We start from the raw sequence: 62,305 nt of genomic DNA on the forward strand, positions 1-62,305 counted from the left end.
AATCGCACTTACAATTTGTGCAATGTTTAAAAGCATGTACAGGCATACCCCGGTTTAAGGACACTCACTTTAAGTACACTCGCGAGAAAGGACATATTTTCAATAGCACTGTGACAGAGTGAAGTCAACTCCTATCAGTTACGCCTGGGAGACATATGTCTGAGTGCTTCATCCAGCACTCATAAGGGTTAACTCAGGTGGAAGTTAGGAAATCAGAACTCTTTAGCTGACACCTGAGAGCCAGCAAGGTAGATAAGGATCATGTGACTGGCAGTAGCTGCCAGAGAGAGAGAGAAGCACACTGCTGCGTGAGCCCTTAGCCAGAGGGATTTCACCAAAGACTACTTCAACTAAAGTAAGGATTATTCATTTGTTTACTGACTGCTTAAAGTACCCTTTTGGTTTGGTTCTGGTTTAGCCAGCCAGCCTGCTAGATAGGTCTGCTGTGTTATTAGTCAGTTTTTCTCCCAAAGTGGAGCAGGATTTATTTTGTTAAAGGGACAGTGTACCCGCATGTTATGTTACTGTGGAGAAATAAAGCCACTGAACGTTTTTATTTATCCTGAAACTATACATGTGGACTGTTCCCTGACCTCGGCTACAGGCCGTCCTGCCACAGGTGGTGTCAGAAGTGGGATGTCGGATGGCCCCTGTATCTGAAGGGCCACACAAAAAAAAAAATGGTGAATTTTTTTTCTCAGTTCCTTGAGCAACAGCTCCAGCTAGCAGAGAAGCAAGCAGAGGGACAAGCCCAGCAAGATGATCGACAAGCCCAGCAAGCTGAGCGACAAGCCCAGCAAGATGAGCAACAGGCCCGGCGAGAGGAAAAGCTACTCCAACTGCTGGTCGAAGGCCCAACCCCAGGCAGACCAGGGATTTCAAATAACCCACCGGGATGCTGCCTAAAATGAAGCCAAACGAAGACCCAGAGGCATTTCTCCTCACTTTTGAAAGGGTAGCCACGGCCCACGGCTGGACAGTTGATCGCTGGGTAACGACTCTGGCTCCACTCCTCATAGGGGAAGCTCAGGCAGCCTACCAGGCTCTTCCAGCGGACGAGGTCATGGACTATCAGAAACTAAAGGCTGCTATTCTGGATCGCCTAGGCCTCATGCCAGAGACCTACCAACAGCGGTTCCGTACAGTCAAATATACAAACCGAGACAAACCCCGGGTCGTAGCCCACCGCTTAGTAGACTTATGTGCCAGGTGGATACAACCGGAAAAACATGACAAGGCAGAGATCCTTGAACAGTTTGTGCTCGAGCAGTTCATACAGATACTGCCCCCCTCCTCCCGCTCCTGGGTAAAAAGACACGCTGCATTTTCCCTGGATTCAGCGGTCCGCTTGGTGGAAAACTTCCTGGGCGACGACACCCAATAGGATAGCTGGGAACAGCCGGTGCAAACACCAGTTGCTTCCGGTGATACTAGAGGCAGGAGAGCAGACAATCGAGGGGTCTACAACCCACCAGCTCGGGAGATCCAGTCAACCCGATCGGAAGACACTTTCCCATCTCGGAGGGTTCCTGGTACAAACTCCCGCAGAGACGCCCATCCTGGGTCCGAGGCCACTGGATCACTCAAGGGAGGCCGCCACCCACAATATTCCCCGAGAACCTGGACTCCTGTCACCCACCCGGTGGAGAGGATAACCCCACCAACCAGAAGGGAGGACCCCATCCAACAGCGGAGAGGTCCAAACACCGAGCCCCGTCGAGAGCTTCCGCGGACGACCGAGTTTGCGGACTCAGGAGATGAGGAAATGGACTGTTCATATGGCAGAACCACTGCCACAGCTTGTCTCCGAGGGGACCACAATCCGTGGTTAGTCCCAGCATCTCTGGAGGGGAAAAAAGTAAACGCCATGCTGGACTTGGGCTCTGGAAAAACCCTGATCCTAGAGGGCCTAATTCCAAGCAATAGACTATCTTATGACTCTCCTTGGAATATCGAGTGTATCCATGGGGATACAAAGAGATACCCGACGGCGAACGTTACACTGCGTATCCAGGATCAAGAGGCTAGCCTACTAGTGGGAGTTGCTCCCTGGCTACCTGCTCCTGTTCTACTTGGCCGAGACTGGCCCTACCTCGAAACATTGTTGGCCCCTACTCCTACGGAGCCTACTTCTCTGGTACCGGAGAAGCCCGGAGACTTGTTCCCTTTTTCCCCAGAGATTTTCCCCCGTAGACACCATGTCCCAAAGACACGTAAACAGAGACGTGCGGAAAAAGAGGACTGGTTAAGAAAGGCTGGGACTTTTGGTAACATTAGTCAGCCCAAAGGACTGCAGGTCATGACCGGGGATGACCAGGGTGGGGAACAGATAGATACGGGAGTGTTGCCAGACCTGGATCTTCCTGACTTCCGTTAGAGGCAGAGGGAGGACCCAACTCTGGCTAGACAATATGAGAAGGTGGTATAGGTCAACAACAAGATAATAGATGAACAAGGTGTAAAAGTGTTTCCACATTTTGAACTGTTGAATGACATACTATATCGTGTGAATAAGGTTACACAAACAGGGGAGGTCATTCGACAGATGCTAGTCCCTAAAGGGTTGATTAAAACAGTGTTTACCCTAGCCCATACTCTCCATGGGGTGGTCATTTGGGCAGAGATAAGACCACGGACCGCATCTCGTCCCGGTTTTACTGCCAGGCATACATGGTGACATCATGAAACTATGTGAGACATGTCCTGAATGCCAGCTAACTAGCCAAAAAGGACAGAAGCCGGCTCCTTTGGTTCCTCTGCCCTTGGTAGCCGTCCCATTCGAGAGAATTGGGGTAGATCTGGTCGGACCTTTAGAACCCTCTGCGAAGGGACATAAATTTATACTCGTTGTTGTTGATTATGTCACCAGGTATCCTGAGGCCTTCCCTCTGAGATCAGCCACTGCTAAACAGGTTGCTCACAGGCTGCTAGAACTGCTTTCTAGGGTAGGACTTCCCCAAGTAATGTTAACTGACCAGGGACCAAATTTCATGGCAAAGTTAATGCAGGATGTCCTGAAGTTATTGGAGGTAAAAACCCTCTGGACCTCGGTCTACCATCCTCAGACTGATGGATTGGTAGAGAGGTTTAACCGTACTTTAAAAACTATGCTCAGGAAGTTTGTGGACACTGAAAAGCGAGCTTGGGATGAACTTCTCCCTTTCCTGTTGTTTGCGGTACGAGAAGTTCCCCAATCATCCACAGGCTTCTCCCCGTTTGAGCTCCTATATGGACGCCAACCTCGGGGTATTCTCGACCTACTGAAGGAATCCTGGGAGGAGGAGCCCTCCCCCTCCAAGAATACCCTTCAGTATGTCATAGACCTTAGAAACCACCTAGACATGATAGGTCGGTTTGCGAAGGAAAACCTCAAATCTGCTCAAGAACGTCAAGAGAGGCAGTACAACCAAAATGCTCGCTTGAGGGTCTTCCAACCTGGGGACCAAGTGATGCTAATACTACTACCGACATCAGAGAGTAAACTCCTTGCGAAGTGGCAGGGTCCTTTCCAAGTTCTCCGCCGCACCGGGGAGGTGAACTATGAGATCTCTCAACCAGGGTCCAGGAAGGGTAAACAAATCTACCACGTGAACCTCCTGAAACCCTGGAAAACGATGAGATTGCTGTTCATTCACCCTCGGGAAGGAGAGACGGATTTGGGTCCAAAGCTTCCAAAGGGTAGTACCTACAGTGACCATCAGGTTCCCATGGGAGAGCAGTTAACAATGGAACAAAGGTCAGACCTACTTGATGTATGTGACCAGTTCCCAGATGTTTTTTCTGAGCTGCCAGGGCAGACTGATTTAGTGTCCCATAGGATTGAGACAGAACCTGGCGTTTAAGTACGGTCCCGTCCCTATAGATTGCCAGAGGGCCGAAAAGACCTGGTAGAGAGGGAGATAATAGACATGTTGGAATTGGGCATGATCGAGGAGTCCCACAGCGAATGGTGTAGCCCTATCGTGTTGGTCCCTAAACCAGATGGGAAGGTGAGGTTTTGCGTGGATCTGCGAAAGGTAAATGCTGTATCCAGATTTGATGCATATCCAATGCCTAGGGTGGATGAATTGCTTGATTCGCTTGGTAAAGCAGAGTATATCTCCACCCTAGATCTCACGAAAGGATATTGGCAGATACCTCTAGCGGAAGAATCAAAATGCAAAACTGCCTTCGCCACCCCTCTCGGTTTATACCAATTCGTCACTATGCCATTTGGGTTACATGGGGCTCCAGCCACGTTGCAAAGGTTAATGGACAAGGTACTACGACCCCATAGGGCATATGCCGCGGCCTACTAGGATGACATTGTCATCTATAGCAGACACTGGCAGTCTCATATAAAAAGGTTAAGGGCAGTCCTAATGTCCTTAAGAGAAGCAGGGCTCACTGCAAATCCAAAAAAATGTGCCCTGGGTAAATCCACTACAAAGTTATTGGGCTATGCCGTTGGGGGAGGGATAGTAAGGCCACTAGCTAGCAAGGTGGCCGCCATAAAGGAAGTCCCCACCCCACAGACAAAGACACAGGTCCGCTCCCTTTTGGGGTTAGCAGGGTATTACCGGCGGTTCATCCCCAATTTTTCGGAAATATCTGCACCCCTAACAGATCTGACAAAAATGAGTGCCCCGACCCAAGTTAAAAAGTCTTGGGAGTGCCAAGACGCCTTTGACATGCTAAAAAAGTGCCTGTCAGATGGCCCCGCTCTTCGGAGCCCAGATTTTAAAGAGTCCTTCATCATCCAGACGGATGCCTCAGAGGTAGGACTGGGAGCAGTGCTGTCTCAGCAATTTGATGGTGTTGAACAGCCCATACTGTTCATCAGCCGGAAGCTGTTCCCAAGGGAAGTGAGGTATTCCGTTATTGAGAAGGAGTGCCTCGCTGTAAAATGGGCAATTGAGGCCTTGAGACATTATGTCGCCGGAGTACACTTCACCCTGGTCACTGACCATGCGACCTTGAAGTGGTTAAACACCATGAAGGACACAAATCCAAGGTTGACTAGGTGGTATATTGCCCTCCAACTATTCTCTTTTGATATTCAGAATAGACCTGGAAAGGACCATGGAAATGCTGATTTTTTGTCAAGGGAAGGAGTGGAGGGTCGGGCTTCAGCCGTGTGGGACACTAGCCACACATAAACAGGGGAGGTATGTGACAGAGTGAAGTCAACTCCTATCAGTCACGCCTGGGAGACATATGTCTGAGTTCTTCATCCAGCACTCATAAGGGTTAACTCAGGTGGAAGTTAGGAAATCAGAACTCTTTAGCTGACACCTGAGAGCCAGCAAGGTAGATAAGGATCATGTGACTGGCAGTAGCTGCCAGAGAGAGAGAGAGAGAGAGAAAGAAGCACACTGCGGCGTGAGCCCTTAGCCAGAGGGATTTCACCAAAGACTACTTCAACTAAAGTAAGGATTATTCATTTGTTTACTGACTGCTTAAAGTACCCTTATGGTTTGGTTCTGGTTTAGCCAGCCAGCCTGCTAGATAGGTCTGCTGTGTTATTAGTCAGTTTTTCTCCCAAAGTGGAGCAGGATTTATTTTGTTAAAGGGACAGTGTACCCGCATGTTATGTTACTGTGGAGAAATAAAGCCACTGAACGTTTTTATTTATCCTGAAACTATACGTGTGGACTGTTCCCTGACCTCGGCTACAGGCCGTACTGCCACAAGCACCATACCCCTTTGTCCGTACGCTCGCTCTGTGAGTATGGACACTAATTCTGCACTACAGACCGCAGTAGTAGTGACACGTTGATTCTCCTCGCCCAATAGGCAAACAGCAGATCGCGCATTCGCCTGTCAGCACTTCCTGAACAGCAATACCGGCTCCCTACCCGTACCGGAGCAGCGATACGTGGGAAAAAGTTAGTGCTTCACTTTAAGTACATTTTCGTTTTACATATATGCTCTGGACCCATTGAGTACGTTAATGCTGGGTATGCCTGTAACAGATATAGTGTATGACGACGTGATTTTTCTCCCCGCCACCGTCCCCTCGGGTGTCGCTGCCCTGCCGGCGTCTCTCTCGGGCTCTGTGATGTTTCACGAGCGCCCATCCTGCTGGTATTAGCTGTTCGGAGCGGCGTCTCAGCCCTGTCGGTGTCCCCCTCAGCGCTGCAACGTCACTTCCGGTACCAACGGCGTCACTTCCAGTTGCGGCCAAAAAGCAGTGTGACTAGGCAACACATAGGAGCCAAGATTTTGAAGAAAACTTGCATCATTTTGGGACCACTGGAGACCTTCCCTACCAGAGGGTCTGAGCAGGGTGTTACAACTCTAATTACATCACTGTTTATGTTCATTTATTTCAGTGTAATATAATAAGTCACAAATAATATTTAGCACTTGTATTATAACACTCATCATGTTGGTTGTAGAGGGAGCGCCTTTTTCATTTCACCTTATTGTTTGCATTAGCTGTGTAGCCAGGTTTCCCAGATCCTACCCTTATCTCTGTATGCTGGGAGAATAGGGAAGGTCGCAGCGAGTGCAGGGAGCGCTCCGGTGCACCGGAGGCTACGTAGTGACCCGAGCGATCAGGGCGCCGCCATGTTGGATGTTCGCGCATGCGCAGTGGGCCCGTGGAGGTAGTGATGGAGGAGAGGTCGCGCATGTGCGGTAGGGGATTGCTAGAGCCCGCGAAACAGGATCCAATCCTATAGGGTGTAGCGGATGGGACTACGAGTCCCAGGAGCCTTTGCAAGACCAGGTGACGCCGGGGAGCCTATAGGGCGAGCGGATTCGCAGGAGGAAGAGTTAGGAGGTTGCGCAGGGGAGCACGCCGGGCAGAGACGATCGGGAGGAGGAAGGAGAAGGAGCTCTGCGTGTAGGGAGGCAAGTATTCCCTACACTAGGCCACATACCCCCGGCCCAGTTAGGCCCTGAGTCACAGTGAGTGAAGCTGATGCAGGGACAAGCCCTAAGATAGGAAACAGCCCCTTTAGTGTCAGCCCCAAAAGGTATTATACTCAGAGACTGCCGCGGTACTATACAGAGGTTTGGGCTCAGACCTCCACAAGCACAGCAGCAGCCGACCGGGTGGGATTGCCCCGGAAGGTACCCCGGGAGTGTCTTCATCATCGGATCCTTTGCGAAGTCCATTTGCAGGCCCGAGTGCTGGAGCACTCGGCAGGTAACCTCCTTAAGTGCACCAACTATAAAACCAGAACATAGTGGCTGCGCAGTCACACACACACATATCTTACTTTGGGGGTGAGGTTGTGGTGTGGGGAGTTGGACACGGTGTGGGTACACAGTGAGGGGTCGCGTCCTGCGAGGCGCGTTAGTTATTATTGTGTCTCCTATACAGAGGGACCACTTATTGTATGACACGCAAGGTTATGGTTACCCGTAGTAAAGTCACTGTTCCTTTTATATGCTGTGTGCGTAGTATTATATTATTGTCCTGTGAGGAACCACTCCCGCTCTGCTGGGAGCCCTCGCAGGTGGAGGCGCTGCACTTGGTAAGAGGTTATCTGTATTCACATGTGTTGCCCCAGGCTTTCCGTGGCGGAGGCTTAGGCTCTGCGAGCCAACAGGTTAAACAGCATTGGTAGCACACTGTATTCATAGGAAACAGGGCTACAGCTGTATTTAGCGAAAAAACATACCTGACCTTCTGATCACTTGTTCCTGCTACATAAGTACCTGACCTAACCTGTTCGTGCTGTGGCGGAGGCGGGGGTGTCTGGGATGAAGTTAGTAGGACATGCAGCACATTCCTCCTTTACAGGGGCCTATGCAGAAAGCTCAGTAAAAAAAAAATCGCCACGTGTTTTGATTCGCCATTTTTGGCCGTGTTGCTCTCACGGTATGCAGAAAGGCCCGAATACCAGTGAAAGTAATATTTGTAGAAATGGCGAGTAGTCAGCGGCGTGATTATCGTCTGCGTGAAAATGTGGAAATGGCGTGGAATGTAAATGAATCTTTTTTTTTTTTTTTGCATTGTGCGAGAATCTCGGGAGAACTTCAATTAGTTGAGCGGCCTACTTAAATGGTGTATTTTTGTTCATCTTTCTCTGTGTTGTTGGGAGTGAGTGAGAGACAGACAGAGCTAGTATTTGTGAGGATTTGTGATTGTTATAGTTGGATTGAATTGTGATAGTGTTGTCTTGTTTATTCTTAATATATTTAACACATTTTTTGACTTGTGAGGTTGAAAGTGTTTGTGTGTCATTTAATTTATTATTTGTTATTTGTGAGTGTAAGAGGTATGGAAGGTATGGAAGAGAAGAGTGGGAGTAGGCGTGGGAGTGATGGTGGTGTGATTTATGTGGTGAGTGGTGGGGCTGGGGTGAGTGGTGGGGCTGGGGTGAGTGGTGGTGGTAGGGTGAGTGGTGGTGGTAGGGTGAGTGGTGGTGGTGGGGTGAGTTGTGGTGGTTGTGGGGTGAGTGGTGGTGGTTGTGGGGAGAGTGGTGGTGGTGGTGGTGGTGCTGGTAGGGTGAGTGGTGGTGGGGTGAGTTGTGGTGGTGGTGGGGTGAGTGGTGGTAGGGTGAGTGGTGGTGGTGGTAGGGTGAGTGCTGGTGGTGGGGTGAGTGGTGGTGGTGGTGGTGGTGGTAGGGTGAGTGGTGGTGGTAGGGTGAGTGGTGGTGGTGGGGTGAGTTGTGGTGGTTGTGGGGTGAGTGGTGGTGGTTGTGGGGTGAGTGGTGGTGGTGGTAGGGTGAGCGGTGGTGGTGGTGGGGTGAGTGGTGGTGGTGGGGTGAGTGATGGTGGTAGGGTGAGTGGTGGTGGTGGTGGTGGTGGTAGGGTGAGTGGTGGGGGTGGGGTGAGTGGTGGTGGTGGTAGGGTGAGTGGTGGTGGTGGGGTGAGTGGTGGTGGTGGTGGTGGTGGTAGGGTGAGTGGTGGTGGTAGGGTGAGTGGTGGTGGTGGTAGGGTGACTGGTGGTGGTGGGGTGAGTTGTGGTGGTTGTGGGGTGAGTGGTGGTGGTTGTGGGGTGAGTGGTGGTGGTGGTAGGGTGAGTGGTGGTGGTGGGGTGAGTGGTGGTGGTGGTGGGGTGAGTGATGGTGGTAGGGTGAGTGGTGGTGGTGGTGGTGGTAGGGTGAGTGGTGGTGGTGGGGTGAGTGGTGGTGGTAGGGTGAATGGTGATGGTAGGGTGAGTGGTGCTGGTGGTTGTACGGTGAGTGGTGGTGGTAGGGTGAGTGGTGGTGGGGTGAGTGGTGGTAGTGGGGTGAGTGATGGTGGTGGTAGTGGGGGGAGTGGTGGTGGGGGGGGGAGTGCCATTCTCTTGCAGTCTTTTTAGTTGGAAGAAGAAGAGAGCAATCAGCAGCAGCAGCAGCAAAACCTCAGTGGTTGGATCTGGGCATTAGAATCCTATTGAAAAAAAAAAGTAATATAAAATTCAACGATGAGGAAAACAGAGTCCTCGTAACGTGTATTTTGGAGAATTATGATCGCCTGTATGGTCATTTAGTAGGTAAGAAATTAATTAGCAATGAGTGTCCCAATTTATCTTGTAATGAATTATATAATTTTTCGTCATTCACATAGAACTGACATTAAAATAAATGCCATTGTATATATGTACAAACATGTTATATATAGTCTTAGCAACCATGTTACAAATAGATGCATTGTACAATAGTATGTAAATATTATAGTTACATCTATATTAATTGTAGACGTATGCCTACAAATAGTTTCTATATACTGTACATGTGCTTAACATACACTCTGGCAAACACCATCTCAAATAAATGTTAGCTGAGTTCACACACTTTATAAAATGTAAACCATAGATATGAAGATATGTCCCGGATCAAGGCTATTTTATTGTATATTTAAAGGAAAGACATCGGTATTGGTGAAGAGGGAATTATGGGAACACATTCGAGTGTCTGTGTCTGGCTGTGGTAATCAAGTTTGAAGTCATGATAATTGCCGCAAGAGGTTTGACGATATCAAATGGAAATTGAAATCCAAATTACAAACCCAACATTTACATGCTTCAGGCACAGGGGGAGGACCTTCTGCACCCAATCTAAACCTGACTCTGTGGGAGGAGCAGTTGGGTGCTAGACTGCCGCCCATCCAGATTAAAGGCTTGGAAGGGGATCGGGATATCGGGGTGCAGATCATCCGTTTCCCGAAGGTAATTCTTTTTGTCGATGAAAACAATTTCATAGTAATTAAGTTTTGTTGTTGTTTTTACAATACTTTCATCAATTATGAATAATTAAAAATGAACAATGTCATCACTTCATAATGAATGGCAACATTATTTCGTGTCATTGTTTCATATTTATTATGTGATTCCAAATGTACACTATTACCCACCCCTTCATACATATATAAATTAAAATTATATGATAACATATGAACATAATATTTGGAATACTTCATTTGTTACGAGGAGTGCTGAGAACAATAGAATGAAGTGGGTGGAGGAAGCCATCATCGCCCATTTAGATGCCACTGCTAGGGACCCCATGTATAGAGACATGATCGGGCCCAGCATTTGATTAAGGTATGGGTTGTGGGCCGGAATATCCACCTACACTGGCGACACACTTTATTCGAGCTCGGCTAGTCCCACGAATTCGGGTATACCCGGGTGTATTGAGGTTTGTGACTGTTTTCTGCCCGAGTGCATTGAGTTATTTTCCGGCAGGGATTGAAGCATTTTATTCCCGCTGGCTGCAATACTGCACAGTATATATATATATATACTGCATTACAATTCATGAATTTATGCCATCTGGTAGACACGCGAAGCATTGCAGCCTATTAAATCCTAATCATTATCATTTAACAGATCAGCCGCCCGTCAGCCAGGCATGAACCCAGGCTGGGAAGGCAAATGCAACGGGGCTTGTCAGAGGTGAGGAGCGGCGCATTCCAGGTATCTGCCAGGTACATACCGGGTATTTGCTCGAATAAAGTGTGTCGGTGCAGTAGATCGTGTGGAATATATCTCTTAGTTTGGGAAGAGGAATTGTTACTCAGTAAGGGTGCCAGATGGAAAGGGTGGAATGGTCAAAAAGCCTGATCCGGCGCACTACTACTGAAGGTAGCCTTTACTATGTTATGTTTTGCAATGTGTATGCAGATGTATCACCGTGTATATGCATATGGTTATTTCGTTCATACCATGTTACGCCAATTTCCAGGGAGTTGCGTAGTGGGTGATGTTAATGTTAGGAATCTGATTTCTCAGCGCCGTCCGCGCAACACACAAACTACCCTCAAGGAGACTCAGGGCGCGCAGTGCAACCTCCGCTTTCCTGCCTCCATGGGCCGTCAGCTCCTCCGTCCACATGTGTGTCCTCCTCCAATGCTGGTCGCGTGCACACGCAGCTTACAGAGCGCACGCCCAGCATCCACTCTTCTACTTCCACTCCTACTGTGAGGCTCCGCACCCGTACACCGCACGGGTGAAATCAGAGTGCTACCAGTACTCACCTGGGTTGTATCAACCACACCTATCCAGAGAGGCTCCCTGCAGTCCTCCTGACCCGCCTCCATCCCTGATTGGTCAGCCCAGCCTTATCTAGCATGTCTGAGCCCGCACTCATCGCTCGACATAGTCTCTGTATGGAAGTTTGGTGTACTCTTGGTTACTACAGGTTTTGACACGGCTCGTACGATTACCCCCTTTGGCTCTCGACTTCGGCTCTCCTTGGACTACGTATACTCTGGCATCCCACGATCACGGCTTGGACTTCAACCTTCCTCATCTCTCCGCTCCCTGACCTCGGCAAGGCAATCACTATTCTACTCCTACAGTATACCCGGTACCGGCAAGTATTGTCTACGTTACTTACATCGGCCTGGCAACGCTTAATACCACACTCTGGACACGCTGCCTTTGCTGCGGGTGCGTGTATTCCTACCTCCCCTTCAGCATAGGGGACGGGTCTGGTCTACGGGCAGCACCGGCATAACATTATGTCGAGCCCACAAGATGCAGACCAGACTGAAGTAAGGCAGTTTTTCTCTGATCTGCTTCAGCAAAAACAGGCCATGGCGGAACAAATTGTGGCACTTACTGTCACGGTAAATTGTGGTAGGATATAATATACACAAAATAACTGGGTTGAACTGAACACGACTTAGATATAATAAAGAGAATTTATTCCTTAAAGAAGGTGAACACACAGGATAGTACAAATAACAGACAAGAAATAACACTTACTTAGGGGTTGGGGTGGTGAAGTAATCAGGAACAGGATTAGCAATTCACACAGCAATCAGGCATCAAGTAGTTGGTAAAATCGAAGACAATGAGCATAGGACTAACACTTGTTTATATGTAATTCCAGTACTATACATTATCATTGAGTGCAGGTCATTGGAGAACAATGACCTGCACCCAATCTCTAACGTGGGAACATTGATAGATCATGCCCCCCAGCTAGTTGGTACATGTGTACTTCTGGCCCTGGGGGTCCCATTTCCATAGCCCCACATAAAAGACAGGGTGCCTACATGTCTACCAGACCTGGATCTGGTCAGGAAACCCTTTGTCTGTAAGTGTGAATTATAACACTTACAGACCACTCATGCCCTGCGTTTCTCCACCATAATGTATACAGCCAGAGTGGCTGAACCTTTGATCAGGGGGTCTGTTGCAGACAATGGGTCGCCCCCCTGAGCATTTACATTACACAGATTCAGAAACCTTCGCGGGCTTTTATCCCCACTTCGAAATACAATACATTTTTCAATATCAAGATATATTAAAATAATCCGTTCGGCTGGGCCAAGCAGGCTGAAACTTGCCAGTCCCTCATGCCGGAGGTGACTCTCCATGGTGGCCAAGTTTCAGCTCTCTGCGACCCGCCGAGCCGGAGATACAAAAATACAGTTTAAAACCCTTATTAACTTTAATGCAGGATTCTCCGCTCTAACTAAAATAAATCTCTGCTTTTCACTCTCCCATTGAAATCAACGGGTTCCGCCGCTATAGGCTTTCAATGGAGCAACTCCGCCATTGAAGTCTATAGGAAAACCACAATTCTTTACATTTGCCCATACTCCGTCTGGTTGATCGGAGAGGGTTGGAAATGGCCATGCAGTCATGCCGAAACAGTGACTACATGCGACCCAAATCCCAGCCCTCTGGTCCTCCCAGAACCGGAGATATGGGCTTACACATTATACCCTTTCGGACTTAGCCGTTTTTTCGCGTTGCTCTTCCCTCCGCCATTGGCGTCAATGGCGCGACCCTCTTGGCGAGCGCGACCCATTACGGGGATCCTTAATCCTCGGCCCCAGTGGTGGTCGAGTGTGGGGGTTCCTTGGATCTAGGGGCAACAAGAATTTTATTTCTTGGTGCCTTAGAACCTAAGTTTCCCACGCCAATTGTGTTTGAACTTGAACTAGTGTGATAAAAGCTCTTTTTCAGATATTGTATCCGCTTCTGCGGTTTGCGGTTTGGATGGCTGCCAACCCGTTCCTGGAGGTCGGAGTCGAGGAATCCCCATTGAAATGAATGGCTCCTCCTCTCGGGCGCCACCTGCTGGTCTTCTATGGAAATGGGCCCAAACCGCCGGATTCACCATAGGATTGAATGGAGCTGCAATGGCGACCTATGGGAAACTGCAAAATGGAGCCTGAAAAGGCGGGAACCTGGAACAAAAGGCTATAATTACTTTCTAACTATTAACCCTTCTCCTCCCGAATGGATCCCAGTGTGTGTGTTGGTGCAGACACTGGAATGGTGACAATACATTGTTACAGGGGAATACACATTTGGAGGTTGCAGCAAGGTAAAACCACATTCCTGGACCGCAGTCCAGTTAACCCCTTACCTCCCTGTTGAGGTCAGGGGGTGGCCATATGGGGTGCAACCCCTTTAATATCGGGCCAATCCCCCTCTCCCTCTACACTTACACGTCAGGTCGCCGTACTCTTGGCCCGAGTACCAGCCGCTTCCTCTCCTGCTGTTAATCCCCAGCCCGCAAGCGCAGCTAGCAGCTCTGACGTAAGAATTCCGCCCCCCAAGCTTTACACAGGCGAACCGCAAGAATGTAGGGGTTTCCTCAATCAGTGTGAGGTGCAGTCTGAAATGGCCCCCTATCTCTTCGATACTGGACGTAAGACGGTAGCCTACATTTATAATCTCCTAACGGGCAGCACCCTGGCTTGGGCTTCCCCGGTCTAGGAGCGACGTTCTGATATTACCCAGGATTACCTGGCCTTTATGGCTTAATTCCAGCAAGTGTTTGATTCTCCCGCATGCCGGGAGATGGCATCTGTTTCTCTCCTACAGATTACCCAAGGGCAACGAACGGTGACGCAGTATGCCGTGGAGTTTCGGACCCTCGCAGCCGAGACTAACTGGGGCCAGGAGGATCTCGTCTCTGTATTCTGGCAAGGCCTGGCAGATCCCATCAAGGATGAACTCGCTCGTCAACTCAGGCCAGATCAATTGGAGGTTCTCATCGAACTATCAGTCGGAGAAGATCAACGTATCCAGGTACGCCGCTCCGAGCGCCAGCGCACTCGCTTTCTTAATTTTCAACCTCCCTTCCTCAGTACTCCTGGCAGTACCCCTGCGGTTACTAGTGCAATCACTCCTCTTCGTCCTCTCCTGGAGCCACCAGAGCCGATGCAATGGGGGGTATAACGCATCCGCACACCTATACAGCAATTCCGCTATGCCGGGGGATTGTGTTTCTACTGCGGATATGCTGAACACCTGGTCCAGGAATGCCCCCTGCGGCCGGGAAAATGGGAACACCCAGTGAGTACGGAGGGGCTCTCTCTGGGTGTCATGTCTCCTCGTCCCCTCCATAAGGGAGAACTCCCTAAGAAACTCACCATACCCGTCTCTCTTATAGGCGATAAGTTTCAGACCTCGACCGCAGCGTTCATTGACTCTGGAGCAGGAGGAAACTTTGTGGATCTAGAATTCACCAGGCTGAACCACATACCGATCGTGAGAAAGAAAACTCCCATCGCACTGGTCAGTATAGATGGACTTCCTCTTAACCCTGCATACATCTCCTTAGAGACGGTCCCTCTCCTGCTGACCTCACACCCTCACAAGGAGACCTTAGTCCTCGATGCCATCCATGCTCCTGGAACACCCATTACCCTTGGTCTTCCCTGGTTACAGCTTAACAATCCGCAGATTGACTGGACTTCCTCTTCCCCCATCACATGGAATCCAAGGTCAGGCGTGGCTCTCCAACTCTTGGCCAATATCTCCGTACCTGAGATTACCCTGCCCCTGTCTACCACCAGTTCCGGGATGTTTTCAATAAGGACCAGTCAGATCTTTTGCCGCCTCACAGGACCTACGATTGCCCGATCGATCTTGTTCCAGGTTACTGCTTGCCCAAGTCCAAGACTTACCCCTTATCACTACCAGAGTCACAGGCCATGGATGAATATATCCAGGAGAACCTCAAGAAAGGTTTCATTCGCCCTTCCAACTCCCCAGCAGGGGCTGGCTTTTTCTTCGTGAAAAAGAAAGATGGCTCGTTAAGACCTTGCATCGATAACAGGGGTTTGAACCGCATCACCATTAAGAATCGTTACCCCCTTCCCCTTATTACCGAACTGTTCGATAAATTACAGGGGGCTAAGATATTTTCCAAGTTGGATCTACGTGGGGCCTATAATCTGGTGCGCATCAGACAGGGGGACGAATGGAAGACGGCTTTCAACACATGTAGCGGCCACTACGAGTACCTTGTAATCCCTTCGGCCTATGTAATGCTCCAGCAGTTTTCCAGGACTTCATTAACGATGTTTTTCGTAAGGTACTCAACATTTTTGTAATAGTTTACTTGGATGACATACTGATTTTTTCCAAGGATCTCCAGGATCATATTCGTCCCACTTCCTACGTTATCTCTCGTCTCCGTGAACACCATTTGTACGCCAAGCTGGTGAAGTGCACCTTTCATCAGACCTCTACTCAATTCCTGGGCTACATCATTTCTGACGAGGGTTTTATGATGGATTCCGGTAAACTTCAGGCAATGACTGAATGGCCAAGACCCAATACCCTCAAGGCCATACAACGCTTTTTGGGATTCGCGAATTACTATCGTAAGTTTATGCGTAATTTTTCTACCATTGTGGCACCCCTCACAGCTCTTATGAACAAAGGGGCCGATCCAGCTGCTTGGTCACCCGAGCCTTCCAGGTACTCAAGGAAGCTTTTGTATCTGCCCCTATCCTCCGTCATCCTAACATCGATCTCCCCTTCGTGTTTGAAGTCGACGCCTCCGATTGCGGCGCAGGAGCAGTTCTGTCTAAGAGACCTACGCCCCAAGACAAGTTACATCCCTGTGCATACTTCTCCAAGACGTTCTCATCTGATGAGAGGAATTACGACATGGGTAATAGGGAGATCCTGGTTGTGAAGATGGCTCTCCAAGAGTGGAGACATCTCCTGGAGGGGTCGAAAGAACCCTTTACTATCCTCACGGATCACAAAAACCTTCTCTACATCGAGAACGCCCGACGCCTTGGTCCACGACAGGCTCGTTGGTCTCTTTGGTCTCTTTTCTTTAACAGATTCGATTTTCACCTTTCTTATATTCCTGGGACAAAAAAACGTAACGGCGGACGCACTTTCCAGACAACATTCCTCTGAGGAGAGACCAGAGGAGTCCTTGGAGACCATCCTTCCACGGGAGAGGATTCTCGCCACATCTACCTTCAAGAACCTTGATAAGATTATGCATTTTCAGAGATGCATTCCTAAGCACTTGGTGGTTCCTGACAACAAACTCTCCGTACCCCCCAAATTTGTTCCTGAAGTCCTGAGTTTGGGGCCACTCTTCTAAATCCGCAGGTTATCCAGGTCTTAAAAAGACTATTGACCTTATTCGTCGCAACTTTTGGTGGCCTAAAATGTCCCATGATATTTTTTCGAATTTACCCGCGCTTGCCCTACCTGCGCACAGAACAAGACATCCCGTCAAAAACCCTAAGGTTTTCTGTTACCTCTACCAGTCCCCGGCCGTCCCTGGTCCCATATTTTGATGGATTTCATCGTGGAGTTGCCCAAATCCAGAGGAATTAACACAATCTTGGTGGTCGTGGATAAATTTTCTATGATGGCCCATTTTATTCCACTGAAAGGATTACCCACCTCTCCCGCCCTTGCTGATATCTTTACGGATCAAATTTTTCGGATTCATTGGATTCCTTCCTCCATTGTTTCTGACAGAGGGTCCCAGTTTGTGTCCAAGTTTTGGAGAACTTTCACCAAGAGATTGGGCATCTCTTCCTCCTTCTCCTCTGCTTATCATCCACAGTCCAATGGACAGACGGATAGAATCAAGCAGTCCCTGGAAAAGTACCTAAGATGCTTTATTTCTGATTCCCAGGATGATTGGACTCAACTCCTTCCTTGGGCGTAGTATGCTGTTAATTCTGCCAAGAATGAAGCCACCTGTGAGTCGCCTTTTTTTTTTTTTTATAAATTATGGGTTTCACCCTCCCTACTTGCCCATCTTCAACATTCCTTCTGGGGTACCAGCCTGTAGACGGACGTTCACAGAGGTACACAATTTGGAGACGTTTATAATGTGAAATTATAATAAGGCTTTATTGTGCCTTTTCCTTTTCATCAGGAAATCCATCCAAACACAGGGGGGGAACAAAGCTTCTATTCACTTGGGAGTATTTCTAGTGAAACACTATGCAATAATTCACATCTCCCTTAGTCAAGCATTTCTCGCAGCCCCAAAACATATAGCATGAAATTAGCAGATATAAGCAGTCTCTTAAGAATAAAAGTCTTATCTGTTTCTTGGAGGGAAAATCTTCTCACTTCCTGGTTCAGCTTCAGGTGTAGTAGTTTTCCCTGTGTCTTGAAATCAGCTCTGCAGTGCAGAGCTCAAGACCGGTCAGCTCCAGAGATCTGGGTTTCTTTTGGTCAGTCTCTCCTGGGACTCAAGAACCTCTGCTCTGTCTCTCCAAAGGTCAGCTCTCAGTCAGAGCTATGGAGTCACTTCCTGTTTGAACAGACAGGTTTTTGTAAACAATCTAATCAGGCAGGTGGTGTTTAGTAATTAACTACCACACTGCTAGATTAAAGGCACATTACTGAACAGGGATAAGTCCCCTGTTACACAGCCGTAGACGAATGCATTTCTTCTCTCCAAGCAGCATGGTCCAGGATTCAAACGACCCTTCTCAACTCCTCCCACAGATCTAAACTTCAGGCCGATCGCCGCCGTCGTCCTGCGTCCAGGTACAGGCCAGGGGATTTGGTATGGCTCTCCTCTAAAAATATCCACTTAAAGGTACCATCCCCAAAATTGGCACCTAAATTCCTGGGTCCTTTTCCTATTTTAGAACAGATCAATCCTGTGGCATTTCGCCTCCAGCTGCCACATAGTATGAAGATCCCCAATGTATTTCGGTGTTTCTCTCTTAAAACTTTTCGTCTCCAGTCAATTCTTTCCGGATCAGACTCGCAATCCAGTTACCATCCAAAATAACGAAGAGTATGAGGCTCAATCTCTATTGGATTCCCGCGTGTCCAGGGGTCAACTCCAGTTCCTGGTACAATGGAAAGGTTTTGGACCCAAGGAGAGGTCTTGGGTTCCTTTAAAGGACATTCACGCCCCGGCTCTTCTTAGAGCCTTCAGAAGGAGGTTTCCGGAGAAACCTTTTGAGGACCATCCAGAGGCCGTTCCTGAAGAGGGGAGTACTGTTAGGAATCTGATTTCTCAGCAACGTCCACGCAACACACAGACTACCCTCAGGGAGACTCAGGGCATGCAGCGCAACCTCCGCTTACCTGCCTCCACGGGCCATCAGCTCCTCCGTCCCGCGCGCACACGTGTGTCCTCCTCCAATGCTGGTCGCGTGCACACGCAGCTTACAGAGCGCACGCCCAGCATCCACTCTTCAACTTCCTCTCCTGCTGTGAGGCTCCACCCCTGTACACCGCACGGGTGAAATCAGAGTGCTACCAGTACTCACTTGGGTTGTATCAGCCACACCTAGCCAGAGTGACTCCCTGCAGTCCTCCTGACCCGCCTCCATCCCTGATTGGTCAGCTCAACCTTATCTAGCATCTCTGAGCCCTCACTCATCGTTCGACATAGTCTCTGTTGGAAGTGTTTGGTGTACTCTCGGGTACTACAGGTTTTGACATGGCTCGTACCCCCTTTGGCTCTCGACTTCGGCTCTCCTTGGACTATGTATACTCTGGCATCCCACGATCATGGCTTGGACTTCAACCTTCCTCATCTCTCCACTCCCTGACCTCGGCAAGGCAATCACTATTTTACTCCTATACCCGGTACCGGCAAGTATTGTCTACGTTACTTACATCTGGCCTGGCAACGCTTAATACCACACTATGGACACGCTCCCTTTGCTGCGGGTGCGTGTATTCCTACCTCCCCCTTCAGCACAGGGGACGGGTCTGGTCTGCGGGCAGCACTGGCATAACAGTTAAGCCCACTGCAGTCGAAGCAGGGATGTTGGAGTTTTCACCAGGGGGAGAATATAGCCTAGCCTCCCGGCAGCTACTTCTTTTTCCTGGGCCTTTCCTCTGTCAGTCCTGTTAGTGCAGGTAGTGTAAATGTTAATTCCTTCTGTAGGCCTGTGTGTGTGTGTTACAGCCTTGGATGATGTAATCAGTATCCAAGGGCGGGCCTAGCAACTTCTGAGGATGTCAATCTGAGGGGTGGATATTGATTGGAACACACCCTGTAGGTGAGGGCCTATCAATATCCAGATCTAGCTTGTTATGAATCAGAGTTACAGACACTCCCCAAAGATTATAAATCCTGACATTCTCCCAAATTGTGAGTTGAGTTCAGTCCAGTTCTGAGAGAGGATGGAGTAATATAAGTAGAGAGGAGTCTCTTCCTCCCACCCATGGGGGGATGGGAGGGAAGAGGAGTAGGCCTGAGTCAGGGCTCTGACTAGGAGAGGAAAGAGGAATACCACAGGCCTGAGCTGGGCATAAGGCTTGATGCAGGGCCATGATCTGTAATTAATAAGCTACAGCTATGAAGAATGCCTGCCTCTGCGTAATGATCAGCTGCCTGCAATAAAACATCAGAAAAGACAATGCTGTCTGCAACTGTCTCTGTTGTATGGAGGAATGTCAGTAGGGGCTCATCCCCTGAGCATCCCCAGAGGATCCCTGCTGACTGGAGGCGCTGCACCTACTGAGAACAAGGTAACCTGTCCCTCCTGTCCTGTTTCTCCCCACACCACCGCGGAGCACTCAGCCCTCCTGTCCTGTTTCTCCCCACACCGCCGTGGAGCGCTCAGCCCTCCTGTTACCTACAGGTATTAACCACCACACAGCGTAACCGGAACAGGCATACCAACCCCTATCTCACTTAGGGGCAGCGGTAGATGGGCTACAACTGTAAGGAATCGGAGAACACGTCCTTTGCGACGTGTTCTCTCCTTACCTGCTGCTGCCGCTGTGGCCACTGTTCCTGCCCATGCGCGCACCCCCTCTCTCATTACAAAGCGCGTGCGCACCCGCAGCTCTTCTAGTTGCCGCACGGAACCTGGCCCCGCCCCCCACACGCGTCACGCATCTCTCCCGCGCGGCGCGCACACGAGATGATGTGCAACAATCCCCAGCTGCGTGGCAAATAGTTCGATTCCTGCCTTGTCTCCTGCAGCCTCCGCTGGGGCCGCACCAACGCTCCGCCCCCTGCCCTCATTGGCTAGTCCTGCCTTTAAAAACTTCCTGGTTGCTCTCATGCTTTGCTCGGCATAATCCTATGTAGCCTCGAGACGCTCACTTCTGTTGTGCTTTGCTCTAAGTTTTGTCTTGCAGTTAACCTCTTGTGTACCGAATCGGCTTGTTAGTGAACTCTTCTTTATCTTGGACTTTGGCATTCCCTCGACTACGGCGATCTCTCCTACCCTTGAACACGGCATACGGACTCGGATTACCCTACTCTCTACAATCCCAGACCACGGTTTATGGACCACTACTATCCTGCCCTCTCCAATCCAAGGACCCGGCAAGTATACCGCATATTCTACACTCTCCAACCCAGACCCGGCAACGCTAGACTATCCGCCTCCCAGACATGCCTCCGCTGCTGTGGGTGTGTGGTGTAATACCTTCCCACCTCAGTATCTTGTCTTGTTTGTGGGCAGCGCGAGCGTTACAATACCACATGTACAGTTCTCCATTCTATGAATACGGTCACACATACCACATGCACAGTTCTCCATTCTTTGAATATGGTCACACATACCACATGTATAGTTCTCCATACTATGAATACGCAGGGTCACTCAGCCACAAGCCACTTTGCCGCAAATGTAAGTCACTAACGTTAGCCTTTATCCTAAAAACTCTTATCTTAACCCCCCAATACTTACGCTACCCGTTACCCTAAATCCCTCCTAACCTAACCGCTAAAACCCCTAAAGTTATCCCCCTAATCTAAACCACCAAACCCATCAAGTTAACCTCCTACCCTAACCAATAAACTCCTAAAGTTAACCCCTACAATTCCCACTAAACCCCTTAAGTTATCCCCCTAACCTAGCCGCTGAAACCACTAAAGTGAACCCCCTACCATAAATGCTAAAACCCCTAAAGTTATCCCCCTACCCTAACCACTAAATCCCTAAAGTTTTCCCCTTACCCGCTAAAACCCCAAAAGTTTAACCCCTAACCTCTAAAACCCCAAAAGTTATCCCCCTACTTTAACCACTAAAACCCCTTAAGTTATCCCTCTACCCATTCAAACCCCTAAAGTTAACCCCCTATCCTTCCTGTAGAAGCGGCCGGCGGCAGAGGGGCCAGTGGCGGAGCGGATGCGGCAGAGGGTCCCCTTGCGGTTACACATCGGTGGGATCTTGGTCGCGGTGAGACCCATTCCAAATGGCTCATTCCTCCGGACCGTCCATTCCTCACATACAATAAAGAAGCAAGTCGGATGTTTTCTAAAATACATTTTATTTCAATCTGTCCCAATCACTTTTTTTCTGGTGCCAGGAGCTCTGGGACCACAAGCAGCGTGATCCTAAGATTAATCATTCATCAATAGAAATCTTTCATGACTAATCCAAAATAAACACCCGACCCCACATTAATAAAGTGTGATGTGTTACCGAATGTGATGTCATCTTTATAATTGGCTCTGATTCTCGTCATCAATCTACAATAAAGGTACCTATAATATGTATTATAGGCTAAATCGGGCAAATTCCGGGCATTATTGAAATCCCTGCTCTCTGATTGGTTAAAATTCCGGGCATTATCAAATCAGTTATGGCTCGGAATTTTTGTCAGCTTGCCAAGTTTTTCAGCCAATCAACTTTCAGTTCTCATTCACAAAGAGTGAAATTTGCTCATAGACAGGGGAGGTAATTGGACAGAAGGCACTGACTCCTCCCCCACCTTGCCTGCAGAGAGCTCCGCACAGGAGAGTGAGGGAAAGGTTTGTGTGTCTGTGTGTGTGTTTTGTGTGTAAAGGGGGGCAGCAGAGTGTTTTATTAGTGTGTGTGTCTTCTGTTGGTGTGTGTTTTGTGGGTGTAGAGGGGGCAGCAGAGTCTTGTTGGGGTGCGTTTTGTTGGTGTAGAGGGGTTTGCAGTGTGTGTCTTCATTGAGTGTTTTGTGGGTGGAGGAGGGGTGCAGAGTGTTTTGTTGGTGTGTGTGTGTCTGCAGTGTATGGGTTTACAGGGGGCTGCAGTGGGTGTAGGTAGGGGGCTGCTGGTTTGTTTTGTGGATGTAGAGGTGGCAAAGTCTGTTTTGTTGATTTGAGTATCTCTGCAGTGTGTGTTTTGTAGGTGCAGAGGGGGGACTGCAGTGTGTATTTTGTGGGTGGAGGAGCGGTGCAGAGTGTTGTGTGTGTGTTTTGTGGAAGTAGAGCTGGCAGCCTGTTGGTTTGTGTGTGTCTGTAGTGTGTATTTTGTGGACGTAGAGCGGGCAGTCTGTTGGTTTGTGTGTGTCTGCAGTGTGTGTTTTGTGGGTGTAGAGGGGGCTGCAGTGTGTGTTTTGTGGGTGGAGGAGGGGTGCAGATTGTTTTGTGTGCGTGTCTGCAGTGGGTTTACATGGGGCTGCAGTGGGTGTAGAGAGGGGGACTGCTGCTGTGTGTTTTATGGATGTAGAGGGAGCAGCAGGCTGTTTTGTTGGTGTTTGTGTCTGCAGTGTGTTAGTGGGTGTAGAGGGGGGCTGCAGTGTGTGTGTGTGTGTGTGTGTGTGTCAGTGGGTGTAGATTGTGGAGGAGGGCTGCAGAGTGTGTTTTGGTGTGTGTCTGTGTGTGTGTATCTGCAGTGTTTCTGTGTTTTGTGTTTTTGTGGGTGTAGAGGGGGGCTTGCTGTGTGTGTTTTGTGAGTGTAGAGGGTGGAGGAGGGCTGCAGTGTTTTTTGTGGGTGTAGATGAGGGGGGCTGCACAGTGTGTAGGGGGACTGCAGTGTGTTTTTGTATATAGAGCGGGGGTTACAGAGTGTGTGTTTGTGTGTGTGTGTGGGTGTGTGTGTATGTGTGTATAAAGGGGGCTGTGTGTATGTCCAATTTCATTTGAATAAGCTAGCAGTAAAAGCATAAGAATGTAGACAATCATGCTAATAACAATCAATATGACTACAACAATTTATCTTTTTTATGAAAAATTAAAAATATGCCTAAATTTAGCCTAGAATAGTAATAATCCCCTTTTAAGCCTCGGGCCTTAAATTCTTCCAGCCAGGGCATTATTGGCCAGTAAAACCCTGTTCTTCTGGGATTATTACTTAAATACGTGAAGCATAATATATATATATATATATATATAGGGCCATATTTACATTACTCTATCCAACTTACTAAATACGACCCAGTTAGGAGAATGTATAGTGTGCTCCAGAACAGAAGGTGTCTTATGGAATAACGGGGCTTAGTAAATATGGTCCATAATATGATAGTTATATACTATTGTCCATAATGCATGGAGTCTTCATCCTTGGAACCTGTCTCAGTCACTGAGAACGAGGTTATCTTCAGACTCTGAGGAGGGCGGCCACTACAATCATGGCGTAGAATGTGAGCTCATAGAGGGAAGGAGCCTGAAAGACAAGCAGGAAAAGTCAATTCTATGCAGTGAAAGTTCCAGTATAGTATAGAAATGCTCACAATGAAGTTGGTCGGCAATACATTCGATGAAGAGACCTGGCTGTCCATTAAAAGGTATCACAACCTGCAACAAATCTCCATTTATCCATTAGCAATTCAGGAACTAGAACGCTGCACAGAAAATGTTGCTGGTGGGGATAGTAATACAATACAATGCTACACGGGACTCCTCCTTTACAAGAGTAACCTTAACAGAAAATAGTAGCCGTGTAGTAGAGGCGCCATCTTGTAGAAGAACTGTGAGTACGAGCACCTGCGTAACTTTGACTTGATGTCCCTGCTTTTCCTGTATCTGACCCCCCGAGACTCTAAAAAAAACTGGACACTGAACCCGGATGAAGATAAAGGCCAAAGCATATATTAACCATACAAACACATACCATTATTAACATAAAAATCTGGACCCTGCCAAACATACCCAAACCCTACCTCTTGTCTTAAACCAAGAGGCTATAAATATGTAATGTCCATCAACAGATTTAAGCAGCATCAGGAACTGCCTCAAGGTCTATTTCCTCTACTACTTACAACCCGCCTCCAACAGGGGACCAAGTAACCTACACCCAAACCATTATCTTAGACAGGGACTCCAGGCATACTGTGACAAGCCATAGGTTATATACAGTAAAATAACAAGATGACAAGCGTACAAACATGGCATCCAAAACCAGCCTTATAATGACTGTCTGTTGAACACAGGAAAATGAAAGCGAGGATGGGAAGATAATTGTGATGGTGAAGGGGTACCCAAGCCAATAAATAAAGGTATTATGCCCAGCTGGGTGCCCCTGAGCCTTATTGGGGATTGTACTGTAGGCTGTCAGCTCGGCAACCCAGTAATGGCTGCAACACTGTGCTTTTAATAAAAATGTGTGTTTCCCACCAGGTATAAGGTGGCTAGAATAATGTTATTTCTTCTGCAAAATGTATTTCAATAGCAGTGTTTCCCTGTAACCGCGCAAAGGAAAAATGGTTTTAAAACCCAGCAGCCCACAGCACAGTGCTCGATGTTTAGCTAACTTCTTCTAGGCAGGTCCTAGCGCGCTGAGATTTGCTGTGAGCGCTGGGGGAGTAAAATCATGAAAAAGGTTATAACGCAACTTTTAGAACGTTTTATAAAAATTGATGAATGAAAGTCCCCCTATTTTAATTGTTCCAACATTATAGGCGTAAGGGGATTTTCATTCAGATGGCCGGAACAGAGGGAAACACTCAAGTTGTAATTGCGGTACTTTAGAAATGTATATCAGGAAATTCCTGAGAGGTGAGCAATGCATACGTAACTAGGACTTCTTAGCCACCCCGCTGGTTCGGTTTCCCGGTGTCTGGAAAAGTCTGTAGTTGAAAGCATTAGCTGACTAAAAGTGTGAAGTGGGGAGGGGTAATTCAAGTATCCCCATCTTAGCAAATGTCCGGGCAAATTGCCCAGATGTCCGGCCAGCCCAGACAAAATGTCGCCAGGTAAGGGGGGTGACTCTGGTATGCTAAGCGGCAGAGGTGCGGGGTTCGCGCATGCCTTTAGCAAACTAAGAAGCCATCTGCCAGGTTTTGCCAAATATGGGCAACTATGGGATAGGTGGGAATGCTATTCCCACGAACGAGATTGGCTGCAGAGGTTACAGATAGGGATTTGTACTGCTTAAGAATCCCTGCAGCCGATCAGGAGTGAGATTCATCTAAGCTGGATTTTAAACTTTATACCATCGTAACTCAAATCAAGAGTTCATAACAACTAAGGAATCCAGAACCAATTCTACGGTGGTAGAATGAAGTAAGCAGCTTCGGAGGAGAAACAGTTTTTGCGAGAGGTTCACTATCCATAGACTGTTTTTGGCTCTGTTGCGCAAAACTCCCGCTCCTGGGAAATTGTTTCTAGAGACGCTATTTCTAAAGATTTCATTCCGGGAATAGAAGATTTCATTTTACCCCGTCCCAGTAAGTGTATTTCAAGTTTTTTTTTAAACTAAGCTGTGTACTGTATGTTCATTCTGTAAATAAATTACAATTTATTTTATCTCTTGCTTTGCTCAATCAAAGGATCCGGGTAATTTGGTATTAGAAGTTCTGGTCTACCGTGATAATAATCATGCTGTCAGATCCCTCCTGGCTTAGGGAAGGGACTATCCCAGAGTTCCTGTTGTACCCCCACGCCTCAATTTCCCACCCAAATTCAGCCAATCACGGCCAGCTTCCCTCCCACCTCTGAGATTAGGTAACAGGTATTCTGTATGAGAACTTGAATTTATAGGTAAGTGAAGAATATTACACACCTAGTACTGGGTGTGGTGGTGGGAGATATTAAGGACAGATACATGAATCTCCGTTGAAGTTGAGTTAATATCGTACCCAGGAAAAAAATTACAATCGTTATTACCGCAATGTTAAATAGTTACATAGTCGCATAGTCACATAGTAGATGAGGTTGAAAAAAGACAAATGTCCATCAAATTTAACCTATGCTAAGATTCACATGACAGATACTGTATCCTATATCCGTACTTACAGTATATTGATTCAGAGGAAGGCAAACACAAAACCCCAGTGACACATTATCCAATGATATCTCAGATTACTCCCTGGATCAACATTCTTCCCATGTTTACTTACAGTATTAACTTACTGTAAAGAAACCTTTCCTTGGTTGCTGATGAAATCTCCTTTCCTCCACCCTTAAGGGATGATCCCGTGTCGTTTGTACTGCCATAGGGATGAATAGTTATTTTGAAAGCTCCTTGTATTGACCCAGAATATATTTGTATATAGTTATCATATCCCCTCTTAGATGCATCTGTTCTAATGTAAATAAATCTAAATTAGCTACTGTAGCCTCTCCTCATAAATCAGATTTTCTATGCCCTTAAGTTAATCACAGGGTATCAGTTTTGGTGTATGATTAGAATTGTTACGGTTCCATGCTGCCTCTGTAATCCAGATTACTGTGTCTGGATTCTGTTGTCACGAGTATCCAGTTATCTCCGCTCGACTGAGCAAGCACCTGTATCTTACTTCCTGGTGCTCACCAAATGTATCTCTAGTGAATGTAATCCCAACACATTGAGCTGTGGCAGCTCTCCAAGCTGCAGCTGCTCCTGCCCTGGGGGCAAGGAAACCTTTTGACGACTCTAGGATGTTTTTCTTCTGTTGCCCTGTATTACTGTACATGGCCACTTCTATAGTTCCATGCTGAATTATTTTATTTATTGTATCAATACAGTTGTCTCTTTTCTATTAGTAATTGTCACTCATCAACATTCTGGATGAGTGAAATATATTGTACATAGAATTTACCCAGGATCAGTATCACTTCATATCTCCCTCCCCCCCCCTGCCACACCCCGTACGGGTGCTATTCTTTACTGACCTGTAACTTCAGGTTGTCCATGCAGAGATGTCTGGCCTCCTCCTCACGTTGACTCTGCATCTACCTCTCTCATCCTATGTTACTATCCCAGCACTTTGTAACCAGCAGACTGCAGCACTATGAGAGCACGTTATTGGGGTTTGAAATCATCTCTCTCCTGAGGTGTTTTCTTGGTGGTTTGTATGAACGTTTTACCCCTAGTGCAGCTACCTGTACTTACCCAGGGTTCAGCGAGTATTTCGTGCTCTGTGTGTTGAACAGGTATTCTGCCCAGGTACCTGCCCAGACTAATTACCTTCTACCTCAAACAGGAGGGGAAGGGAGAAGGGTCCGAGGGTCTAGATGTCCTCTGTTTGACCCCTCTTGGCTATCCTTCTAATTGGACAGGGCTAAGCAATAATATATTTGCATTATAATATGAAAGGAAAATATACATTATCCTACTTACAAAGAGTCGGAATCCGCTGTGTTTACCATGTCCACCTAAAGCCGAAGTTGCCCCGGATGCCACTGTTGCCTTGGACGTCGCTGTTGCCCCAGACGCCGCTGTTGCCTTGGACGTCGCTGTTGCCCCGGATGCCACTGTTGTGTTGGACGCTGCTGTGGTCCCGGACGTCATTGTTGCACCGGACGCCGCTGTTGCGTTGGTGCTGGCAGGTACTTTGATGTATGTGAGTTTTGGACCAAGAACAGTATTCCAGTAGATCGTTTTTACTTGCACAACCGTGGCCCTGATAACAGACAGATTAATGAGATCATGTTTTGGTCGGGTCACAAGCTGCACATTCTCAGACAGTGAAATGTTTGGACAGCAGGTTTTTAGAGTTAGTATAAGTAGCAATATCTTCTCGATTAGTGATTCTCTCGGATGTCAGAAGGGGGCACTGTGCCAGGGATTTACCTGAACTGAATATCTGGGATGTTGGTGCTTGGTGCTACCCACGTCACCTGCACACTTGCTTTGCTGCTGGCAGACGTATGACTCACTGCGCTCTGTGGGAATAGAAGAGACATTTAGTTTGAAGGCAGTAATACAATATATCCGTACTGATGATCCGGTGTGGTCTTGATTCATCCCTTTGTCTCTATGCGTCCTCAGGACTTACAGAAAAATTAGATGGATTGAAACAAAGGTGTTTGGTCATCCTTCTGATTTCACACATGAACCTTTCAGCTCGTGCTCGTCTTCCACAGGTGTCTCAAAAGTCTACTGGCGGATCCCCAAACCCAGGAAGCTTGTAATATAAAGCTGCCCAATATCTACTTTCCCTCGAATGGAAGAAGAATCTGGGCACTCCAATGTTATTTGGTGAAGAACAAGGTGTTTATTCCAGCAGGATCGACTTTTTGGTAACTCTGGGACTTTTGTCAAGTCCGAAACGTCGTTCCTACTTGAATAAACCCTTTTTGAAGTGAAACTTCCAAGCTGACAGTGGCTCATTCTAAAATCTCATATGGTGAAATGAATTCAGTTGTGGCTTACTTTGAAAAGGAAGGAGCACACTGCGCATGTGCAGAGTTGTGCTGCAATAGTGGCCGTGGCCTCTAGTTGTTATGAATGCTGTCAGTGGTGTTCTTACTAATGCTGTCTGTCAGTGGTGTTCTTACTAATGCTGTCTGTCAGTGGTGTTCTTACTAATGCTGTCTGTCAGTAGTGTTAGCGCATGAGTTCTGGCACGTGCACATGAGGGCAAACAAAACATGTCGCAAAATTACAGCCACCTACAGTAGACACACATAGCATATCGCGTCTGCTCGCACCGCACACATACAGAAATATAAGAGTCTATGTGCGCATGCGCGTCGGGAGCCATCAGGACTGTCAACACTGTAGCACGCATGCCCGGGGGGGTGGTGGCACGTGCACAGCGCTTCACTGTGAGCTGTGGTATGTGGCAGATGCAGGAGATTGCGACGGGGGGGCATGGAGGGAGTTTTGCAGGGGTGTGGCCATGATCTCACGGGATGGTTCGCCCTCATCGGTCAAACCGCCATGGAGGGCCACCAAGTTCTAAATACAATTTTGCTATCTTTTAAAAAACTGGTTGCACAGCGTGTCTCCCAAATGCACGCAAAGGTACATACTGGGCCCAGCCCATTGAGGGGCGGTACTTGTTCGTGCAGCGCAAACCGAGGCGTGCGCTGTAGAACGTACTGGGGCAGCAGCCTCAGTGGTGTTGGCGCGGTGTTATCCCTTGAGGTCTGAGACAACCACATACAAGCACAGAAAACATCTGGCCACAGTAAAACTTCCTACACACGGATCCCAACATCAGCCGTCTGCGCGCCCCCAGACACGCGCACATGCGGGAAAACAGAAATATTCAAAAATATGTGCTTAACCAATACATATGTCACCCAGAAAATGCTCTTCGCTTATACCTACAGTAGTAGTATAGGTAGTGGTGGATAATGTATGAGCTAGAATGTTATTATTATTAGGTTATTTATAATAATGCCAGGCTTGTTTGGATGAGTGAAATTTCGTTGGATGTGCCCTTTATAAAATACTAGCTGAGAGACCTGGCGTTGCCCGGGATGTGAATCCATAACAATTGTTTGTGAGGGGGTGAATCTTGGGTGGGTGGGGGGTGGTGAATCTTGGGTGGGTTTGTGGGTGGGGGGTGTGAATCTTGGGTGGGTGGGTGGGGGGTGTGAATAATTGGGTGTGAATCTCTGGGGTGAATCTTGGGTGGGTAGGGGGGTGTGAATCCTGGGTGGGGTGTTGAATCCTGGATGGGGGAGTGAATATTGGGTGGGGGTTTGTGAAACTTGGGTGGGGGTGTGTGAAACTTGGGTGGTGGGGGTGAGTCCCCCCCATCCCAGGCGATCGGTCCCCCCCCCCTGTCCCCGGTGCTTGTTTCCCACCCCCGCCCCTTCATCCCTGGCGGTGTTTCTCTCCCCCCCCCCTTGTCCCCTGCGCGTGTTTCCCCCCCCCCCCCTCTCCACCCCTCCCCAGCACTCCCGGCAGTCCCCGCTGAGGGGAGAGAGAACGTGGCCCGCGGGCGGTGAGGAGAAGCGGCGTGCGCTCCTTCCACCCCCCTCCCCGGCACTCCCGGCGTCCCCACTGAGGGGAGAGAAAACGGGGCCCGCAGGTGGTGAGAGCTGCGGGTGAGGGGGGTTGGTGGGGGGGTGCCGGTGGGGAGGTGAGCTGCGGGTGAGAGAATGTAAGTAGCGGTGGCACCGGAGGGTGTACAGTAGGGATGAGGGGGTGGTGGTGGTGGCAGTTGTTAGTGGGGTAGGGGTGGCATTTGGGTGTCAGCAGCGGAGGGTGTGCGTGAGGGGGGGGGTGTTACCAGACGGTGTATGGTGTGCTGGCAGGTGACTGCACCGGGCGGTGTTGGTGAAGGTGGGGGGGTGGGGTGGTGTTGGTTGGGGGGCACGTGGCAGCACACATTACCTGAGGTGGTGTCTAATCCGCAGAGGAGGTGAGAGCAGGCGGTGAGGCAGTGATTGTTCTGAGTGTGGCAGTTGGGTTTGTGAGGTCAGCGAACCACGCAGGCCAATGAGAGGCATGCGGGGGCAGGGCCGGGCCACAGACCAATCAGATTGGCCAGAGGGTGAGTGACAGACCAATGGACCAATCAGATTGCCCATAAACACAGCAAACAAACAACATTTTAATTTTTATAGATATAGATTTATTCTTTGCAGATAAGCTGTCCATCATTCTCCGGGTCATCATTCTCACAATTTTCTCTCAGTCTTTTGTAATATGTTATACTGTATACAATATGTAAATGTTAGATTATAGATTAATGTAGTTGTACTGTGACGCTCCACCAGGGGGGGTCGCTTGCTCCGTGCTGATTGCTGTGGCCAGGGTTTTGCGCCGTGACTTCCGGTGGAGGACCTGATACATGACCTGGTACAGATACTCCTGCCTGGTGAGCCCTAGAGTACTGGTTGATAAAGAGCCTTAGTGCGTGAAACACATTACAGTAGTTAGTTCATACTGGCTACCATGCTGTTGTCCATCAATAAATCTGTTTTTAACCAACAATTAAATCCTTTGGACCCTGTTTTTTCATCACAGAGCTGTGCTTTCTTCCTACCTGCTACTCAGCTGGATCCTTCATACATATAGTACAAGTTCCCTTCCTGGCTACGTGATCCTCTATGCAGCCGTGGCAGGATTACTATACCGTGAGTACTCCTAAACCCTGAATACTTTATCCCCAATACATTTCTCTATTACATAAACCTGTCCTGAGCCCTCCAGAAATGTGATAACAAAATGATGGAGACTCACCGGCAGAGTGCTACACGTCAGGATCTGTGCGTCTGAGCCGCTGATCTGGAAGGAGCCCAGAGGGGTGTTACTGCTGCCAGCACGAGCCTGGATCAGGAAACCTTTAAACTGGACAGCTCCTGGGTTACTACTGAGAGTCACTGCAGCGTGGGACAGAGAGAGAGAGAGAGAGAATATGTGCACCAGTATATACCCAGACCTTACACAGTGTGTCCCATATGCTGGACAGCTCCTGAGATAGCACTTAGTCACTGCAAAGTGGGACAGAGAGAGGGCCCTCAATAAAGATATAAAGGAAAGATAAAAACACTTATCTGTCTGGGATGCAGTGGATAGACCAGGAATATCTATCCGGTCCTAAAATAATCCATGAAGTCCAATAAGCCACTGCAGTCACCATGTACAGTATAAAAGATATACATTTATTGCATCAACATACTACAAAGTTAAAAACTGTGATTTCTCAAGCCTACTGTATATTTGACAAAGAGCTACAGTATGTAGGCTGGAAACGTCACAGTCTGTAATACTGTATTTTGATGGATCAAATGTATAGCTTTTATTCTTGGTGAGTGCAGTGGCATCTTGGGATATATATATACTGTATATATATATATATATATATATATATATATATATATATATATATATATAAATATATATATATATATATATATATAAATAAAAGGAAAAGAAAGTAGCGCCAAAAGGTATACAAATATAAATGCAAATAACAATAAATGATACTAAAACACCCTAATAAAAAATAATTAATTACCTATTAACAATAATATACTATAATGAACACTTATATACATAACATAACAAAATCAAAGTCCAATGTCCAAACCCTAAAATGAGTCCTGACTTTTTTCATTCATATATATATATATATATCTCTGTACCGTGTTTACCGAGCTTAATAATCAAAAACAAATAGTTGATACAGTTCTGTGGCCAACAAACTGCCTTTATTTGTGCGCGCTTTCCAGATACACTGATCTCATCTTCAGGTGATGTTACAATTGATTAAGCCAAAAAATTATACTTCTTAGAAACAAGGCAACTGGAATTATCTGAAACAAAAGAAAACAAGCGCAGACGCAAATGGTGAAGTAAGTTCAAATCAATTAATATATATTAAAAGGTGTGATATCTGCGTACATCAGTGAAGACAAAAGTAGGCACATCGTGCACTTAGGTTAACATGTTACCCGGCACCACCAGACGCACAGGAACCGCAGCAACCGCCGTGTCACCAGGATGGGTGAGGTAACGCTGATCGTCCGGCGTTTTAGGCCGTCACTGGCTGGCTTAGTCTGGCTTTGTCTTCGTTACTATATGACTCATAAGCGGTGAATATGTTGTCTCGAAGTATTTTGATTACTATTTTTAATTACTATGTACTAATTTTTTGTTTGTTCTATTGCAGAGACTCATGTGAACACACAAATCTTATTAACATGTGCTGATAATTTTATAAGTAAAGGTTTAATATGTAGGTTGTTTTTCCAAGTTATTGCTGCCCACGATGGGTTAATCTTTTCAAGGCCTGTGTCCTAATTAGGACCTTCATTGTTCAAACATATGTGAGTTCTAACATACCTAGACCTGGTTTATACCGAGGCTTAATTGACCTATCCTGTGCAGCGATATGGTATATATCCTGTGATTTTATATTTGTATATTATCCCTGATGAAGTAGCTGATGCTATGAAACGTGCGTTGGATGTATTTAGTATTTAGCCCCTATAGTTATATCTCTGCCATATACCCTTGCTGAGGTGTAGAGAGACTTGCTCCGAACTTTTTTGTGACGTCATCAATCCACTTTGCGGCAAGGATTGCCTTACGGCAAGTCGTGAATCGGCCCCAAAACTACGTGGACTTTCCGGAGAGACGAGCCTGACGGCGGTTCCAGCGGGCACGGTGCAAAGACGTTCTTGCAGACTTCGTAGAGCCAGACTAAGCCAGCGACGGCCTAAAACGACGGACGATCAGCGTTACCTCACCCATCCTGGTGACACGGCGGTTGCTGCGGTTCTATGGTTCCTGTGCGTCTGGTGGTGCCGGGTAACATGTTAACCTAAGTGCACGATATGCCTACTTTTGTCTTCACTGATGTACGCAGATATCACACCTTTTAATATATATTAATTGATTTGAACTTATTTCACCATTTGCGTCTGCGCTTGTTTTCTTTTGTTTCAGTTCTAGGAGTGATTTCTCACTCCTATATCCACAGCTGCAGACCTTATAGCTTCCAAGGTTGTGTTATATTTATATCACTTAGGTGTATATATGGGTTATATTCCCTTATTGCAATAGAGGGTTTCTTTGCGCACTTAAAATCTGTTGTTTTTTTAACTGAAATTATCTGTTGGTGAAGCCTCCCTCTCCCCTGTGTAGCTTGCGATTTATGACTTATGGGGTTAAATGGTCCCTGAATTCTTGTGATGTAAGGGAATGCATGTGTGTGTATATGTGCATGTTCGTGTGTGTATGTGTGTAAATCTTAATTAATAAAGCGCCCACAGTATATACATTTCTCTGACTCTGGCCATAAGATGAACGATCTGAAGGTGGCCATACTCAAAGGTAATCTAAGAACACCGAAAGAGAGACAGTTGCATGAATACAAATTTATGAAATTTATCGGGACACTCACCGGTGGCCTAAACCGAGACCACAGTTTCATGAGCCACTACACAAGAGAACTCTCGTCACATGAGTGCTAAAGGCCATGTCTATTAATACTGCGCTATATGAAGCCACACACCTGTCTCTTACGCATACAAATGTATTATGCTATTCTATCCCTATATACCAATAGGGACTACATAGTAGCCACACACATGAACAGATATGCAACACCCTCTTACATGTCAACACCTACCTCCATCATTGTTATACACTCCCAATCTACATAAAAATAAAGAAAAACCTGGCGCCAAATAGTCAGTGGAATGTCCTGTACTCCTCAAGGGATCCGCACACTTGCTCGACAGACCATGCAAAGAAAAGAACACAAACAAACAAAAATCATAGCGCAACACTGTAGGGTAAGCAGTACTGCACTAATACACACAAACAGTTAAGAATCCTAGCGATTATTAAAATAATTATTTATTAAAAAGAACTATGCCAAGACCGACAATGGCAAATACAAGGAACCGCAGGTCATCCGGAGCACAAAAATTGGAGCCCTACTTACATACAGCAAGGTTTAAGCTCGCATGGTAGGAACAAGTCCTAGGTAGAGATGATCTCCCTGGCGGGTGATGCCTCTGCTCCACTGCGGCTCAGACACCAGTCAGTCCTTACGATGGTAACCGGAACAGCTCCGGCCGTGGGGGCTGGTGTGCGGGGTCCACAGCTCTGCACCGCGTGTAGACACACGCCTCACTTCCTCCTACAGAGCAACAGGAAGTCTCTGCGCGCCCGCGCGCGATAGTGCCCGTTGCCTTAAAGGAACAGCTGGCAGGCTGAAGGGAAAGTTGGGCTCCAAGGCCAAATGTCCTTAAACGTCCAAAGTCAGTCAAATAGTGGCTGTGCTAGGGCTAGTGGCACAGCCACTATTTGACTGACTTTGGACGTTTAAGGACATTTGGCCTTGGAGCCCAACTTTCCCTTCAGCCTGCCAGCTGTTCCTTTAAGGCAACGGGCACTATCGCGCGCGGGCGCGCAGAGACTTCCTGTTGCTCTGTAGGAGGAAGTGAGGCGTGTGTCTACACGCGGTGCAGAGCTGTGGACCCCGCACACCAGCCCCCACGGCCGGAGCTGTTCCGGTTACCATCGTAAGGACTGACTGGTGTCTGAGCCGCAGTGGAGCAGAGGCATCACCCGCCAGGGAGATCATCTCTACCTAGGACTTGTTCCTACCATGCGAGCTTAAACCTTGCTGTATGTAAGTAGGGCTCCAATTTTTGTGCTCCGGATGACCTGCGGTTCCTTGTATTTGCCATTGTCGGTCTTGGCATAGTTCTTTTTAATAAATAATTATTTTAATAATCGCTAGGATTCTTAACTGTTTGTGTGTATTAGTGCAGTACTGCTTACCCTACAGTGTTGCGCTATGATTTTTGTTTGTTTGTGTTCTTTTCTTTGCATGGTCTGTCGAGCAAGTGTGCGGATCCCTTGAGGAGTACAGGACATTCCACTGACTATTTGGCGCCAGGTTTTTCTTTATTTTTATTTATTCTGTTAGTACTGGCAGTATCACCGGGCAGCCATCCTTTATTATAAGTTTTTTAATATCACACTGTGTATTACACTTTAGCGCTAGTTCACATTTTTTTTCTTCACCACTCCCAATCTACATACAACTTTTGTAAAGTGCTGTAAACACTGTGGGTGCTTTATTAATTAAGATTTACACACGTACACACACACACACGCACATACACACACACACACGCATTCCCTTACATCACAAGCATTCAGGGATCATTTAAACTTAACTAAAGGCCAAAAAAGAGGTACAGTACCAAAAGGCGGATACTGTATGAACGCCACAAACAGGGCACTCAATGGGTTAATGCAAGACCAATAATGATTTATTGTGAGGTCAAAATTAACACAAGGTGAAAAAGCTCAAATCAATTAAAATACATATGAAACTCCTGCATAGGATCAAAAAAATATTTGGATAAATGTATGTGGTGAGATGTAAGGGAAACCAGTCATTTACATGTCCATATGAGAGAATAAGATGTAATATACTTAAACACTGATGCAACAAAGGGTTAAACAATAAACATCAACCTAGTAACAATGTTGCATATACAGCTATTCCTTACCACTAGTCAAGGGGTTAACCAAACCCCTCCCAGGTGGAGGAATGGCTATCCAGCTGCTAATAAATGCAAAATAACTCTGTTGAACATGAAAAACCCTTGAGAAAGATCCCTTGAAGAGGATCGAAACGTTGGAATTTGTGTGAACACTCTGAATACAGTTTATTTGGACTTTACCTGGTGAGTGCTGTCTTTTTTATCACCTTGCTGGTGATTACATGCACTATATATATATATATATATATATATATATATATATATATATATATATATATATATATATATATATATATATATATATATATATTGTGACAGAAACCAGGGGATGGTAATAAATTCCATATAGAGGGATTCCAGGATACTGAACAGTTTCTATCCTGTTTAGGCTGGAAAGTGCAGCCTCATAATACATGCACTCCATCCCACAGTTTGGCAAGTGCTGGAACCGAGGGATGAGGGATCCAGACCAGAGTTTGTCTGCTGCCTGATTTCTGTCACCTGTCCTGCTAGTTAGAAATCAGGTATTTAAGACTGATTTCCTGGTTCCTCTTCGCTCTCCCCAAGAGCCTGGAGGCAGGAAGGCTGCTGGAAGCAGAGAGGGGAAAAGCCTCTCCCCAAACAGGTTAAGCCATTCTACTCCTTTTTCTAAAACTGCAAAGTTCCTTATCTTTGTTGTTGGAAGTGGAAAAGCCACTCCAACCCCGAGTCAGGGAAACCTTAGTTAAGTTAGTGCTCAGGTGAGCAGGATTTTGTTTTGCTTGTGTTTCTTTTGTATGCACTGTGGCAGTCTCAGTGCCTGGGACTGAATAAACCAGTCATAGCCTGTTTAAAGGAACAGCACGTTACGCCTCGTCATTTAACCTACCCTAAAAGACCGTGTTCTAACAGTCCTGGACAGACGGCGGAGCCCCGGAGTAAGCCGTTTGTCACATATGGTGGAGAATGCGGGCAGAACACTAAAAGGTCTGCGGGTTAAAGAACTTTACAGAAAGAGAAAAAAAAAGTGTTTTTTTTTCTCCAAACAAAATGGACGACGTGGTGAGTGCGCTGGTACGCAATGTCGCTGCCCAGAAAGACGCGAATGAAATCCAGCAACAGGTGAATACAACCCAGCAACAGCTGTTAAAAGCCCAGCAAGAGACTAATGCAACCCATCAACAGCTGTTAATAGCCCAGCAAGAGACTAATGCAAACCAGCAACAGACGAATGCAGCTCTGCAAAACGCGAATGCAAACCAGCAAGAGACAACCCGCTTGCTGAGAGAGGAACAACAATGGTTCGCCCAGGGCTTACAACAGAAACTCGAGATCCTGAGAGGGACTATCATTAAGACTCCACTGGCAGAGGCAGCCCCAGTCCCGAAAATGACCAGGGCAAGCCACTACCTTCAGAAGATGGGGCCCTCGGATGATGTTGAAACCTTCTCACTTTTGAACGCACGGCACAGAGAGAGGGTTGGCCAGAAGCTGAGTGGGCCAGTCTAATCGCACCCTTCTTAAGCGGCAAACCCCAGAAGGCTTACTTTGATCTAGAGCCAGCCGAAGCTAATGTCTATGCAAAATTGAAGTTCGAGATCCTCGCCCGCCTTGGCGTAACCACGGCCGTTCACGCCCAAAGGTTCCACGCATGGTCCTTCACGTTGGATAAAGCCACCCGATCCCAGATGTATGACCTCATCCACCTCGCTCGGAAGTGGCTGCAACCCGAGATCAACTCAGCAAGCCACATCGTGGAACGGTTGGTCATGGACAAGTTCTTGAGGAAACTTCCCTCTGCCCTACGCCGTTGGGTCAGTCAGAGCTGGTGGCCCTCGTAGAAAGGTACAATGCAGCAGAAGAGCACCTGAAACCAACAGTCATGGAGCATCCCCACTACCCAAGGTTCCAGGACTCTTCCAGAGACGGTAAAAGGGTACCAGGGTTAAGGGGGGCTGAAGAGCGACGACCGCCTTCACACAGCACCAGCAACAGTGGCTTGCATACAGTAGTGGCAGCTTTTATTTGAACTAATGCCGACGGAATGCCGGGATCTACTCCGGCTGCCGCCAGTCAAGACCGTGCGCCGCCGCGTTTCCTACACGCACCCCCCCTCCACTTCGCGCGCATTTTACCCCCCCTCCCCGACCCCGAACCCGGCTCCTGCTCTGCCCCTCTGCTTCCCCGCACCCCCGCTTACCTCACTTTAAACTCCAGGGGTGTCGGGGAAGCCCGGGGAAGCCGGGCGCACACGTGACTGTGATGTCACAGTGCGCCGCAACGCGCCGCATCTCCATGCTTCCCGCACGCATCCTGCCGTGCGGGAAGTGTTCAAATAAAAGCACGTTCAACTGTATGCTCATCTGCATGTCTTAGGCAGGTCTGCAACCCCGCCTTTCCCCATAATCACCCAGCACACAGCACTTCCACTGCAGCAAGGGATTCTGGGAAATGACATGCAAATGAGCACACAGTGTCACTTTTTGCTTCAAAAACCATTTTTAACATGGTTCCCTATAGGCTAAAGCTTGCTGCATGGTCACAGCTTTGAGCACAGCCAGGGTTAAGGTCCATACCCAGAAAACCACCCACAGACAGCTGTTTCGACCTTAATGGGTCTCATCAGTGTGGGGTTGATTAACTGGGTATGCAAAGAAGCTAAAGGATGGGCCAACCATAATACTGAGTTAAGTTATGGTGAGTAAAAAAAGTGACAAAAACCCTCCACAGCAAAGCAAATATGCAAAAGTAAATACAACTGTATGCTCATCTGCATGTCTTAGGCAGGTCTGCAACCCCGCCTTTCCCCATATATATATATATATATATATATATATATATATATATATATATATATATATATAAATATTTAATTTTAATTATTTATTTATTAATTTAGATATATTTTTTTATTTAGTGTGGGGCTGTTGTGTGTGATTTTTTTTTATTGTGGGTAGCGGGTGTGGGTGAAGGGGGTATTAGCCCCAACGGTGGTTGTTTAGGGCTTGCGGGTGGGTAGCGGGACGCCTTAACCCCTTCATAACCGTAGCGGTATTAACTGCTGCGGTCGTGAAGGGGTTAAGTGCACCCGCAACCCCCCCGCAAGCCCTAAACAAACAACAAGGGCCAAATACCCCCTTCACCCACACCCGCTACCCACAATAAAGCTGGCACAGTGGGTTAACCCCTTCATTGCCTTAGCGGTAAGCCGCTAAGGTCATGAAGTGGGCTGTACATGCAATTTTCCTGCCTCGGATGCATGCCGGGGGGCTCCGGTGCTGGTATCAGCTCCGGAGACCCCCGGCATCAGTCACAGGCAGGAAAAAGGCCAGAATTTTTCTAAGTGTCGCCCTTGCCGATGCTTCTCCCCACCGACCCGGCAACTTTCAGTTGGCGGGACGATTTGCCGAAAAAATGGCTTTTCGGGACTGCCAATCAGCTCCGATCAGCACCGAATACAGGATCGAGGCTCCTAGAATACAGCCGATTTTAAAAAGTGCTGAAAGGTGCCGAAAAGTGGCTTATCGGCAGCCGCCTGACGATAATTTTTTATCGGGGACAAAAAATACCGATTTGGCCAAATTATCGGCGCTTACTGCATACCAAAGGCATTTTTTGCCGGTAGAAAACTTTTCGGCGCTTTGTGCATAGAGCCCATAGTCTGTGTCCCACTTAGAGCCCTTTTTCGGCTCCCCACATTCCCCGGCACCCCAGACCTGTGCTGGAGAGGATGTGGTCAAAAGGGAGACATGGCCCATATTTGGTGGACATGTCCGGAGATTCAGAGGTTCTTGGTTAGGATCCAGACGCTGCTCTATGAGACAATGGGAATTCCTCTCCCTCTAGATCCACTGTCCCTGGTGCTGAGTAAACCCATTGACGACCTACCCCCACCCATGAGTAGACTGGTCTCTGCAATCTTGACTGCAGCCAGGTGCTCAATAGCAGCAGCCTGGAAGCAGGTCAAAGCCCCTGCAAGAAACACAGTCATAAGGCGGGTGGACGAAGTAATGTGTATGGAAAAATTAACAGCTATGCTGCACAAAAAAATGACACAGTTCTGGAACACATGGGACACATGGATATGCCCCCAGGGCTTCAGATAAAGACATAAAGCGCAAACCCTAGTGAAGGGAATAACCCAGATCCCAAAGGTGAGAGACGTAGACGAGCCAAGGGGGACTTCCCCCCCCCCCGCGGCCCCCCTCCCTTTCCCACTCTCCAACCCTCCCTCCCTCCCCCCTCTGTCTGTCTACCCTCCTCCACTCCCAGTCCCCCCCACCCCTGCCCTTCCTCCACTCCCTTAACCCCTACTATTAAAAAACAATGTTGGCTAGCATGCACTCAATAAAGTCGAACTTAAACAGTTTTATGTAACTGAAAAGTATGTACTCATTCATGTAAATGTCAATGCCAATAAAAAAAGATTGATACAAAAAAAACCATCATCCCATTGTATTACTACTAGATTAGACCTCAGTTTATTAAAAGCTGCCTTTCCAAAGTTGAAGGTCTTTGTTGAACCCAAGTAATCTGTTTTTTGATCATTTATTTCAAACGAGACCATGTTATGATCACTGTTACCCAAATGTTCCAGGACTTGAATATTTGTTATTACTTCTACATTGTTTGGTATGACCAAATCCAGAACTGCCCCTCTCCTGGTTGGTTCCTCAATAATTTGGGTCATATAATTGTCTTTAAGCACCCCAAAAAACCTGTTCCCTTTTGTTGTAACGCTAATCTCATTGCCCCAGTCTATGTCTGGATAATTAAAATTCCCCATTATGCAAACATGACCCAGTTTTGATGCCTTCTCCCTTTGCAAAAGTTTTTTAGCTTCCTCAATCTCACAGATATTTGCCTCACAGATATCTCACATATTCCCACAAACATTTTCTTTATACTTTTACCTCCACTGCTAATTTCTATCCACAAAGTCTCTACATTTTCATCATTCCCTTCATAGACATCATCCCTTATAAAAGGTTTTAGATCCGGTTTAACATATAAACATACTCCACCTCCCCTTCTATTTGTTCGATCCATCCGAAAAAGAGAATAACCCTCTAAATTAACTGTCCAGTCATGAGTTTCATCCCACCATGTTTCAGTAATGCCTATATCTCATACTGCTCCCTTGCAGCTATTAATTCAAGCTCCCCCATTTTATCTGTCAGGCTTCTTGCATTAGCAAGCATGCATTTCAGTTTTTTCAGCTTGTACTATTATCTTATCTGCTCCTTCCTTTCTGCGCCCACTTTGTTTAGTCTTTAGTTTTCTAGTATTATCTGTATTTACTATGGGTGTCTCACTGCTTGTCAAACTTGCACTTGCCCCCATTCTACCTCCATACCACCTTGTATCCTCTCTATTCCATTTAGTTAATTATCTGTTTCATTCCCCTCCCCCCTCCATCCTAGTTTAAAATCTCCTCCAACCTTTTTAACATTCTCCCCCCTAGCACAGAAGATCCCTCTTCATTCAGGTGCAATCCGTCCCTAGAATATAGATGGCACCTCTCAGAAAAGGAGTCACAGTGCTCTAAAAACCCAAACCCCTCCTTCCTGCACCACTTTCTTAGCCATGCATTAACCTTAAAACCAGAGACATAACATAAAACACAGACAGAGCTCAGTTTTTAGCACATCTAGTGAGACTCATACACGGTACAGTGCCTAAATATATATGGAATAACTAATAAGTAAATGGTCTTTTAGTTTGACATTTTTGGCCAAAATTGTTGTAAGCCCCTGAGCCAACGCCAAGGCAGACCACATATCAGGGGTCCCTAACGCTAATATAAATTCTTAATAACCTGTTTAATAACAGGAAGAATGATTTATAGTAAATCTGTCAATATTAGCTGTAAAGTTCTGTCTGACTGAAGCTTTTATTAACCTGTACATTACCAGGAAAAGCACTCTGTATTAGAGATGTCTCAGCCAAACTGCAAGCCAAAGTTCTGTCTGACTGAAGCTTTTATTAACCTGTACATTACCAGGAAAAGCACTCTGTATTAGAGATGTCACAGCCAAACTGCAAGCAGGCAAGTTCCCCTGAGTGGAAGATGCTATGGAGTGAGCCCATAACCATTTAAATGTGGGAGGGGGTGAGCTTAAATTAAGTAGGAGGTTGCCAACCTCCAATCAGCTATGACTAGCTGGACAAGAATTGTAAAACATTTTACCATGCATTAACCTCCCTGATCTCTGACTGTCTCCCTGCGGTAGCGCATGGCACTGGTAGTATTTCAGAAAATACTACATTGGAGGTCCTTGCCTTAAGCTTTTGGCCTAGATCCCTGTAATCATTTTTTAGGACCTTCCATCTTTCTCTAACTTTGTTATTGGTGCCAAGACCGCAGGGTCAATCCCAGCCCCCCCCCCCCCCAACAATCTGTCTACCCGATCCGCAATGTGCCGAACCCGAGCACCCGGGAGACAACAAACTGTTCGGTTCATGCGGTCCTGGCAACAGATTGTCCTATCTACCTTCCTAATAATGGAGTCCCCTACCACCACAATCTTTCTTTGTATCTGAGCATCCTGAGTCCCCACCGTGCTGGAGGAACTATTCCCCTGGCTGCTAGAGGAATCAGTCTCCCCCAGTCTTGCCTTTTCTGCCCCAACATTCCCAATACCTTCACTCAACATGGCAAATCTATTGCGATGTGTCAGCTCAGAAATGACCTGCCTCTCCCTATTGCCCCTGCTTCCCCTTCTAACTGTCACCCAGCTACCTACCTGCTCCTCACTAACAGCAACCAAGCTACCTACCCGCTCCTCACTAACAGTGCCACCATCTGCATCACTAGTCGAAGCAAGGGCCTGCTCAGTGAGCTCTAATTCCCTTTCAAGATTGCCAATGTCCCTCAATATTGCAAGTTGCCTCTTAAGATCAGCAATCTCTGACTCTAAAGAGACCACCCGCTCACACTTTTCACAGCAGTATGCTCCTTGGAACAGCTGCTCCAAGTGCACATACATGTGGCAAGATGTGCATTGAGTGGCATTTTCAATCCTGCTCATTCTAGCAACTATGAAGTTTAGAAGTACTAACAGTAAACTGTACTTCAATAACTATACCTTGTTTATCCGCTTCCTTGTTCAAACTGCTTCTGGTTCTAACTGCACACACTTTAAACAACCAGCACTTGAAATCAACCACACTTATCAGTCAGTATACGCAAGCTGCATATGTACATAAATATGCACATATATACACACACACAAATAAATATATATATACACACACACACACATATATATATATATATATAGTTAAGTTATATATATATATATATATATATATATATATATATATATATATATATAAAAACAGCAAGCTTGACCCTACCTGTCTTTCTAACTATCGGCCTGTCTCCCTCCTGCCTTTTGCCTCTAAACTCCTTGAACGTCTTGTATTCGCTCGCTTGCTCCATTTTCTCAACACCTATTCTCTCCTAGACCCTCTACAATCTGGCTTCCGTACTGCTCACTCCACGGAAACAGCCCTCACTAAAATAACTGACGACCTCCATGCTGCCAAAGACAGAGGTCATTACACTCTGCTCATATTACTCGACCTCTCTGCAGCATTTGACACCGTGGACCACCCTCTTCTCCTTCACATTCTCCATACTCTTGGCATTCGGAACAAAGCTCTATCCTGGATCTCATCCTACCTCTCCCATCGTACTTTCAGTGTCTCTTCTGCTAATACCTCCTCCTCCTCTATTGATCTCTCTGTGGGGGTACCCCAGGGCTCTGTCCTGGGACCTCTTCTCTTTTCTCTGTATACACTCTCTCTAGGTGACCTAATAACATCTTTTGGGTTTAATTATCACCTCTATGCTGACGACACACAAATATATTTCTCAACACCCGACCTTACACCTACTGTACAAACCAAAGTTTCTGAATGTCTCTCTGCTATATCATCCTGGATGGCCCTCCGCCGCCTTAAACTCAACATGGCTAAAACAGAGCTCCTCATACTTCCTCCCAAACCTGGCCCTACTACCTCCTTCCACATTACTGTTGGAACTACGATCATTCACCCAGTAGCCCAAGCACGCTGCCTTGGGGTCACACTCGACTCCTCTCTCACATTTGCCCCTCATATTCAAAACATTTCTAAAACCTGTCGCTTTTTCCTCCGCAATATAACAAAGATACGCCCTTTCCTCTGTTGCTCGACTGCTAAAACTCTGACTCAGGCCCTCATTCTCTCCCGTCTTGATTACTGTAACCTCCTGCTGTCCGGCCTTCCTGCCTCTCACCTGTCTCCCCTACAATCTATCCTTAACGCTGCTGCCAGAATCACTCTACTCTTTCCTAGATCTGTCTCAGCATCTCCCCTCATGAAATCCCTCTCCTGGCTTCCGATCAAATCCCGCATCTCACACTCCATTCTTCTCCTCACTTTTAAAGCTTTACACTCTTCTGCCCCTCCTTACATCTCAGCCCTAATTTCTCGTTATGCACCATCCAGACTATTGCGTTCTTCTCAAGGATGTCTTCTTTCTACCCCCTTTGTATCTAAAGCCCTCTCCCGCCTTAAACCTTTTTCATTGACTGCCCCTCACCTCTGGAATGCCCTTCCCCTCAGTACCCGACTAGCACCCTCTCTATCCACCTTTAAGACCCACCTTAAGACACACTTGCTTAAAGAAGCATATGAATAGGACTGTGGCTATTCTGAACACATGGCACATAAAGCTTGGCCCCCTGCAGATGCACTTACCAGAACTCCCTCCTACTGTCTCTGTTCGTTCTCCCTACCTACCAATTAGACTGTAAGCTCCTCGGAGCAGGGACTCCTCTTCCTTAATGTCTAAAGCACTTATTCCCATGATCTGTTATTTATATTATCTGTTATTTATTGGATTACCACATGTATTACTGCTGTGAAGCGCTACGTACATTAATGGCGCTATATAAATAAAGACATACAATACAATACAAGTTATTTTGAGTAAAAAAAGTGACAAAAACCCTCCACAGGAAAGCAAATATGCAAATATAACTGTATGCTCATCTGCATGTCTTAGGCAGGTCTGCAACCCCGCCTTTCCCCATCATCACCCAGCATACAGCACTTCCACTGCAGCAAGGGATTCTGGGAAATGACATGCAAATGAGCACACAGTGTCACTTTTTGCCTCAATAACCATTTTTAACATGGTTCCCTATAGGCTTAAGCTTGCTGCATGGTCACAGCTTTGAGCACAGCCAGGGTTAAGGTGCATACCCAGAAAACCACCCACAGACAGAAAGCTGTGACCATGCAGCAAGCTTAAGCCTATAGGGAACCATGTTAAAAATGGTTATTGAGGCAAAAAGTGACACTGTGTGCTCATTTGCATGTCATTTCCCAGAATCCCTTGCTGCAGTGGAAGTGCTGTATGCTGGGTGATGATGGGGAAAGGCGGGGTTGCAGACCTGCCTAAGACATGCAGATGAGCATACAGTTATATTTGCATATATATATATATATATATATATATATATATATATATATATATATATATACAGTATATAGTATGTGAGGATCCATAGAGAACCAATGTACTGGCACAGACAGAGCGATATCACATAAAAGTGGTTTATTCGGTCCAAAATGGTCCCTGAAGAAGGTCTGAAACGTTAAGCATATGTGTGCATTTTGGACCCAATAAATCCCTTTTATGTAATTATCCCTCGTGCTGTGCCGGTATATTAGATCTCTAGGGATCCTCACAGACTATAATCCTTTACCGTGCACCACACTTGCCTCTGCTGAGGCTTTTTTTCAGTGTGTGCTGTCATTCTGTCTATATATCATAAATGAATAGACAATACCGTTCTGTGGCTAACAAAATGCTTTTATTTGTGCGAGCTTTCGAGATACACTGATCTCTTCTCCCGGCGATGTTACATTGAATAAAGCAAGCAAAGGGTTTTACTTAAAAACAGTGCATCCTGGAATGTTATCTGTTGGTGAAGCTTATCCCTCCCCCCTGTGCAGTGTGTGATTTATTATTTGATTTATATACATATAAAATAATGAAAAATAAGAAATTAAGGTGCTAATGTGAAGTATCTACAAATATTATTAAGGTGTATTATAAATCAAACCTTATATGTGAGCACAATTTTGGTAATGTTCTGCAGCTGGGGTTAAGGGAGTCTCTTGATCCCTAAAGTGAGAAGCAGTGGGAAAAAAATACCTTGGCGCATACACCGAAAAAAGAAAAAAATGATAAATCTGAAATATCAGGAAAAAAATCAACAATGGTGATTAGTGAGCAAATTAGGTCACCGAGATTCCTGAGGACAAAGCATATAATACTTGTACAGTATATGCATATAAATTGACATCTTGATCATCAAGGGAATCCTGGTTTTCAGATTTATCATTTTTTGTTTTTTTTAGGCTTTAGCGCTAAGGTATTTTTTTCCAATATATACAATAACGACCATTAAAACACCATACTGTATACGCTTGTTTTCCTTCTCCCTGATAAGGACTTGCCGCCGTGTTACAGTTAGTGAGAGAGCTTTGTGTCTGTTTTTACCTGTGAGCTTCTCCCCGTCACTGTAGCTGTTCTGAGACAGGGTCAGAGTATAAGGAGCGCTGGAGGTTTGGCCTGTTGTTCCATGACCGGGCTCCATCGAGTCGCAGGAACCCTCAACTTTTCCACTTGGGTAGGCAACAGTAAGAAGGGGGCAGAGGACACCCAGCAGGATCACAATGTTATGTAATGAAGGATCCATCTGTTGGGAAATTGTAACATTCGTTAGAGATATTTTTATTAGGTCGGGGATAGAGGCTTGGGGCAGGAATAATGGGGGGGGAGAGGCTTGGGGCAGGAGTAATGGGGGGGGAGAGGCTTGGGGCAGGAGTAAAGGGGGGAGGGAGGAGGGAGGAGGGGGGAGGAGGGGGGAGGAGGGGGGAGGAGGGGGGAGGAGGAGGGGGGAGGAGGGGGGAGGAGGGGGGAGGAGGGGGGAGGAGGAGGGGGGAGGAGGGGGGAGGAGGGGGGAGGAGGGGGGAGGAGGGGGGAGGAGGGGGGGAGGAGGGAGGGAGGAGGGAGGGGGGGGGTGAAGGACGGGGAAGGGGGGAGGGAGGGGGGAGGGAGGGGGGGGTGAAGGACGGGGAAGGAAAATACCTCTGCCTTATTTCAAACGTGATTCTCACTCATATCCACATTACGGAGATCACTGTGACCGAAGATTGCGAGTACACTATGGCGCCTATGCAGTAAAGGTTCAAAAAAAATCGCCGGCTTTGGAGTTCTTGAGGGATTTAATGGCTGCTGAGACCTCCTCTGCTGTTATCGGGGTTCCTAATTGGGCTGATTCTGACTCGTCTAGTTCGGATAGCTTTGTGTTTTTTATATATTCGTCTAACTTTGCTTCGAACCTCTTGTTGGCTTTATCGGGGTTTGTCAAGTTGTATAAGTTACTATAATACTGGACAAACTCTTTATTGATTTCAACCGGATTGTGTGTTAGGCGGTCTTGTTTGGTTTTTATGCTGTATATATTGAGGTTTGCTGTTTTATTGCGGAGTTTTGCCGCCAATTGCCTGTCTGCCTTATTGCTTTTTTCGTAAAAGATCTGGTTTGTCCATCTCATTGCTTTTTCAGTATCTTCAATCAGTATATTTTTAAGCTCCAATCTATCCTTGTCTATCTCTGCTCTAACTTTGTCCGTTGGGGTTTGTTGGTAGGTCTCCTCATTTTCTCTAATACTATTGTTTAGCTTATTTATCTTTTTGTTTTTCTCCTTTTTCCTATGGGAGGCAATACTGATTATCTTGCCTCTGAGCGTAGCTTTATGCGCCGCCCATAGTGTACAGTCGCTGATTTGCCCGTTGTCATTTATTGCGAAGTAGTCCCGTATAGCCTTTCCTATAGCTTTTTTAGTGTCTGGTAGCCTGAGCAGTAGGTCGTTCATTCGCCATTGTGTGCCCGTCGGTCTTTGGTGCATGTCTCTTATGATTAGTGTAACCGGGGCGTGGTCTGACCATGTAATATTGTCTATTTCTGCCTTTATTATCCTCTCTGTCAGTTCACTAGATACAAGTATATAATCAATGCGGGTGTATTGTTTATGCGGGGGTGAGTAGAAGGTAAACCCTTTGGTTATGGGGTTCATTAGCCTCCATGCGTCGACCAGCCCACCCAGTCTTATGCTTTGTTTTAGAGCGGTTGAGCTATTCCGTCTCCGGTATTGCTCTTTGCCCTTGAGCTTCGCCTGGTCTTTATTGCAGTCTATAACGGTGTTAAGATCCCCTCCAATTATTAAGTAACCCTTCTTATATTGGCTTATCGTCTCGAAGGCCTCATTAATATAGCTTTCTTGGTCTGTGTTGGGGGCATATAGGCTTACAAGTGTTAGTTCTGTCGTGCCTAATTTACCGGATACAATTAGCAGTCGCCCAGTCTTGTCTCTCTTTATTTTTTCTACTGCAAAGGGGATGCTAGTTCTAATCAGGATGGCTACTCCCGCTTTTTTGTCTGTGGCTGGTGAGTGATAAATTTGGTTAAAATTTTTGTCTTTTAACCTAATAGTGTCTGCTCTGTTCAGGTGTGTTTCTTGAATCATATGTATGTCACTTTGTCTGTTTTTGAGGTCTCTGAACAATAGTCTCCTTTTCATGGGAGAGTTCAGTCCTCTGACATTCTGCGTTGTTATTTTTAGTACTTTAGCCATATGTTGATTTAAAATTTCGTGCGCGAGTGTTTGCCGGAGGGAGCTTGTTGTTAGGGGGTGCCCCGTGGTGATTTTTCGGGTTGCGGGACCTTATCCCAACTAATGTTTTGGTTGTGCCAAGTTGTGTGCATTTAGGTGTACTCCAGTGTGGATGAACTGGGGAGAACATTGGGGGTGAACAAAAATAACCTTGGGGGTTTTTAACGTGGGGTGGGGTGGTGCCCTCTGGTGCTTTGGGCCTTTGACTCTGCGTTTGGGGTGTCGGGGACATGCAGGGTCAAGAAAAAAGGGGGAAAGTGTGTGTGGGGTGCAATGTGGTACTTGCAGTCTGGAGAGTATGGTTTGTAGTCTGTAAACTGTAGTCAGCTCCTTTTGGAATTCCGACGGCTAGTCGTGTTGTTGATCAACCTTCTTTTCTGCTATGACTGACTGGAACTAAAACACAGATGTGGTGGGGGGAATACAACAATCAAAGCCCCGGGCCCAGACGGGTTCACTAATTTCTATTATAAGAAATTCGAACACACGTTGAAGCCATATCTGATCCGCTGGTTCAATAAGATCCTAGACGGAGAAGCACCACCAAAAGAGTCCCTAAAGGCCTCTATCATTGTAATACCAAAGGAAGGAAAAGACCCGACGTTATGTTCCAGTTATAGGCCCATCTCTCTGATAAATACAGACATAAAACTATTCGCCAAAATTCTAGCAACCAGGTTGAACAGAGTATTAAATTCCTTGGTACACCCTGACCAAGTGGGATTCACTCCAGAACGGCAGGCCTCTGATAACATCAGGAGAGTAATTAACATTATCCACAACAGTAACAAAAACCAACGCCCTACCCTGATTCTAGGGTTAGACGCTGAGAAAGCTTTTGACCGGGTGGCCTGGCCCTTTATGTTCCGGGTATTCAGAGAGATGGGCCTACATGTAAACTTTATTAAAGGCATTAAAGCGCTATATTCCAACCCAATAGCTACAGTTCGCACCTCAGGTTACACATCAGAACCATTCGCAGTCTCTAACGGTACCAGGCAAGGGTGCCCACTCTCCCCAATGCTATTCGCTTTGTGCATAGAGGTATTAGCCTCAAGAATACGAGAGAACCAAGGGATAGAGGGTGTCCCTATAGGAAACAACATATATAAAGTGTCGCTATTTGCGGATGACACTTTACTCTCTCTGACTAACCTGGATACCTCATTAAAAAACCTATTCGACACGCTAGACGAATTTGGCACACTCTCAAACTTTAAAGTGAACAACACAAAATCAGAGGCTATAGGCCTGCACATACCTCCAGAACTAGAAAGCGCACTAAAGAAAAAATTCCCAATAAAATGGATGTCAGACAAGATGAGATACCTAGGAATATACATTACGAGAACATATGATAATATGTACAGAGCAAACTACCCGAATCTTATTAAAAACCTGAAAAAAGACCTGGAATCTTGGTCAAGATACCAGATATCATGGACGGGTAAAATAATATCAGTGAAAATGAACCTATTACCTAGAATACTTTACCTATTCCAAGTGCTCCCCGTCACGGTTCCAGCCTATGTAATAAGAGACTTGGAAAAAGAGATAACCAAATTTATATGGAACGGCAGAAAACCTAGGATAAAGAAGAAACTGCTGGCTCTCTCCCAGGCAAGAGGAGGCCTGGGTCAACCAGACTTAACAAAGTACTATAAAGCGGCTAGACTAAGTCCGCTAATCTATTGGTCCGCAACCCCAGGGAAAAAGCCGTGGGTGGATATAGAGAGAGTGGAAGCAGGGACAAAGGAGTTAGCGTCTCTTCTATGGGTAAAAAAGGGGAACAGACAAACAGCCTATAGAGCCCACCCAGTCTTACTGCACTCTCTAGACATCTGGGATAAAAACTGCAAACAGAGGCAAATCTCCTCCATTCCCTCACCCCTAACACCCATTGGAGCCAATCCCGAATTTACACCAGCTCACAACTCAAATATCTTTAAGCAATGGGATGAGAAAGGGCTCTCTAGGTTAGGAGACATGCAACAGGGAGGGAAAGTTAAATCATTCATGGGAATAAGAGAGGAATATAACATCCCAACCACACAAATATTCCAATACATACAACTGGCCCACTATGTTTCCTCAATCCAACCAAACGACACCTGGAATAGGCCACTCACCAACTTTGAGAGCCTATACCAAAGAGGTCACTACAATAAAGGAACGATTGCCCAACTCTATCAGGTACTTTTAAAACAATATGACGACCAAACAAGCAAAAACATTCTAGACTGGGAACACGACATAGGAAACTCCCTAGAGGAAGAGGACTGGGCAGAAATCCACGAAAGGACAGCTAAAGCTTCCCGATGTTCCCTAATCAGAGAAACCAACCTGAAAGTCCTACACAGATGGTATTACACACCAGCCCGCCTCCACTCCTTTTTCCCGCTAACCTCCCCAATGTGTTGGCGTAACTGCGGCCAAATAGGCACATTTAAACATATATGGTGGACTTGCCCCAAAATCATCCTATTCTGGGGAAGAGTTAGACGCCTAATAGAAGAAGCAACAGGGGTAGAGCTAACATGGGACATAGAAACAGTGCTCTTACTAAAACCGACAGACGGACTTGAGAGAAAAATAGACTTTTTGATAACGCAGATCCTCTCCGCAGCCAAAAATTTAATAGCAAGACATTGGAAAAAGAACGACCCACCCCCGATCAACGAGGTATTGCACAAAATAAACTACATAATGACGATGGAGAGACTTACAAGCCTAATACACGACAGACACAACTCCTTCCTGACGATATGGGACCCCTGGGAGACATACATATGGAAGAACCCAATAGGAACCATAAAATAGTAAGGAAACCAGTAATAACTACTAAAGGTTAGGTAGACCTAGACCTAGCATAGGATGTGACAAGTATCATAGAATGTTTGCTTCCTGCATGAAGCCAGTGATGGATGCTACCCCACCGCCCTACCCCCCCTCCCCACCCCATAACCCTTTTATTTTCTGTACCCCCCTCCCCCCCACTCCCTTCCCCCCTTTATATGTTAATATGATTTCTGAAAAAATAAAAAAATATATACGTAAAAAAAAAAAAAATCGCCGGGCCATTTAAATCACCGTTTTTTGGAGCGTTGCTATCACCTCTACGTAAGTACCAGCTCTCACTGTCTAATAGCTAAATGAAAACAATTATAATGCAGAAAATATATTTAATAAATAAACAAACCAGAAATAAATCAAATGTGTTTGCAGAAACCAGTGTCACAATGTGCATGTCACAAAAAGTTTGCTCACCCCTGCATTAACCTCCCTGATCTCTGACTGTCTCCCTGCGGTAGCGCATGGCACTGGTAGAACGGAAAGTATGCTAGGGGCGCGACGTTTTGAGGGACTACCTCTTCATCTGGCCCATTCCCCCTGGTCACAAGGGGTCCCAGAGGTACTTCCCTAAGCCTTCCTTTCCCTATCACTGGTCAAATCAGACACCCCTAAAAATAGATAGCTATAGATAGCAGTGTAGGCTAAACACAGCTTATAGCAGGGCAGCAGGAATCCACTATAGTCAATGCCAGTAGTTCAAGTCCCACAGGACACTGCTGGCAATAATACAGTAAAGGCTGAACACAGCTTGCAAAATAGCACCAGGAGTCCACACCAGTCAATGTAAATAGTTAATGAGAATAGCAAATGAAAACAGTAATCAAACCGTCTGTGGCTCTGCTCGTCGTGCTCTGTGGAGTTGCTATCACCGTATTCAGAAAGCGTTCATTACCTGTCATAGCAAAATTCCCAAAACGAGCGAGTTGCTGCCAGCGATAGGATTGACCCTCTGAAAAGGCCTACCCTGGCAATTAATTTTTGCTGCAGAGAAAGTTGCTCAGAGAAAACCGCCTCTCCCAGCGAAAATTTAGTCCGATCACGTGACGCGGGATATCTCCATGCATAGGAGATACCGGCACCCAATAAAGGGGTCTGTATCTCGGGAAGTAAGGGGTCTCCTGACATAAAACCAACGCGGTTCTACTCAGGAGACCCCCTGCACATCTACACTTGGAATTAAATGTATATTAAAAAACATTTACTAAGCATCAATACACACACCCCCCGTGCCGCCCCATAATGTAAAACCATTATTTATTTATTTTAACCTACAGGCTTAATACCCCAGGCCTACGGTAGTTCCCGGTCCCGTGGGCCAGATGGGTGTCTGCAGGCCCACAATGCACAAGAGGGGGGTGCCCACAGGTGTCTGGGGGTCTCTGGGTGGTCCCTGCAGGTCAACATGGGCTACAATGGGGCCCGCGGGTGTCTGGGGGTCCTCGGGTCATCCCCACAGGTGTCTGAGGGCCCTCAGATGGTTCCCATGGGGGTCTGGGGGCACTCAGGTGGTCCCTGTGGGTCCGCAGGTGGTACCCGTGGGCATCCAGGGATCCTCAGGTGGTCTCCATAGGTCCCAGCAGACCTAAGGTACCAACCCTATATGTCAACAAATAAAACATGGCCTACATTTCCATCAACCCCTCCCCCCCCCCCACCACCACCAAACACATACAGTACAGTAATGGGCAAAATAACTATTATCCAGATATGGATAATAGATTATTTGACCATTATTAAACACAACATTAACCAGCATATATATACAGTAAATTAATACAGTTCTACTTACCACAGCAATATGAAGGGCGTGTTACGGTGTGCTCACCACAAACTAGATGGGACCGCGAGACCGAGGTGGGGATTTGATATAACACCAACCCACAGCCGCTGGGGCGCGTCTTGATTGTAGATTGGTCAGGGAAGCCGGATCGGGGTTGGAGAGGTACGGATCATTGCGGGTACTTAACCAAGGTCGGTGCTGGAGAGGTACGGATCATTGCGGGTACTTAGCCAAGGTCGGGGTTGGAGAGATCCGGATCATAGTGGGCAAGCCGAAGTCAGGAATCCAGAAGTGCGGAGTCCAATAGTAAAGCCGGTCGGCACACAGGAGGTCACTGAAACAGAGCAGGGCAAGGTAGCGAGTCACTGGGACAAGGCAAGGCACAAGAGAGGTGAACACAGGTAACTGGAACTATGCTCAGCTAGGGAGAGGGCGCCGCGTGGGTAGAGGGCGCCGCTACAGTGGCAGAAGCCCTGCGTGTGCACGAGGAGGCGCACGTGAGAGCGCGGGGTTCCAGGGAGCCGGCACCGGGTGCCGGAGTGAGAGGTGAGTGGGTGCGCCAGCATCTTGCAGGAGCGTGCGGAGTCCCGCGCGGCTCCCGAGCCCTCACAGTACCTCCCCCCCCCTTCAGAAGCAACCTCTGGGCGACTCCAAGACGGCTTGTCTGGGTATCTTTGATGGAAGAGACGGAGGAGTCTGGGAAAATGAAGACGATTATGCGGAACCCAAGACCTTTCCTCGGGTCCGAATCCTTTCCAGTGTAGCAGGTACTTAATGGATTCTCTGGAAACCTGAATCTATGATAGATTGTACCTCATATTCCCTTTGACCGTGTACCAGACATGGAGGAGGAGGAGCCGAGGGGTTAGAAGAATAAGCAATCTTGGTGACCGTTTTCAAAAGAGAGACATGAAAAGCGGAGGGAATTCTCATCGAGACAGGGAGGCATAGCCAGTAGGCGACCGGGTTGATTCTCTCTGTGATGGTGAATGGTCCGAGGAATTTAGGTGCCAGTTTTAGGGCAGGGACCTTGAGTTTGATATTTTTGGATGACAACCATACCCTGTCCCCCGGCTTAAACTCCTAGACCTCCTTACGGTGACGTCCGCTTGAGTCTTTTGTCTGGTGGTTGCCATTCTGAGGTTCCCCTGAATCCTTCCCCACAAGGCCTGAAGGTCACGGATTCTGTTGTCTGCTGCAGGAACCCCTGAGGAGGGTTTGGAGAAGGGTAGGAGTAGAGGATGGAATCCATAGTTGATGAAAAGAGGCGACTCTGTGGTGGATCCGTTACGCAAATTATTATGCACAAATTTGGTCCAGGGAACGAGCTTGGCCCAGTCATCCTGGGTCTCTGACACGAAACACCTAATGTACTGTTCTAGGGACTTATTCGTCCGCTCGGTCTGGCCATTCATCTGGGGGTGATACCCAGAGGAAAAATGTAAGGTTATCCCAGTTGCTGGCAAAAGGAGTGCCAGAATTTGGATATGAACTGGGACCCCCTGTCCGAGACTACGACTAAAGGTACCCCATGGAGTCGGAAGACCTCTTTGACAAAGGTGTCCGCCAATTTGGGAGCGTTGGGGAGACCTTTCAGCGGAATAAAATGGGACTGCTTCGAAAAACGATCCACTACGACTAGCATGGTATTCATTCCTTTGGACACCGGCAGCTCGACAATTAAGTCCATGGATAAATGTGTCCATGGACGGTCTGGAATAGGGAGTGGCCGAAAGAGCCCTTGTGGTCTATCCCGAGGAGTCTTATTCCGAGCACATGTTGGGCACGCATCGACGATCTCTTTAATGTCCTTCTGCATTCCAGGCCACCAGAATGTCCGTTCTACCAGATCAATGGTTCTACTAGTACCAGGATGGCCTGCAGTCTTAGAGGAGTGGCCCCAGTTCAAAACTTTCTTTCGCTGAGGTGGTGAGGTGAATAGCATCGGATTCATGCCTGGGTTCTCCGGTGCAGGTATTAATGGGTATCAGCTCCGGAGACCCCCGGCATCAATCCGAGGCAGGAAAAAGGCCCAAATTTTTCTAAGTGCCGTATTGCTGCCTTATCAACGCTTCTCCCCACCAATCTGCCAAATTTTTCTGGCGTTTGGATTTGGGGAGAAAAATCGCCATTCTAGGGCCGCGATAGGCGGAGATAACCTACTTGTGGGCTACTAGAATCGCGCGTGTTTATGAACATTCCGAAAAGCGTCGATAAGTGGCTTATCGACGCTCAGACGCCGATTTGATTTTGTTCAAACTTTTTTTGGCGATTCAGGCATTTATCGACCACTTGTCAATGCTTACTGAATCGGAGTAGGCATTTTGGGCGATAAGTGGTCGATAAGTGACTTATGAACGCTTACTGCATGAGGCCCTATGTCTTTACATGTGGGAATAGACCTTTTGCCTCCAGCAGTCACAACATAGTTTCAAGACATTATACTGATACAATTTATCAAAGGTATCACTAACCGGGACTTATATTGTATCTCTTCATGTGAACTGTCAAGGGTTGGTCTTTGGCTGGAGTGGATCCCAGTGGCAGGAACAGCAGAGAGCGTGAAAGGGTTAACAGGCAGAGGTCAGAGGCAGGCGGCAGATAGTGTAGTCGAGGTCACAAGCAGAGGTCAGAGGAAGGTGGCAGATAGCGTAGTCGGGGACACAAGCAGCGGTCAGAGGCAGGCGGTAAATAGCGTAGTCGGGTAACAAGCAGAGGTCAGCAACGAGGAGACAGAAACAGGTTAATAGCAATAGCAACAGCAAACACAGAAACCTAGCAGGAGCTGGAGGAACCAGTATAAACAGGCACTGACAGACAGGAAGGAAAAGTTTATATAGGCAGGCTGAGAGGCGGAGCAGAGATGCAGAGGTGTCAGGTTTGAATATTCCTTGAGAAGGCTAGCAGAGCAGCAGCAATCCCGGTGGACCAGTATGGTTGCTGCAGGCTAAGAACATGACATGAACGCATTTTGGGTTTTCTTACAACACCTGTGCATGCTCACTGCTTGTCACGGGAGACCAGGGCTTTTAACACCTTTTAACAGGGATAATTCACTCGGCAAAACAAGGTAGTGGAACGAAATTAGGTTTATTCGAGTAAACCAGCGTACACACAATGAATATACAAATTCAGACACAATACACACGTACTGGGGTGAAAATTAGGCTCAAATGGGTGCAGGGCATCTGCTTCTGAAGGCTTACCCTGACCGGGCTTATCCTGGTACTCTTTTAGGCTAAAAAACCCTAGCCACAACCGCTACATCCTAAAATAAGAACTTGGACCTCGCGTCCAACTCGCGTCCAACTTAATCTCTGCAGGGCAGGCTTTCTTGTTGGGAAACTTCCTGGATACGGTTGCTACCCCTCCAGTATGGTTTGACAGTGTCAATAACCTGATATAAAAGACCGGAGGGGTTTGACTGGTGTATCATCTTAAAGTGCAGGAGTGTTGGATTATTTACACAGACTCCAGGAGCTCCAGTTGATCAGCTGTACATTACTGCAGGACTCAGAGTGGTCAAATCGCCTTATTTACATTAACAGGATGTGAGTGGCCTGAGCTTCTTTGCTCTAATTTTATGTTTATTAAATTGGGTTGCACTACATTCTCTTTTTTCTCTCTTTGTATATCATCCAGAGATCCCTGCCTCCAGATTCCCTGTCTATATATCCAGTGGAGGTTTTGCGCTTTGAGTGCTTCTGTATCGTTCTCTGAGGGGTTGCCTCATCCTTACACCAGCAGCATCTCCATTGGTGATATTAATTTGTATTTAATCATTTGATTTAGCTATTTGTATAGGGTTTGCGCTTTACTATTTTGCACACTTAACACATAATAGGACTTGGGGAGACACATATCTGTGTGGGAAATCCGCCTGGGATATCTGGGCCCCGAAAACTAGGAGTCTGGGGGGACACTGGGTAGCCCCGGTGTAAGTGAACCCGCGTACCGGCAAATCATGCCTGCATGCCGGAGAGAATTAGGGGACTACATCTAACTTTGGCCCCTGAACTCCTGCATAGAAAATAACTGCATTTCTACCCAAAATATCCCACCTATAACTTACACTCAAGAAGTCTTATGTTTCTGGGGCAAGGGGAACAGGTACAGTGGAAAAGCAGGGGACACTTTTACAGTTCCCATTTCAAGGCCCCTGGCTTATGGTGCTACTTACTTAGCTGCCAGGGGACCCACGGTTTTCAAGGGTAACCAGGGGTAACCAGTAAGACTTAACCTTTATTATGCCGACCCCTTACCGTCACACTGCTGATTATTGCTCACTAGGTTTTTAAGGCACTTTTTTTTGGGGGGGGGGGGGTCCTCCCAAATATCTTTGCTCTGTGTTCCTTTTTCAGCATCTCTCCCTAATTTATTTGAAGGTAAGTTTGAGGGGACATATATACAACTGGAGATACTATGAAGAGTGGATCAACATCAGATTTCCACATAGATTACATTTTCATGGCACAGCTTTCCAAACCTCACGGGGTTTTATGAGGAAAACACTAAGAAATGAAACATATGATGCCTCCTACAGTATGGAGAGCTGCAAGTATCGGCTCATAGAAATCCCAACATCCATCAGGTTCTTGTGAAAGTCCTGTGCACGGGAGCTGTATTGTTCAAAACTTCCTTTGTCTAGTGACAGACGCCATGTTGTAGTATACAGTGGTGCTGAGCACTGACTCTAATTCCACCCTGTAAAATCCTATCATCCTTCCAAAACGGGAATAAGGTACCAAAATCTCCGAGCTTTAAACCAGTGGCAAAAACAGCACCCAATTTATTAAAGTATCAAATGTGATTATTTATTTATTTATTTTAATCTCTCTCCTCTCTCTCTCTCTCTCTCTCTCCTCTCTCTCTCTCTCTCTCTCTCTCTCTCTCTCTCTCTCTCTCTCTCTCTCTCTCTCTCTCTCTCTCTCTCTCTCTCTCTCTCTCGTCTTTAGTAACAAAGTTTATATTTAAAGGGAAGCACAGAATGTGACATCAGCAGCGATCGATGCTCTTCTACTGAGATGTAAATGGATACATTTAAAGCCCTTTAAGAGGCCGTCCAAGCATCGCTTAAACATTTTCTAAATCTTCTTTGGGTTAATATATGCCCGCCTTTGATTATCTTTATGGAAAACGAATTACCTAAGCTGCTGATCGTTTGGTTTTCCCGGGATCGATCAGCAAAGATCCTGCTTCCCCCGGGTTCACTAAATGCTTTTCAGTTTCAAATCAATCCTTCAGTCAGTGTCACTCAGCAGCTACAATGTAACCTTATATTACTAAGATAACCTTGTCTATTGCTACAGTTTGCAGCTCAAAATGCTGGGAACATTGGCAACAAATTATCACAAACAGGAAAGTGTTGCAAATATCTTGCACTGCTGGGAGGTGGGCTAAATATAGAAATCAGAGGATGCATTAAAACTCATTAAAATTGGCATTGAGATGAATTTAAAAGAAAAAAAAACATAGTAAATATTATTTAATACTAAAGAGCTGATTTCCTTAAAATAAATAAATCCCTGCTGCATATTGCATGAACTCCTAATTATTAAGCCCCGGATCATGCAGTTAATTCATTGTCACTTTGCAGTGTCATGTTCTGTCCAGGATAACCCAGCAATAGAATAAATCATACACACAGGGACAGACTCAGTACTCATCTATACCTTAACAAGCCAGTCCGCCCTGGCACTTTGCAACAAAGTCTCAGGGCTACAACAGTGGGGCAAAAAACTAGATTTGTACAAGGAAGTTGAGCAGGATTTTTGCATCCATTGAGCGTGAAACCCAAACCCGGCTGTGCCCCCCCACCCAGGCGGAGAGGTTGTAGTGCAGAGGTGCTCAACTCCAGTTCTCAAAGGCCACCAACAGGTACAGTATTAAGGATATCCCTGCTTCAGCACAGGTGGGTCAATCAAATATGACTGAGTCACTAATTGAGCCACCTGTGCTGAAGCAGGGACATCCTTAATACTGTACCTGTTGGTGGCCCTTGAGGACTGGAGTTGAGCACCCCTGTTGTAGTGTTACCTACAGATAAATCAATGCTGACTGTCACTATTTTAATTACAAAATCCGGCGTTAATTATCAAACTCTCTTGACAGCAAAACAGGGTTAAAAATAGCAAAAACAAATTCCCTGGGAAAAAATAGGGACGAGAAACCTGTTATTTTGTTGTTGTTTGCACCACAATGACAGATAAATAACCTGCCCGGGGATCTGTAAGGACGACGCAGATATGGGACAGTGCTTACCCTTGCGATTAGAGCGGAGGGACAGGTGGATGTGCAGCTCACACAGGTGGGATGAATACAGTTCTCTGAGCTGTTTCTGGGAACACTCTCCTTATATACACTGACAGGCAAAGCCATGTATAGACTGATGCAGCCTGGGGCCTGGGAGGGGACCCGTCACAGCGCTGTCATGCAATTGTCATTGGATCCAGACAGGAGTGTAATTGTGTGTAACAAACGCAGCTCATTCTGGCACTAGATGTATGCGGAGAGGAGGAAGATGTATGTAAACCCTCGTCATGTAGACAATATATTATATGAAATAAGACGACATAATGCAATGTAACATAATATCATATATTATAATATGACAATGTAATACGATATTGTAATATGATGTAAGGCAGATAATGACCTGCATATTGCCACATCTCCATTCTGATTCTTATTGACCTCTTCTCCACTGTCGGCTGTTGGCCACCCTCTTCTTCTACATACTCTTCACTCTCTTGGCATCCGTGACACGGCCCTCTCCTGGTTCTCCTCTCCTCCTTCTACCTACCTCTCACCTGCCTGTCAGTATCATACCTGCCCTGTTTTGGGCAGGGTTACAAGCACAACACCAAGGGATGTATACTGGCAGTCTCCCAGGATTGAGTGTGTCTCTTCCCTCCCCTTTGTGGAGTGGACAACATCTACCTGTATCCAAGTAGGGGATACAGGAAGAGCACCGGAAGGGAACTAGATGGGCCTCAAGCCTTAAGGTAACCTTCCAGGGGAAGCAAAGCATGCTGTAAGATCTGGAATATGCAATAAACATCCATTGAACCATATCCTTGTGTGATTCACTGCCTTTGGGATAAGAGGAAAGTGTCAGCATGGACCATCCTGCAGCTACAGGATCCTCACTGACTGGAGGCTCTGCCAGAAGAGAATGAAGCACCCTGAAAGCCTGTTCTGATTCTCCCCCACACCATCGCGGAGCAACATAGCCCTCCTGTTACAACCAAACAGGTATACACAGGATTAGGACATACAGGTAGCAGCCGAATCTCCAGAGGGTGGGGGTAAAGGTGCCTACAAATTGAGGCACTGCGGAGATTCATCAGGACAGGTTTTCATAGCAGATGCAAGCCACAGGAAGCAAGTACACTATCAGTCTCAGTGCAAAGGATGGAGGGGGCCAGGTGTAGTATCAAGGGGATTTCTATCTACCAAGAGCTGCAGCCTACGCTGCTCTAAAGGATGTCCTGTGTTGGAGCAACAAGCTACAGGTTCTGCTTCTTAGTCACCCTGCGGACTGGCATATAGGGCGTCTAGTGGGGTGGTTGTCATGGTTACAGAGGCCCAAGAACCCCTAAAAGTGACTATAGTGTCAGGCTCAGCGGGGTGGGGTAAAGCATTGCTAGTAGCAGCTTCAAGCGCAGAATATCACAGTAAAACTGGACTGACTGTCAGCATGTGCAGTGTGTGTCACAGTAGACCAGGTCCTTACCAACAAATTAATACCGGAATTCTGGACTGAGCAGTACAAGGCGGGTAAATAAATTGTAATTTATTTCCTTTTAAGACAAACACACAATACTTCACAATTACACTTAATAAACACTTACTGAATGGGGAAAACTAAATAAAATGTCCACAGAACGAAACAAAGTCTCTGGACACCCCTGCACGCATGCAAGTGGGTGTGCGATGTGAGCCGTGCGACAGTCCTTGGCTAGGGGCGCAACTTGCCACCCCTATATCTCCGCCGAAAGGAAAGATTTCATAATGTCCTTACAGGATTCGTTCGGGAATCCTTAACTCAAATGAATTCGGAAGAGGGGTGCAAATCTTTATTATGATGTAGTTAACCCCTCACACTCTGGAACTGCTAATGCTAACACTTGGGCTTTCTTGGTAAAGCTTAGATGAATCTGACTAGGAGGGGGCTGCAGGCATTCTTATAGGGTTAAGGGTCCTATTCCTAACATGCACACCCAATCCTCTTGTGGGAACAACTTTCCCTACCTATCCCAGTACTTGCCAGGAGTTCTTAGAATGGGTAGAAGTTGCTTCCCGGTCTGCTAAGGAGCATGCGTTAGGGTGAGTCCCCAGTCAGCACCTGTGGCATGCGCGCCCAGCGGGGGGCAGCGCGTGCACAGTGCTACACCACGATCTGCGGTCTGAGGGGGAGAGGGAAGGTTTGAGACAGGAGGGGGCGTGGCGGTGGGTTTGCGGGGGTATGGACATGACGTCCCAGGCTGGTTCACCCTCATTGGCTGAACCGCTGCGGGCCC

General features: G+C 46.9%; 1 protein-coding gene across 3 annotated transcripts; it reads right to left on the reverse strand.

Annotated features, from left to right (window-relative positions):
- Positions 1 to 21,851: 21,851 nt before the first annotated feature.
- LOC142504018 (putative defense protein 3) lies at positions 21,852 to 60,159 on the reverse strand. Of its 3 annotated transcripts, XM_075617120.1 has the most exons (7): positions 60,046 to 60,159; positions 46,972 to 47,170; positions 31,639 to 31,778; positions 28,288 to 28,379; positions 27,940 to 28,117; positions 27,835 to 27,903; positions 21,852 to 23,958 (listed from the first exon to the last, which is right to left on the reverse strand). In XM_075617120.1, exons 2-7 carry the CDS (start codon positions 47,168 to 47,170, stop codon positions 23,893 to 23,895), a joined length of 744 nt encoding a protein of 247 aa, XP_075473235.1. In that variant the 5' UTR covers positions 60,046 to 60,159; the 3' UTR covers positions 21,852 to 23,892. The 3 variants fall into 3 exon arrangements, with proteins under 3 accessions (XP_075473235.1, XP_075473232.1, XP_075473234.1); XM_075617117.1 differs by having other exon boundaries at positions 27,835 to 28,117; XM_075617119.1 differs by lacking the exon at positions 60,046 to 60,159 and adding an exon at positions 56,258 to 56,579 and having other exon boundaries at positions 27,835 to 28,117.
- Between the last annotated feature and the right edge of the window lie 2,146 nt (positions 60,160 to 62,305).

This window comes from Ascaphus truei, chromosome 10 (assembly GCF_040206685.1).
Source record: "Ascaphus truei isolate aAscTru1 chromosome 10, aAscTru1.hap1, whole genome shotgun sequence".
Taxonomy (NCBI): Eukaryota; Metazoa; Chordata; class Amphibia; order Anura; family Ascaphidae; genus Ascaphus; species Ascaphus truei.

Bases quoted from the DNA above. Each gene is read 5' to 3' on its own strand.
- LOC142504018 (XM_075617117.1), bottom strand. From the start codon at position 47,170: ATGGATCCTTCATTACATAACATTGTGATCCTGCTGGGTGTCCTCTGC. The intron at 31,779-46,971 runs GTAAAAACAGAC...CCCACGCTGCAG, and splicing joins TGACGGGGAGAAGCTCACAG to TGACTCTCAGTAGTAACCCA. The intron at 23,959-27,834 runs GTAAGTAGGATA...CTTGTCTTTCAG, and splicing joins ACAGCGGATTCCGACTCTTT to GCTCCTTCCCTCTATGAGCT.